The sequence below is a fragment of the Bos mutus genome, chromosome 14 (genome assembly GCF_027580195.1).
Source record: "Bos mutus isolate GX-2022 chromosome 14, NWIPB_WYAK_1.1, whole genome shotgun sequence".
NCBI classification, from domain to species: Eukaryota; Metazoa; Chordata; class Mammalia; order Artiodactyla; family Bovidae; genus Bos; species Bos mutus.
Window position 1 is genome coordinate 7,890,540 of NC_091630.1, and position 72,089 is coordinate 7,962,628.

At 39.0% G+C, this 72,089-nt stretch overlaps 1 pseudogene; it reads right to left on the reverse strand.

Moving 5' to 3' along the window:
* Positions 1–35,488: 35,488 nt before the first annotated feature.
* On the reverse strand, positions 35,489–36,266 carry LOC102269314 (spindlin-1 pseudogene; annotated as a pseudogene).
* Positions 36,267–72,089: the final 35,823 nt, after the last annotated feature.

The window sequence follows — 72,089 nt, forward strand, 5'->3', positions numbered from 1 at the left end:
TGTAAAATATTCACTTATTTTGTAAAATATTTAATATCAGTCAAATCATGTCTATTAGAAATAAACAGTTGAATTTACAGCTATGTGAATCCAAAATTCTGCTTTATCATGGAGTTATCTACATCGCTCACGTTTTGTCTTTGGAAGAAGTTTCTGAATTTTAATATAAATTTTTGTGGAATGCATGATTTTAAGCATAAAATCACCATGATTTACTCTGGGAATGTGGAAAAGAACTAAGCCTACAGGTAAAAATCAAGAGATCCTAATGAGAAAGAGGTAGACTGCAAAAGCTAGGAGAATACTTTGATCCTTTAAATATATGAGAGAACAATGGGGCACCATCGAAGATCATTAAACTGAGGTATGGCATGTAAATGTCACTGTGATGATCACTCTGATGGCAAGGTGGAGACTAGAATGGTAGAGTCAGGATAAGTGGGGTTTAGCATAAATAAATATAGCAATTAATGTACATCAGTAATATAATAAGAGTTTGTGTGTGGCTGTGTACATACATAGGCACTTGAATCTTCCTTGGAGACATTTTGTAAAAGCAAATATTGGGAAAGAGCTTAATTGTCAAAAATCAGGGATTGGTAAAATAAATATATTACTCTCCATGATAATTGAACCATCGAATTTGTTTTCTAAGAAGTATATTTAGTACACACTGTTCATGGTACATGGTTGACATAATGTTTATGACACACTATGTGAAAAATTATATATAATTTTCATATATATATATGAAACATAGTATATGCATATATATGCATTATATATATGCATATATATATAACATTCATACACATCTGGATGTAAATATTAAATATTATCTCTAAATGTTCAAGGTATAGTTGATTTATTTTATCCTTCTATTTAAATTTATTTTCTAAATTTTTATAGCCAATGAACACTGTATGCAAAAATTGCTGCAAATATCCACATGAAAATATATTATGCAGCACTATGGATGTGGTCATTAAATTTGAGAGAACGGCACAATATTAGGCGTTGATGTTAAATTTAACTGGAATTTGATGACACTGAGTTTATCTAGAATTCTATTACATTTCAAGGGTTTGACAAATGTCACCACCAATGAACCTCTACAGGGTAATCATCTCTCAAATAATAACTTTGTATATATCATAACCTTAATTCATGGAAGAAGAAATATGTCAAGAAATAAAATTGCTTAACTGCTTTAAAATCAAAACACTTTTGTATGACAGTGTCTTATAGTGTAGTCTCTAACGACAAGGGATAATTATATTGGACAAGAGTAATCTACCACTTGAAAACCATTGAAATTCTCAGCTACAAAAAATTAACATCTTTTTCCAAATAAAAGTTTAAACTCCTTTATATTCTAAAAGAAAATATTTCCTGTTAAAATGAGTGATGAATTAAGTGAAAATGTATGGCATCAGCCAAACATCATATATTGCTCAGTGTGTGATTCATCCTGCCCAGCATTTCATGTGATGTAGCCTGCATAGACGTTAAATAAGCAGGGTGCATTATACAACCTTGTCATACTCCTTTCCCAACTTTAAACCAGTCTGTTTCTCCATTTCTGGTTCTAACTGTTGCTGCATACAGGTGTCTCAGAAGACAGGTAAAGTAGTCTGCTTCTCTCATCTCTTTAAGAATTTCCCATAGTTTGGTGTGATCCACATAATCAAAAGTTTTAGCATAATCAATGAAGTAGAAGTAGATAGATGCTTTTCTGGAATTCCCTTGCATTCTCCATGATCCAACAAATGTTGCCAATTTGGTCTCTGGTTTCTCCACCTTTTCTAAACCCAGCTTATACATTTGGAAGTTCTTGGTTCATGTACTGCTGAAGCCTGCTAAGTCGCTTCAGTCGTGTCCAACTCTGTGAGACCCCATAGACAGCAGCCCACTAGGCTCCTCTGTCCCTGGGATTCTCCAGGCAAGAATACTGGAGTGGGTTGCCATTTCCTTCTCCAATGCACAAAAGTGAAAAGTGAAAGTGAAGTCGCTCAGTCATGCCCAACTCTTAGCGACCCCATGGACTGCAGCCTACCAGGCTCCTCCGTCCATGGGATTTTCCAGGCAAGAGTCCTACCTTGAAAGATTTTGAGCATTACTTTGCTAGTATGTGAGAGGAGTGCAATTGTATGGTAGTTGGAACATTCTTTGGCATTGCCCGTCTTTTAGATTGGAATGAAAGTGACATTTTCCAGTCCTAAGCCCATTGCTGAGTTTTCCAAATTTGCTAACATATTGAGTGCAACAGAATCATCTTTTAGGATTGCAAACAGCTCACCTGGAACTCAGCCACCTCCACTAGCTTTGTTTGTAGCTATTCTTCCTAGGCCCACTGGACTTCACACTCCAGTATGTCTGGCTCTAGGTGAGTGGCCACACCATCATGGTTATCGGGATCATTAGGACCTCTTTTGTATCATTCTTTGTATTCTTGCCACCTCTTTTTAATCTCTTCTGCTTTTATAGGTCAATATCAATTCTGGCCTTTATTATGTCCATCTTTGCATGAAATATTCCCTTAACATCTCCGATTTTCTTAAAGAGATCTCTAGTCTTTCCTATTATATTGTTTTCTTCTATTTATTTGTATTATTCACTTAAGAAGTCTTTCTTATCTTTCCTTGCTATTCTCTGAAACCCTTCATTCAGATGGGTATATCTTTCCCTTCCTCCCTTGCTATTCACTTCTCTTTTCTCAGCTATTGTAAAGCTTCCTCAGACAAACACCTTGCCTTCTTGCATTTCTTTTCCTTTGGGATCATTTTGATCACTACCTCCTGTACAATATTACGAACCTCTGTCTATATTTCTTTTCTTTTTTTTTAACTTTTATTTTATTTTTAAACTTTACAATATTGTATTAGTTTTGCCAAATTTTTTATTTTATTTTTTTAATTTTTTTTTAACTTTTATTTTATTTTTAAACTTTGTCTATATTTCTTTAGGCACTCAGTCTACCAGATCTAACCCCTTGGATCTATTTATCACCTCTTCTCTATAATAATAAGGGACTTGATTTAGGTCATACCTGAATTGTCTAATGGTTTTCCCTACTTTTTTCCATTTAAGCCTGAATTTTGCAATAACGAGCTCATGATCTGAGCCACAGTCAGCTCCCAGTCTTGTTTTTGTTGACTGTATAGAGTTTCTCCATCTTTGGCTGCAAAGAACATAATCAATCTGACTTCAGAGTTCACCATCTTGTGATGTCCATGTGTAGAGTCCTCTTTTGCGTTGTTGGAAAAAGGTGTTTGCTATAACCAGCATGTTCTCTTGACAAAACTCTGTTGGCCTTTGCCCTGCTTCATTTTGTACTCCAAGGCCAAAGTTGCCTATTATTCTGGTCATCTCTTGATTCCCTACTTGTGCATTCGAATCCTCTATGATAAAAGGGACATCTTTACGTTGTTGTTGTTAGCTCCAGATAGTGATATAGGTCTTCATAGAACCATCAACTTTAGCTTCTTTGGCATCAGTGCTTAGGGCATAGACTTGGATTACTGTGGTGTTGAATGGTTTGCCTTGGGAATGAACCAAGATCATTCTATCATTTCTGAGACTGCATTTAAGTACTGCATTTTGAAATCTGTTGACTATGAAGGCTGATACATTTCTTCTAATGAACTCTTTCCCACAGTAGTTGAAATAATGGTCATTTGAATTAAAATTTCCCATTCCCATCCATGGGCTTCCCTCATAGCTCAGCGGTAAAGAGTCTGCAATGCAGGAGACCTGGGTTCGATCCCTGGATTGGGAAGATCCCCTGGAGAAAGAAATGGCAACCTACTCTGGTATTCTTGCCTGTATAATCAATCCCATGGACAGAGGAGCCTTGTAGGTTCAGTCTGTGGGGTCACAAGAGTCCAGCATGACTGAGTGACTAAGTGCACAGCATGCACACACAGTGTATTCCCATCCATTTTAGTTCACAATATCAGTAACCTCAGATATGCAGATGACACCACCTTATGGCAGAAAGTGAAGAGGAACTCAAAAGCCTCTTGATGAAAGTGAAAGTGGAGAGTGAAAAAGTTGGCTTAAAGCTCAACATTCAGAAAACGAAGATCATGGCATCTGGTCCCACCACTTCATGGCAAATAAATGGGGAAACAGTGGAAATAGTGTCAGACTTTATTTTTCTGGGCTCCAAAATCACTGCAGATGGTGACTGCAGCCATGAAATTAAAAGACGCTTACTCCTTGGGAGGAAAGTTATGACCAACCTAGATAGCATATTCAAAAGCAGAGACATTACTTTGCCAACAAAGGTCCATCTAGTCAAGGCTATGTTTTTCCTGTGGTCACGTATGGATGTGAGAGTTTGACTGTGAAGAAGGCTGAGCGCCGAAAAATGGATGCCTTTGAACTGTGGTGTTGGAGAAGACTCTTGAGAGTCCCTTGGACTGCAAGGAGATTCAACCAGTCCATTCTGAAGATCAGCCCTGGGATTTCTTTGGAAGGAATGATGCTAAAGCTGAAACTCCAGTACTTTGGCCACCTCATGCGAAGAGTTGACTCATTGGAAAAGACTCTGATGCTGGGAGGGATTGAGGGCAAGAGGAGAAGGGGATGACAGAGGATGAGATGGCTGGATGGTATCACTGACTCGATGGATGTGAGTCTCAGTGAACTCCGGGAGTTGGTGACGGACAGGGAGGCCTGGCGTGCTGTGATTCATTGGGTCGCAAAGAGTCGGACACGACTGAGTGACTGATCTGATCTGATCTGATCTGATTTCTATTAGGTCAGTGTTCAATCTTGCTATCTCCTGCTTGACCACATCCAGTTTGCCTTTACTCCTGAGCCTCTCATTCCAGGTTCCTATGCAATATCATCCTTTACAGCTTCAGAGTTTACCTTCACTATCAGACACATCCACAGCAAAGCATCATTTCTGCTTTGGCCGAGCCACTTCATACTTACTGGATCTATTAGTAATTGCCCTCTGCTCTTCCCCAATAGCATATCAGACACCTTCCAACCTGAGGAGGGGCTGATCTGGCATCATTTCTTTTTGCCTTTTCATACCATCCATAGTGTTCTCACAGCAAGAATTCTGGAGTGGGTTACCATTTCTTTCTTCAGTGGACCACGTTTTTTTCAGAACTCTTCACTATGACCTGTCCATCTTGAGTGGTCCTCCATGGCATGGCTCATAGCTTCATTGATTACGCAAGCCCCTTCACCATGATAAAGCTGTGACCCATGAAGGGGCATGTATACTTAGTGTGGATGAAGGCTTAAGTCACTTCAGTCATATCCAGCTCATTGTGACCGTATACACTGTAGCCCACCAGGTTCCTCCCTCCATGGGATTCTCCTGGCAAGAATACTGGAGTGGGTTACCATACCCTCCTCCAGGGGGTCTTCCCAACTCAGGGATTGAACCTACATCTCCTATGGCTCTTGCACTACAGGCAGATTCTTTACCACTGAGCCACAAGAGAAGCCCCATACTTAGTATAGAAATTGTATTTTCTTAGTCCTAGACAAAATGCACCAAGCAGTGTATTATGATTTATTTCATTCAAAAAAAATTTTTTTCATTATCTGTGACATTATCTTAACACATGCAATGCACTGTGTTAAGCCCTGAAGAGCATACGAAACTTATGAAGTGTAGTGTAATTTCAAGGAAGAAGTGAAGTTGCTCAGTCATGTCCAACTCTTTGCAACCCTATGGACTGTAGCCTACCAGGCTCCTCAGTCCATGGAATTTTCCAGGCAAGAGTACTGGAGTGGGTTGCCATTTGTGTCTCCAGGGGATCTTCCCAACTCAGGGATTGATCCCAGGTCTCCCGCATTGCACGCAGACGCTTTACCATCTACGCCAATTTCAAGGAGGTAATAGTCAAATAGATGAAATGACATGTGTACTGATAATCAGAAAGTAGGTAAATATAACAAAGTAGCTATAATAACAGTAAAAAATCATATAGACAACAAGTTTCCCTGAATAAGAAGCAAAATTCCTGAAGTCCTAGATCTTCATGAGAAGCTGGGAATAATACAATAGATGTTGAGTATCCTCCCATTTCAGAGTGACTGTAGATGCAAGACTTAGCCCATCATTAGCCCACCATGTTCTTATGGAAAAAGGGGAACCCACTTAACTGAATGGAAAATTTGCAGCTAAAAGGGAGATTATATAGAGGGGGATTTTGAGAAACTGGAAGAAGTTTCTCACTTTCTCAATTATGAAATATGTAATTGGCAACTGATAACTACCCAGAAACACTGATAGATCACCTTCTCAGCAGTTCTAGGTCTTGGGTGAGTAGGAGTAAGAATCTAGACATACAAATAATTTTATTTGTCCTAGGAAAATGTTAATTTCTAATTTTCACTATGGAGTATATCTTAGTAGTGCCAAAACCAACTGATTGCTGATGACTTCAAAATACAGCTTCATTTAGTAGGTATTAAATTTATACCTACATGGATCGCATAATTAAGTCCTTAAAAGTTTAAGTTGTATGACACAGGATGACATAAATATTGAATACATTAAATTTTAGAATAATGGTTTGGTGACATGTACAGTTAGAGGATTGTTTTCAAAATAAGCTTTATTCTCCCAGGTTATACTTATTTTATTATAACAAGCAATCATAAGAATTTGAGGAGAAATCTATCTATTTTTAGCAGAATGGGGTAAAATGCTATCATCATGCATTTCAAATTAGGGAAAGGAAAGCTGAATTATATACTATATATTATCGAGATAAATAGCTCACTATTTGGATAAAATAAAACAAAACTCTTACCTTATTATTTGTAACATCCAAATTGGTCAAATGTGTTAAATATTTAAATATAAAAATAATTCAAGAAACCATTCAAGTGTTTAGTTTTTGAAAGTATTCTAAGAATTAGGAAGCCCTAAGTATAGTAATAAATTCAGAGCACATATGGATCAGCCTGAAAATATAAACATCTTAAAGTATCTTTATAGGACACACACCAAGTCACATGCACAGAAAAAAATTGTTCTATATCCCTGGTAGATATGCAGTCCCCAAGGTGGCTCCTACTGATTCTTATCCTTGTGCATTATCCTCCTCTCAGGTCTGGGCTGGATCTGGTAACAGTTCCTGACAAATAGAAAAAGCAAAAGTGATGTGTGTCATTACCGTGATTAAGGGCTGTAACTTTCTTTCTTTGGCTTCAGCATCCTTGGACCACCTGCTGCCATGTCAAGAGGACACTCAGGGTGCGGGTGGAGAGATCTGTATGGAAAAGATACAATACCTGCCAGCAACCATGCAAGCAACATTGGAAGGGGACTTGCCCCCAGTTGAGCTTTGAGATGACTGTAGCCCCTGCCAATAATTTGATGGCAGCCTGCCTGAGAGCCTGAGCCTGAGGCTCCCAGCTAAGCTACACCTGTCATCCATATCCCTGTTTCCACAGAAACTGTGAGATAATAAAGGTTTGTTGTGCTAAGCTGCCAAGATTTGGGATGATTTGTTACCCAGCAATAGATAATTAAATAGCCTCATAATTCTTAAAACATAAGACCTTAGAAATAATTATTCACATAACATATTGACAAAGATTGAAGGTTGATAATGCCCATTCTTGACAATGTGTGGGGAAAAAAATACTCATGCTTACTATTTATAATGTATAAATTGGTTCATTTTTAAAGGGAAGAGTCCCCTTGCTCTTGAAACTCGCTCCCATCTCCCTCCCCATCCCCCCTCTAGGCTGTTACAGAGCCCCTGTTTGAGTTCCATGGGTCATACAGCAAATTCCCATTGGCTATCATTTTACATATGGTAATGTAAATTTCTATGTTACTCTTTCCATACATCTCACCCTCTTCTTCCACCCCACCCCCGCCATGACCATAAGCCTGTTCCCTATATCTGTGTCTCCATTGCTTCCCTGTAAATAATTTCATCAGTACCATCTTTCTAGATTCCATATATTTGCATTAGTATACAATAATTCGGAGAAGGCAATGGCAACCCATTCCAGTCCTCTTGCCTGGAAAATCCCATGGGTGGAGGAGCCTGGTAGGCTGCAGTCCATGGGGTCGCACAGAGTCGGACACGACTGAGCGACTTCACTTTCATTTTTTGCTTTCATGCATTGGAGAAGAAAATGGCAACCCACTCCAGTGTTCTTGCCTGGAGAATCCCAGGGATGGGGGAGCCTGGTGGGCTGCCGTCTATGGGGTCGCACAGAGTCGGACACAACTGAAGCGACTTAGCAGCAGTAGCAGCATACAATAATTATAATTCTCTTTCTCTTTCTGACTTACTTCACTCCGTATAATAGGCTCTAGGTTCATCCACCTCATTAGAACTGCCTCTAATGTGTTCCTTTCTATGGCTGAGTGGTATTCCATTGTATATATGCACCACAGTTTCTTTACTCATTCATCTGTGGATGGACATTTAGGTTGCTTCCATGTTCTAGCTATTGTAGATAGTACTGCAATGAACATTGGGGTACATGTATCTTTTACAGTTTTGGGTTTCCTCAGGGTATATGCCTAGGAGTAGGATTTCTGAGTCATATGGTGGTTTTATTCCCAGTTTTTACGGAATCTCCATACTCTCTTCCATAGTAGCTGTATCAATTTACATTCCCACCAACAATGCAAGAGGCTTCCATTTTCTCCACAATATCTCCAGCATTTATTATTTGTAGAATTTTTGATGATGGCCATTCTGACTGGTGTGAGGTAGTATCATATTGTAGCTTTGATTTGCATTTCTCTAAGGAGTGATGCTGAGCATCTTTTCATGTCTAATTAGGTCTTTTGTGTTTCCAAATAATTGTGAAACTTTTTGTTCTAGTCCTGTGAAGAATTACATTGGTAATTTGATAGGGATCACATTGAATCTGTAGGCTGCATTTCGTAGTATAGTCTTTTTCACAATATTGATTCTTTCAAACCAGAAACATAGACTATCTCTCCATCTATATCATCTTTGATTTCTTTCAGCAGTGTCTTATAACTTTCTTATACAGTTCCCTTGTCTCCTTAGGTAGGTTTATTCCTAGATATTTTATTCTTTTTGTTGCAATGATGAATGAAATTGATTCCTTAATTTCTCTTTCTGATTTTTTATGGTTAGCAAGTAGGAATGCAAATGATTTCTATGTGTTGATCTTGTATCCTGTGACTGCTAAATTCATGGATTAGCTCTAGTAATTTTCTGATAGTAACTTTACGGTTTTCTATGTATAGTGTCATGTCATCTGCAACAGTGAGAGTTTTAATTCTTCTTTTCCAATCCATATTCCTGTTGTTTCTTTTTCTGCTTTGATTGCTGTAGCTAGGACTTCCAAAACTATGTTGAATAATAGAAGTGAGTGTAGGCACCCCTGTCTTGTTGCCGATCTTAAAGGGAATGTTTTCAGTTTTTCACCATTGAGAATGTTTGTTTCGGTTTATCATATATCGTCTTTACTATGTTGAGATAGGTTCCTTCTATGACCATTTTTTGAAGTTTTTATCATAAATGTGTGCTTAATTTTATCAAATGCTTTTTCTGCATCTATTGTGATGATCATTCAACTTTTATCTTTCAGTTTGTATCTTTACTATGATTACTCTGAATTCTTTTTCAAGCAGATTGCCTATTTCTGCTCCATATATTTGGTCTTTGGGATTTTTATAGTTTTCCTTTATCTGCTGCATGTTTCTCTGTCTTTTCATTTTGTTTGATTTCCTATAATTGGTATATCCTTCTATGGGTTGTAAGGTCATAGTTATTCTTATTTGTGGAGTTTGCCCCCAGTGGGTTGGGAGGGCCAGTGCCTTGTGAAGGTTATCTGGTTGCTGGGATTCTTGTGTGTTCTTGTGGGCGTAGCCAGATCTTTTCTCTCTGAAAGGCAGTGCTGATTCCAGTGGTGTGTTTTGCACTGTCCCTGGCCTTGGTATGGCTTTGGGCACCCTGTCTGCTAATGGGCAGGACTGTGTTTTTGCTTTATTGACTGTTTGGCGTGATGCATCCACTGCTGGAGCTTGCTGACTTTCTGGTAGGGTCTTGTCTTTATGTTGAGATGAAGACCTTTGGGAGAGCTCTCGCCTATTAATGTTTCAAGGGATCGGGAGTTCTCTGGTGGTCCAATGTCCTGGAATCAGGTCTCCTACCTCAGAGGTTCAGTTCTGATTCTTTACCATAGCCCCAAGACTCCCTAAACCACACAGCATAGAAGAGATAGAGAAAGAAAGAGATAGAGGGTAAAAAAAAAGAGATGAAGTCAACCAAACTTACAAACAAAATAAAGAATGGATAGACAAACCCCCAAGAAAAAATGGTAGAAAAACAAAATAAAACCACTCAACAGACAAGAACACCCAAAGAAACTCACTTTCACAAAAAGAAAAGAAGAGAAAAGTGAAAATAAATAAAAATCAGGAGCCAGAAGAGATTACATGAGCCAATAAACAAAACATCCATATGTGAAAATAAATCTGAAAAACTAGACTAGCAAAACTAAAAATCAAAATATGGGAAAACATAATAATATTTTTAAAAGAGCAATATAAATATAAGAAAAATAGAATAAAATAAATTAATTTAAAAATAAGTTTTTTAAAAAAGCAAAAAGTAAGCTGAAAAATAAAAATTAAAGGAATAATAAAGAATAACAATAGGATGATATAAAAAAGAAAAAAGACACTGTGTGTGTGCACATACACAGGGAGAGAGAGGGCAGTAAGAAGAATGTCTTCCTGAGTCCTCCATTGTCCTCGCCACGCAGGGAGCATCCGACAGTCTGCTTACCATGAAGGTCCTCCGATATTTCTAGGAAGGCCTCTGGACCTGGAAACAGTGAGGTCAGTTCAGACTCAGATATGGCCTTAGTTCAACTTGTACTTACTTCCAAGCTCCGCAGTCTTGGGCTAATTGTGGTAGGGTAATCTGCTGCACCCCCGACTACAAGAGTGAACTCCTTTCTTCTCCCTTGGTCACACAGTCCCTGGTGCTCAGGTTTTTTTACCTCATCTCTGTGTGTTCGCTAAACATTTCAAGTTAATGAGCTACCTAATGCTGAAACGCTTTCCATTATAGATATAGATTGCTGTATCTGTGTCTTTAAATGTTAAGAAAAAGGTGTGTGTTCCTCGCTCAGCCATGTCTACCCTTTGTGATCCCATGGACTGTAGCCCGCCAGGCTCCTCTGTCCATGGGATTCTCTGGGCAAGAATACTGGGGTGGGTTGCCATTCCCTTCTCCAAAAGGAAGGCAATCTTGTAATAATCTCACAAAATTAATAATTGAATATTTCTAAAGGCTCTGTGGCACCTCCCATATTTTAAGACATGAAAATAGAATTTATACCCAAAACCAGTTCAAAGTATCCAAGAAAACTGTGGTGGTGGTTTAGTTGCTAAGTCGTGTCCAACACTTGAGATCCCGTGGACTGTAAACATGTCAGGCTCCTCTGTCCATGGGATTCTCCAGGCAAGAATACTGGAGTGGGTTGCCATTTCAAGTCACCAAAATAGTAAAAAAAAAAAAAAAAACAGATCAATCATGGCAACCTCATAGAAACTCACGTAGCATAGAAAAGAAAAAAAAAACTCAGTTTTTTGAGGTGAGCTGATATATAAGCTTGAAACATTAATCTTACTAGCAGAGTCTGCAAGAAGAGGTAGGAGTGCATTGCGTACATATATAGCCTGGAAGTTTCCCTGAGTTTACTGGATACATTCAGCCGATTTTCCCATACCAGGAAGTGGCGTCTTACCCACCCACATGTGCACCCCTTTATTGAAAATTTTTACTTTAAAATCTTAAATGTTCACATTGCTATTTTAAAATAGATAACCAACAAGGACCTACTGTATAGCACAGGGAATGTTTCTCAGTATTCTGTAATAACCTAAATGGGAAAGGAACTTGAAAAAGAATTGACACAAGTATATGGAAAACTGAATCACTTTGCTGTACACCCAAAACTAACACAGCATTGTTAGTCAGTTATGTGCTAATATAAAATGAATTTTTTTTTAATTTAAAAATAGTCTTAGTGAAGTTGTCTTTTGTAAGCCTTATGTTGTCTTCAAACATTTGACATGAGAAACTAAAATGCAAAATACTCTCATATAACCCATTATTATCTCACAACTATAGAGTCATATTGAATCAGGTCATTCATTCTCTCGAGGATCTAATTACCTGTATTACTTTATATAGAGTCCAAGGAGAAGGAGTGTGGATGCTAGAGAAGAGAGATTGGAACTTGCCATTATGGTGAAGAAAATGCATGATATAGAGACATTTCTGATGGACTTGGGGAGCCCCAAATATAAACCATGGTGCAAAAATGTACAACAGAGTCCCGTAAAGAGAATGCAACATAAAAGGAAGGAGTCAACAGATGTGAGTCCTTGAGATGGAGACAAAAAACCACTTCAGATACAGGGCTGCTACCAAAACTGGAACAGGGAACCCTCTGAACCCAGCACCCTACTGATGATGCACTCCCAAGGTTGAATGAAGTGAAGATTCTTTGGAATGCTTTGGAGCCTGAGTAATTCTTCCAGCTGATCCTACCATAAATGAGAGAAGAAGAAAAAACGGTTTTCACTTCTTAATTGTGAAACAATTTTAGACAGTGCAGATCCCCTACTGGTACCAGGATTTTGGAATTCTGTTCAGAGTAGCTAATACTGCCAGCTAACGTCTCGGATTTGCTGGCAGTCATGAGGATGACCTCCAGTATCAGCAGCAGTAGATTATCTTAACCTAACAGAGGGCAGCAGGAGCAAGAAAACTGGGACTTCTTCTAGTGGAGGCAGAACCCTCAAATCATACTGTAGAACACAAAAAGACAACAGGATCAGAGTCCTGCTACTGCTGCTAAGTCACTTCAGTCGTGTCTGACTCTGTGCGACCCCATAGACGGCAGCCCACCAGGCTCCCCTGTCCCTGGGATTCTCCAGGCAAGAATACTGGAGTGGGTTGCCATTTCCTTCTCCAATGCATGAAAGTGAAAAGTGAAAGTGAAGTCGCTCAGTCGTGTCCGACTCTTAGCGACCCCATGGACTGCAGCCCACCAGATTTCTCCATCCATGGGATTTTCCAGGCAAGAGTACTGGAGTGGGGTGTCATTGCCTTCTCCGATCAGAGTCCTAGATAGTTTAATGACTATAGTTATACATACAGAGACACATACAGTTCTTTCAGAATTTCTAGAAGTTACTACAAAGAAGTGGGATTTCTGTGTAAGCAAGTAGACTTTAAACCGGAGCTATTTGAATGTTGCACCCCTGAACTGATGAGTCCTGTAACCTTCCAGATGTATACATACTGATTTAATGATCATAAAGTACAACCAACATACACTGTATTTCCATAAATGGTGCTCCCCTCCATCCAGTTATTAAAACCAGAAATTGTGGATTCATCCCTGATTTATTTCTGTTTTTCACCACCCATGTCATCCTTCGTTGTTGTTGTTCAGTCACTAAGTCATGTCCGACTATGTGTCACCCTATGGACTTCCATGTGCCAGGCTTCTCTCACCTTCACCATCTCCCAGGGTTTTCTCAAATTCATGTCCATTGAGTCAGTGATACTACTGAACCATCGTATCCTCTGCCACTCCCTTCTCCTGTTGCCTTCAATCTTTCCCAGCATCAGGGAAAAGGACTCTTTTCTAAAGTCGTATCTTCACATCAGGTGGCCAAAGTATTGAAGCTTCAGCTTCAGCATCAGTCCTTCCAAAGAATATTCAGGGTTGATGTCCTTTAGGATTGACTGGTTTGATCTCCTTGCAGTCCAAGGGACTCTCAAGGGTCTTCTCCAGCAACACAATTTGAAATCATCAGTCTTTGGTATTCAGCCTTCTTTATGGTCCAACTCTCACATTCGTACGTATCATCCCAAGTCTTATTATCTCTACTTGAATGTCTCAAGAATCTGTCCCCTTTGCTACATTACTCACTGTCAACACATACATTGAAGCCATCACTCTCTCCATCATAGAATACTAGAACGAAGCCCAGTTCATTCGCCTCCTTCCATCGCCTCATAAATCCATTTTCTGCAGGGCTGTTTTGTAAAATGCGATTCTGATTATGACTTCATTTTTATATCTATTTTATGCTTTCTCACTTTTCTCAAGATAAAAGCCAAAATCTTTAACCTGGAACTGAATGATTTAGACTCTTCATTCCTTATCAGTCTTGGGGAAGCCTCACTAGCTAACTGGCCACAAAGATAAGGATAAATTTCAGTAGTCCACATCCTCAGAGTACTCTGTTTCTCTTCTTTAGGACCATATCAAACCAATAATTAATCATTTATATCATAATGTATGTGATTTTTTATGTCATTATTTATTTGATGTCATCTTCCCTACTAAACTATAAGCTGTTCATAAACCGGATTGCTTACCTATATTTCTGCCCAACAGCATTCCCAGTGCCCAGGAGATGCTTGTATCTATGAGATAGAAGAGAAAGGAGAAAAAAAAAATGAGTATTTGTGAATCTCCTCAAAGTAGCTTTTACAATGAGGGTTTGCTCCCACCTAATGCATTTGCACTTTCCAATAGGAAAAAAAGTTGTACTAAAGAAAATTTTTAAATCTAAGTAGATTTTATATCCTTTCTAGGAAATTCATTTGAATATTCACACCTTCTCTTGCCAATATGTCTCAAAGTCACACATTGAGGAAAAAATCTGAGAAAATTCTGAGAACAGCTGGTTAGCATATTTCTTGATTAAAGAAAAAAACTTACATAGGAAATAAGTAAAGTCATGAAGATCAGACCTAGTTATCTCCTTCTCAAAAAAGAGAACCCAAGTATAACCCTTTCATCTAGCTTTCTCTAAGGAAACAGCCACAAGAGCCATTCTAGAAAATCTTAGATAAAGGTTAGATGCTTTCAGGAGGCCTCGGTTCCTTGGCCCTTGTTCATAAGCAAGCCCAAATTGAGGTTGCTGAAAGTCGTTCAAGCTTAGTGCAATCCAACAACCATTCCAAAGCATGGAGTGTGTATACATGGGAGGAAAAAGGTAAATTGCTACTGTGCTTGTTCAAATTTCAATACAAAGCAGAAAATGAGTGAGGAAGGCAACTTTTAGGTAGATCATTCAAACATACAGTAAAATCCAATCAGTACATTTAATTACAAAGAAAAGGATATCACTAAAGAAATCATTTCAAGTATATTAAGAACTGTACAATAAAGATATTAAAAGTTAAACAGTGACTCTCACTCCACTTGCTCTACCTGAATAGATATAAAAAATAAAACACCTGAAAAACATAAGGCAAATGATTTCTGACACATTTGGCTAGCTAGCATAAAAATATATGTTGCTATATGCAAACAGGTCAAAAAGAAATCAAACTAAAACTATTAAAGTGAGGATAACATGTATGTTTGTTTTCTAGGGCTACCACGACAATGCACCACAGACTAGAATGCTTAAACTACAAGAATTTATTTTCTCATAGTTTTGGAGGCTAGAGGTCTGAGCTCTAGTTGGGATAGGACTGGTTTCTCCTGAGGTCTTCTTATCTTGTAGATAGAATCTTCTTTCATTATCTTCAGATGGTCTCCTCTCTGTATCTGCATCTCAACCTCTTTATAAGGATGCCAGGTATATTGGATTTGAGCCCATTAATATTATCTCATTTTACCTTAACTACCTAGCTCCAAATACAGTCACATTCTGGATGTTAGTATTTCAGCATATGAATTTTGAAGGTACACAATTCAGTCCATAACAACATGTCTATTAAAAAATAACCTCATATTTTTCTTTTACTTCTTATTTGCTTATTTTTTTATTGATATATCATCCACATACTATAAAATTTGCCTTTTAAAGTGTACAATTATATATCACAGGACTCTCTAGGATGGAAGTCTGCATATATTTGCTTCCAGGAAGGAACCTGTTATTTTTTAAGTATGAACTTACAGAAACCAAGCACTCTTCATAAAATAATGTGAATAATTTAGTTGAGACATTTGTGAAAATGAGAGGGTACCATTTTTTTAGCAGTTGAATAGAATTTTTAAATACCTATCAAAATTTAAAATGGTAAATTCTTCAATTTTCTACCTTGAATTTCTTACCTCTGTAACTCAACAGTTTATTTAAACCTTGGAATTCAAATATATCTTAGTTTATTTCCCAACTAAACTACCCATTATTTAAATGACAGTGGCTCATAGCCAAGAAATTGTTCATTCCCCAAATATCCCTCCATAATAAGAAGATGTCGCTTGACTAACGCTCTTCCAGAAAGAAGTACAATGAGCTATAACTTGACTCTAGGCAAAAGTGGAACTGAAAGTAAAGAAGGGCATTTAAATCAGTGCTATTTTTCATGATGGCTAAATTGATTCAAAAGCTCACAGAAGTCAGTTAGTACTAAATACATAAACTAGTACTAAAAATAAATACATAAATATATTAAATAGTATATTTATGTATATTATTTATATTTTATGTAAAATACTAAGACAAATACATAAAATATTCCTAAAATTAGTACTAAATACATAGTATTAAATACATAAAATAGTACTAAAAACAGAATTTTGTCTTCAGTAGAAACATTACAATGTTGCACTTAGATCTAACTGGCCCAAATAGTCTGTTACTCTCCAACACTCATCTTTGTTTATTTTAATATACAGTAAAGGTTTCATTAACCTTTAAGGTGAATGTAGCACATGGTGAGTAATGTTTATCACAATAGTATAAAAAATGACTTTAATTGATATTTAATGTTTCCTCCTTTTCTGAAATATTATTTTTCTTTGGTTTTGTGTCAACCAGCTTCCTTTGAAATTCTCACAAATAGCTTCCCAGCACTTTTGGCTAGGAAATCACAATGAACCAGTCCTGAAGTTTTTCTTCATTGATTGTCAAATTGACTTGATTATCTGAAGACCTTCTTTCAGATTCAGGATAGAAGCAAATGCATCTCTATGCGGGCCACCAGTCAGAGTGGCAGGTATTTCCTTCAATATGACTAATCATCATTGCAGAGTGAGGGTGTCAGGGAAAATAGAAAATATTCAGAGACACTTTCTTTCAAAAGGATAGGGTCTTAGTCTTTAAATGAATCGCCTGAAGCTCTATCATCTCACAAAAAATAAGATCAAGAATGCCACCGATTAAGATATTTCACTTGGTCATCTGGGCTGTAGAATTAACCATCATTTTTTTCCTCCTTTGGGAAAGTCCTTATTTTCTTTCTGTCTCTGTGTCCTAACCTATAAGACACTTTTCAGGATTGCTATGACAATTAAATACAATAAGACTTTGTAAATGTCTCACTCACAGTGACTCTGGAAAAAAATAAAAAGTTTCTGTAATTACTTTGAAATTTGTCCTTGCATAAATTGCTCAGAGATAATTTTGTTCATCCCAAACATATTGTCACAACATTGTTTTCCAGAAGGCCCTTGGAATAGGGCAATTAGATATTTAGTAAATAAGACAGCCATCTCTTAATCTACATGAGTGGTGAATATCTGAATTCAGAACAAGAGACTGGAGAAGAGAGCACTTCAAGTCATAATGAAACATAATGTTGAAGAAAAGACATTGGAGACTTGATGTGAACCAACATTCTCAGTGTAATCAGCTATGTCAAAAGAGAAAGAAAATCTCACTTTCTTAAAGGTGGAACCATGTCAACCCTATTGCTCCTATGCTGATTTATACACTCAATTACTCTCTGCTTTGGAAAAATGTGTATTTTATCACTATATAATTTTTCTTCTTTCTTCTCTTTTTTTAATTACTCACCTAAATTCCCTGGTGGCTCAGATGGTAAAGAATCTGCCTGCAGTGCAGGACACACAGATTCAATCCCCGAGTGGGGAAGCTCCTCTGGAGAAGGAAATGGCAACCCACTCCAGTATTCTTGCCTGGAAAATTCCATGGACAGAGGAGCTTGGTGGCTACATCCATGGGGTCACTGAGAGTAGGACATGACGGAGTGATTTTCACACACAGGTGCTGTATAAGGCACTGGAGGGTCAGAAATGAATTGTGAAGGTTTTTAGAAGTAATCTCAGTCCAGTGAATACAGATATATAAACTCATTTCATTAGTGGAGACACACACATTGCATCCTACCTTTTGCCTTGGTTCTTATTTCTAAATATTTTATTTTGTTTCTAAAGTTCCCATTTAAGAAAAAAAATCATGTGATTCAACTGTGTTTATATCAGAGAATAGGGCTTCCCTGGTAGCTCAGCTGGTAAAGAATCTGCCTGTAATGCAGGAGACCCTGGTTCAGTTCCTGGATAGGTAAGATCCCCTGGAGAAGGGATAAGCTATCCAATCCAGTATTCTTGGGCTTCCCTGGTAGCTCAGATGGTAAAGAATCCACCTGCAATACAGGAAACCTGGGTTTGATCCAGAGAATGGACTCAGGGTGACTTATTCAATCATTCAGAGATTACTATCCTAGTACTTAGTCAAAGATTAAAATTGACTAAGGCTGTCAAGACAAGTATTACTACTCCAATAGGCAAGCTTCCAAAGATTGCTTTTCCAATGGGTTACTGTGCAGGTAGGTGTCAGGACAGCTGTTCCACTGTTACCGTTACTTATTTTATTAGAGCAAGCCCTGTAATAGATGATGATGATGAGACTTCGAAAATAATATACAATTGAGTTTTTTTACAGCTTAGCTACATTGTGGTTTGTATGTTAAACAGTGTTTGGAACAGGCTTTATACCTTTTAAAGTCAATTCTTTTTTCATATGAGAAAGGAGAAGATAACATTCTTGAAATGCTTGTCCAGCATATATATATATATATATATATATATATATATATTCTTCCTTAATATATATCTTATGAAGGAATCTGAAGACCCAAGACAGAAGCCAGCAAACTTCTTCTGTAAATTCAGAGCCAGATAGTAAATATTTTTTCTTTGGCTTTCATCTTGATTGAGAGAGAAGATACTGTCTTTATCACAAATATTCAACTTTGTCATTGTTTCATGAAAGCAACCATAGACAATATGGAAACATGTAACTATACTGAGTTTCAATAAACTTTATTAGTGAATCCTGAAATTTTGAATTCCATATAATTTGTATGTCATGCTTTATTATTCTTCTTTTGATATTTAAAAAAAAAACAGATTAAAATGTATAATCCATTCTTAGCTCAAAAGTGGAATAAAAACTAGAAGCAGACCAGACTTGGCCACAAGCTATAGTCTGCCAATTCTGACCTGAGAGACAAAGTACCCAGTCTGAACCAGAATGAGATTCTTATCTTTTCAGTTACAGATCAATATTCTCTCCACGATACCAAGCACCACTCAATAGCTCCCTAAAATAAGAAAGATGTTAACAGTGACACAAGAACAAAACCATGCAAACATAGAGAGGAAATTTTATAAGATGTTTGGCCAATAGGAACAAAGGGCAGAGGACAAGAAGCCAGAACATCTCTTGAGAGCTGAGATTGCACTTGTAACACCGTCAGGGCACCGGGTAGAAAAGGGCATCAAGGGAGGCACTCTCATTCCTGGCTCTCCTACTCCTTCAAGATCTAACCCTAAAAAATACACAGTTGGCTTTCTGGCCTCTTTTTGTGAGCTTAAACCCAAGTGAGGTTGGTTTTCTCATCATTATAAGGTAATATCTTTGTAAAATTATTCCACTAGTTCTGTGATCACTAGGGTATCATAGCATCTTTAATGGCTTTCATTCTTGGTTGTGAAATTTTACTTCATATACCCATTCAACCCCTACAAACCTGCCCATTTGGGGGGGTTGTGCCTGTGTATCTTTGCTCATCTTGTCTCCAGTTAGAATTACATTTTGTATACGCCACTTCTCAGCATCTTTGAAATTTGATCTAATGTTGCTTCATTCCAGTTGTGTTGTTGTTAGTTCTGTAGTTTGATTGTATTTATCTGAGAGTTCTGTTGTGATGTTTACTGTATTGTAAAGCACCTTGATCATGTGAGGAGTGATCTATGAATCAATAATGATGAATTAGAAGGAAACAAAGCAAAGACTATATTTCCCAGTTTCAATGCCCCTTTAATTGGGTAGGTAGATTGTCACAAGAGCTGAGTGAAGCTGCACAGGTTTTAATCTTATCTCTGAGTTCAATTTAGTTTGAAATCAGGTAGGAAGTAGACAAGAAGCATGCCCTACTCCAACAGTATTAATTTCAGTAGGAACTAACATAGTCAAGTATGATCAAACTGTAGAAATTCAGGAATCAGGGCCATAACCTGTCATCTCATTTTTGTGCCACCAACATTTCACTCACGCTGCTACTCATCCCTGGAATCGTCTTTATAATTCTATGACCTCAAGCTCAGATTCCACCCAGCCTTTTCTGTTTCCTTCTTATTGAAGAAATAGTTCATTCATCTGTCCTCCAAAATCATCCTATATTTTAGTGGAAATACAATTGTGCATGCAATATGCCAAAGCCAAGTAGCCACTCATTCTTTGAGAAAGAAAATTCAGGTAGACACTAGAGAGTCACTTGACCAAGCTGAGAAATGTGGACTGTTGGTGAATAAAACCAAAATATCACAAGGGTTCAGAAATGTTTCAGAGTCTGGAAGTTTAATCTGCAGGTATGACAATGCGGTAATGGATCCAACTCAAGAGTTAGCCAGGTTGAAGCCATATTTCTAGAGATTTTCTTCTTACTGGATAGAGAATAAATGTTATACAGAAACTATAGTGCTAGGAGAACTGAAATCATTGAAAAATGAGGTTCAGAAAAGGGCTCCCAGGCAAATAGAATAGTAGTAATTATAATGACAATAACAACTGTGTAATAGTTTGAGGAACTGTAAAAGCTGAGCGCTGAAGAATTGATGCTTTCGAACTGTGGTGTTGGAGAAGACTCTTGAGAGTCCCTTGGACTGCAAGGAGATCCAACCAGTCCATTCTGAAGGAGATCAGCCCTGGGATTTCTTTGGAGGGAATGATGCTAAAGCTGAAACTCCAGTACTTTGGCCACCTCATGCGAAGAGTTGACTCATTGGAAAAGACCCTGATGCTGGGAGGGATTGGGGGCAGGAGGAGAAGGGGACGACAGAGGATGAGATGGCTGGATGGCATCACTGACTCAATGGACGTGGGTCTGAGTGAACTCCAGGAGTTGTGACGGACAGGGAGGCCTGGCGTGCTGCGATTCATGGGGTCGCAAAGAGTCGGACACGACCGAGCGACTGAACTGACTGACTGACTGACTAACCATGCCTGACACTAAACGAGATGTTTTATGTTCATTAGGTCATGTAATATTGAAAACCATCTTATGAAATAGGGTACCATTATTATCCAAATTTATATAGGGGAAAATTAACCCTTCCAGAGCTTGAATATCTATCCCAAAGTTAAATAGATGCTGTTGATGGCCTAGAGAAAGGACTACAACCCAAATGTTCTTATAAGCCAGGGGACTAACAAGATGAATCAACACAGGAGGAGTCAAAGCAACTTGGATATGTGGTTTATCTCTAATTCATCAGTTTGTAGGTGAAGCCAGAGTAAATAAAGCTTTTCAAAACAATATGGAAATACATCAGTCATGTGATTTGTCCCAAAATCTTGGGTATCAGTCTTAACTCTAAACCTTGTCAGTAAGAAACGCTCGAAGCTTGTGATAGCCAGATGAGATTGGCTTAGAAATTGCTACCAAATAGGATCCACATGTTTGTCCAATAGGAGAGGTAGGAAAATAAAGGTCAGAGGAAAAGACAAGAGTTTATAGATGAGATGAATGAGGGAAACGAAGTTCATGGGACGGTTTCCAGATTTCTGGTTTAGATGATTAGATGGATAGTATCGGCTTTAAAAAAGGAAAGGAATATTGAATGGTTTTCCTGTATGATGCCAAATGATACAATAACTAAACATTGAATTTTTCTGCTAGAAAGTAATTGGCAAGCTTTACTTACACTCTTTTTGTAGTGTGATAGGCAAGAATGCAGAAATTAGGGGATTGAATACAAAATGTGAGTGGAAATAATGAACAAAAAACTGTTAGAAAGGAGTATCAAGAGTCATTCTATTTACCCCATGCCACAGAAAAAGGCAACGTTTGCTCATGGTGGACACTATTTAAAGTTTATTTGAGGAGAAGGGGATGACAGAGGATGAGATGGCTGGATGGCATCACCGACACGATGGACATGAGTTTGAGCAAGTTCCGGGAGTTGGTAATGGACAGGGAGGCCTGGCGTGCTGCGGTCCATGGGGTCACAAAGAGTCGGACATGACTGAGCGACTGAACTGAATTGAACTGAACTGAGGTGCTGAAGTGTTTTTAAAAAATAAAAACTTTGACAGCTTGGAGCACTCCCATGGCTCTAGCTGTCTCTTTGCCTTCTACTGGAGAAAATAATCTAAAGTTTCAGTGGAGGCTGGCTGAAGATCTTCCACTCAGAAGAATTTTAAAAGATGGTGGAGGTCACTGAGGTCTTGGATGGAGAGCAAAGGCAGTGCTGTTCAGGTTTCCTGAGCCTCCCATGGCCAGTTTCTTCGCCGTCCACTCCCGGTTTATCCCTGTGATGGGCAGAGGAGGGGTACGTGCTGAGAGACAATTCAGCAGAGCCTGGACTGGAATCTTGCCAGTGCTGTTCCCTGGGCAACCTTGAGCAAGTTCCCTTTACTTTGCCAAGCTTCAGTCCCCTCGTGTATAAAGTAGGAGAGTCAAATGACAAAAACCACTGGGCTCCTGGCCGCCGTCACCAAACTCTCACCAAGGACTAGACGCTGCATTCACGATGGTCTCCCAACAGATTTGCAAAGCAGGAGTCTTCGTATTTTACAAATGGAGGGTGTGAAAGACTTAGCTGTAGTGTCAGACAAGAGACATGATCAGTAAATATTGATTCCCTGCTTCCTGTAATAGTTGCCAAATTAAAAAGTCCACAGTCGTGGATAAAAATACATACACACATACATAAAGAGCACAGAAGCTAACTTTTCTTCAGCTTTAGTGTCTCAGTGCACACATTGACTCCTCCAGGAAGCCTCTGAGAAGACCCACCCCTGCAAGACGAATTGGAAGCCCTTCAGTGAACTCCTAGCACACCTAGTGACTTACAGCACAAAGCACACTTTGTTTCATTGATGTATCTCATTTTTCATTTCCTTTTTTGTCTGCTTCATGAAGATCATAATATTAAGTGTTTCATAGAGTTGCTAAGAGAACAGTGCTTGACCCTTAGTAAACACCATATAAATATCAGATCTTGTGATGATCATCATTGTTATATCATGATCACGAATGAATCTGCATTAGGGAAGAGGTTTTATTCACATTATCTAGAATACGTATGAGCTTTTAATAAATATTTATTGACATAGGCATATAAACAAATTTGCTAATTATCAACTGATAAATACCATACACATGACTTTTGAAGTTGATTTTTTCAATTTTATTTATTTATTTATTTATGGCAGTGCTGATTCTTCATCGCTCCGTATGGGCTTTCCCTAGTTACAGGGATTGGGACTACCCTCGCGTGGTGCAGGGGCTTCTCACTTTGGTGATTCTCTCGCGGAGCACAGGCTCCTGGCATGGCCCTCAGTCGTGGCTCACCAGCTCAGTAGTTGCAGTTTGCAGCCTCAGTAGTTGTGGCGCACAGACTTAATTGCTCCAAGGCACGTGGAATCTTCTCGGACCAGTGGTCCCCTGCATTGACAGGTAGAGTCTTATCCACTGCACCACCAGGGAAATCCTTGAAGTTGGCTTTTTTTTAGATTATTTTCTATTTTTCCAAAAGAAAGATGAAACTATCTACAAGACTAAAAAGGGGCTATATTCCTTACCACAAGTAAAAATCCCTAACTTCCCCAAATATCTCCATAGAAATAAGGCTAAAGTAAAAGTAGCTATTAAAACATTTAAATTTACGCAACTAGAACTTACCTTAATCTATGAAAGTCCCAGTCACAGAGTACAAATTCCATGACACTTTAAATCAAAGTGTGGGTGGTTTTGTGAATATTTTGGTACATAAACCTTCTGGAGAACAACTTGGCCATATTTATCAGCAACCATAAAAAAAAAGCAGTAATTTTTTTCTAAGAACATCCTAGAATAATAATTAAGAACATAAGCAAATGTTGGCTTTAAAGATATTTAACTACATGGTTTATAATATTTAGACAATAAACAATAGGAGATGAAATAAATCATTTGACATCTGTATAATAAAACACTAAGCAGTTATTGAAATTAATATTTTATACCAGGCTTACTATAAAGAAAGACGTTTATACTATCAAAGGTTATAAAACAATATGTAGAGCATAATACCATTTTTATTTTATTGAGAGCACAGAGAAAACCAGAATAGGGGATGAGAGAATATTATGTAATATTACCCAAAGTTGGTAATCTCTCCTGAGTACTCACTGCCCTTATTTGATCCTATTCATCATCTGGTCCTGTCTTTTTTACTTTTCATATGTCATCTAAACTTACCATTCTCTGTATCATATTGTCATAGTGTTATTTCAGGAACAGCATCATTGTTTATGTTTCCGTAGGAAAGCGCCATAACTGACATCCCTTTCCTACTGTTGCCCTTCTCAAGTCCAAACTCCTCCGGGAAGATAGAGAACGGTCTTTCTTAAATGCCGGTCTAAATAAGCATAGCGTGTCTTCAGGGTAAAGTCTGTACTCCTTGATATCATGTGAGAGATAGTCACTCAGTCATGTCTGACTCTAGGCTCCTCTGTCCATGAAATTCTCCAGGCAAGAATACTGGAGTGGGCTGCCATTTCCTTCTCCAGGAATATCACATATGAACCCATTAAACCTATGACCCCTACCTACTTACCTCTGCATCTCATTTCACTTGGTTGCTAGATCCTTGCACCATTTGAACTCAAATCCAATTTAATTATTGCAGGTTCCCTAAACCTGCCACGTTCAGTTCTCTGCATCTTTACATGTGCTGCTTTTTTCACCAAAAGCAAGCTTATCTCCTCATTTAGTTGTTATTCATCTTTTACAAAGATAAAATCATTGCTGTTGAAAAGCAAACTGAGAATAAACTCTTCTGTTAATGCAGGCATTTGTTTCAGTGATAAAATGTATCTCCACATTCAAAATGGATAAAGGAGAGTGGAGGTTAAAATTCCAAGGTGTCTGTGGACTTTTCCATAAAACTAATCAAGAACCAGAATAACTTGAGTGAGTAGCCCTTTATTTAACTCAGGACAAGCTTTGGGTAGGCAAAGGAAGATCTTTTCAAGGGATATTGAGAATCAATTGTTTTATATGGTATCAAAAGTCAATTTTTATTTCAAGTATCAATGTATGGACACCAAAGGAAAAAAACAGTGTGTTGGTGTGATGAATTGGGAGGTTGGCATTGATATATATACACTGCTGCTGCTGCTAAGTTGCTTCAAGTTGTGTCTGACTCTGTGCGACCCCAGAGACAGCAGCCCACCAGGCTTCCCCATCCCTGGGATTCTCCAGGCAAGAACACTGAGTGGGTTGCCATTTCCTTCTCCAATGCATGAAAGTGAAAAGTGAAAGTGAAGTCGCTCAGTCATGTCCGACTCTCAGCGACCCCATGGACTGCAGCCCACCAGGCTCCTCCGTCCATGGGATTTTCCAGGCAAAAGTACTGGACTGGGATGCCATTGCCTTCTCCGATATATACACTACTAGGTATAAAATATATAACTAACAAGAGCCTACGTATAGCACAGGAAACTCTATTCAATGCTCTGGTAATGAAGAGAGAATTATGCACACATAGAGTTGATTCAGTTTGCTGTACAGCAGAAAGTAACACAACATTGTGAAATGACTAAACTCCAATAAAAAATAAAATTAATAAAGTCATAGAGCTGGCCAGGAGTTGAAGAAGCAAAAGAGTCTTGAGAGAAACAAATGGAGATGAGCCCTGTTGCAGGAGGCCAGGGCCTCTGGAGGAGCCTAGCCAGTGAGAACTCATCATAGCAAAGTGTCCGTAGTAGGGATTTTTGTCATTCCAACAACATCCCCTTTGACAAACAAGTGTGAGTACACCCATCTGCCAGCTTCTCTGAGCACTGGATGCCAACAGCTCACAGCTGCACCTTTCTCATGAAAAATGCCTGTTAACAGGAGCTCTTAGTTCAGAAATGCCTGAGAGGTAGCCTGCAGTCAATGACTGGCTAATGCAAAGGCATAAAGAGCTGTCCTTGGGCTCTAGCAAGGAGAATAGTGTGGTGCTATTTTCATTCCAGAGCTCCTTTCAGGATCCATGGTTTCCCTAGCTTTTCCCCTCTTCCTATCCTGCTTTCTTCATTCCCTTACAGATTTTACTGAAACCACAAGAATCCCTATCCCAGGCTCTATGCCTGAGGAACACAGCCCAGGATAGGGACCTCGGGTTATCTCGACCAAGATTGTGTCATACTAAATTTTAAAATATATATATTTTTTCATAGATAAAAACTCTCCCAATACCCTCATCTTCTAAAGCTTGTGCTGCCCATATGTATCCATCAAAACACACGCTGGAAAAACATCTTCTTTAAGTTTGCAGAGGAAATCGGAGATCAATGGCTGAGATCCACGTGAGGTTGGCACAAAGCAGACAGAAGAAAACAGCTACAATGAGATAATTCACTAGAAGCTCAGAACCAATCAAAACAATGAGAATATAGATGTCTGGGAATTCAGAGAAACAACTGGGAGGAGATAAGTCTTCCCACGAAAAATGGGAATTGTAGCAGATACAAACTGACGCTCCACCCTGTAACCTCTGGGCGTTCTTCAGCTTCCCTCCAGCTGGATCCCAGCACGCTGATAACATAGCCCTGAGGGTTTTCTCCAGGACTACAGCTGAAATACTAATTTAGTCAGTGTATCCTTCATTGCTTTTCTCCCATTCCGGTCTCATTTCCCCCCACTCTCTTCTTCTTCCTGGAATTATCTCCCAAATAAATTACCTATACCCAAAAAGTTTGGTGTCAGAATCAGCTTTTGGAGAAACTGAAACTTAGGAAGAAATCCCTGGCTAATTTTATTTAAAAGTGTGTTTCCCTGAAAAATTATTTCAAGTATCACCTTTCTGGAGATCATTTCTCTGGCCTGCTTCCTCCTCAACTTGTAATTCTTTATCACATTCCCATGAATAACTCTCATACATTGGAATAACCTCTGTGTATGTGTGTTTCTTTAAGAACTGAGCTCCTTAAAGTTAGAAAAAGTGTTTTATATCCCTTTGTAGCCCCAGCAGCAAGAACAGTGCCATTAATTTTCATAAATGTATCAGTTAGAATTATTTCTGCTGTTGAAAACATCAGTTCAGTTCAGTTGCTCAGTCGTATCCAACTCTTTACGACCCCATGGACTGCAGAACGCCAGGCCTCCCTGTCCATCACCAACTCCCAGGGCTTACTCAAACTCATGTCCATCGAGTCAGTGATGCCATCCAACCATCTCATCTTGTTGTCCCCATCTCCTCCCACCTTCAATCTTTCTCAGTATCAGGGTCTTTTCAAATGAGTCAGTTCTTTGCATCAGGTGGCCAAAGTATTGGAGTTTCAGCTTCAGCATCAGTCCTTCCAATGAACATTCAGGACTGATTTCCTTTAGAATGGACTGGTTGGATCTCTTTGGAGTCTAAGGGACTCAAGAGCCTTCTCCAACACCACAGTTCAAAAGCATCAATTCTTCGGTGCTCAGCTTTCTTTATAGTCCAACTCTCACATCCATACATGACTACTGGGAAAACCATAGCTTTGACTAGATGGACCTTTGTTGGTAAAGTAATGTCACTGATAACAACATAAGCCCCCAAAAAAAAAAAAAAAAAAAATGAGAGGTGGATTTATTCTATCAAATACTTAAGGAGTCCAGAGATGGATATCCAGGTTTGTCTTTCATTCAAGGCTACAAATGACTCAAGCAATGATACAAAAATCAATCTCTTTAGCTCTGTTTCTCTGGATATGCTACCTTAAAGTTGATTCCATTTTCTGTATGTTTGCAAAATGACTACAACAACAATAGTCACTAATCCTCTGAGGTTTATATTCAGTGCAAAAAAGAGTCTATCCAAGCAGATTCAGAAAACATAATTGCATTTAACTGTGCGTTACATGACCATCCCTGACCAATCACTGCCACCATAGGAACAGTGAAAGTGAAAGTGACGTCGCTTAGTCGTGTCCGACTCTTTGCAACCCCATGGACTGTAGCCTGAAGGTTTCTCCGTCCATGGGATTTTTCCAGGCAAGAGTACTGGAGTGGGTTGCCATTTATTCATTGGCTGAAGTCTGAGCCATTTGATTTGTTTCTGAAGCTGGAGAAAGAGTCCCAACTTGAAGCAAAGAGCTGAAACAGGAAGGAGGTGATCTCCTGGGGGCAAAAAAAAGTCAGTGTTATTAGTATGAGAAAGAAAAATGTATGCTAGAAAACAAGTAATTGATGTTTCACTACAATGAATAAATAATGATGAATGGCAATGTCAGGCGAGTGTATTCCGCTCGGTTGTGTCTCGTCACAACAAAGACTTGGAGTGACGGACATTAAAATCCTCAGCGTGTCACAGCTCTCGTGTCTTGGACAGACCGTGTTATAGCTCTCAGGTCTCAAACGGACCATGTTATAGCTCTTAGACAAATCAGTGTTACAGCTCCGTGTTACAGCTCTATTTTATTTAGATAATAGCAGGAAAATCCATCCTCGAGGCGTGAGGGCATGTCGACCCAAAGACGCAAAGAGATGAGCACACCAGCACACGGGGAGTGGGGGTGGGGGGAGAGAGACCCCCCAGCCCTTTGGCTCCTCTTTTTATATATTTTTTCTCCCCCTGGGCCTGCCCTATGTAAATTGGGCTAGCCAGGAGTGTTGTTTGCTCTACCTAAGGTCCTCACTCCGGTCCTTGGACCTTCCCTTGTTCTATTTTTGCAGGCTTTTCCATTCCTTGTCTTTTAGCCGCCGCCATTCTGGACTCTTGTTTCCTAGTCTAACAACTTAACAGCAATATACTTAAATACCACAGAATCTCACTGTGATTTTTGCAAGTAAATACTATACTTACATTTATATTTGTATCTTTTTACATCAAAATATGCTTTTAAAAAAGAGACTTAAAGTATCATTTTTGTCAGAAAAGTTTTCCTGTTTTGATTGATTAGGGCTTTTTTCCTCACTCAGACTCAATATTTTTGTCTGCTTCAGTGGATAAGAATATTTGTTTTAATAAAAACTTGCTTAATACTTGGGAACATAACAGAGTATTTAAATTTAGTTTTAGGACAAGACTGTATGCAACCTCCAGGGAATGGATTTGCCCCATTAACTAGAGTTCTCATTGACTTCAAATATTGAGAGAGTTGATATTCTGAGAATGAAAAATGTTACGAGGTCCTGAAACAACTGGGCACGGTTTAATATTTATATAACAAACACAAGAGACACATGATAAATTATCTGAAGAAATCCAAATTATTCTGTGGTGCCTATTTCACCAATTAGAGCATTAAAAAAAATAGCATTGTGTTTAAAGTGGAAAATACAATTTCACTTTATAATATTCAGTTTTCAAAGTTAAGTGAAAAATTCTTATTGAATTAAAGAGTGTTTCAGTTCAGTTTAGTTCAACCGCTCAGTCCTGTCTGACTCTTTGCAACCGCATGAATCACAGCACGCCAGGCCTCCCTGTCCATCACCAACTCCCAGAGTTCACTCAGACTCACGTCCATCAAGTCATTGATGCCATCCAGCTAAACTACACCCTAATTTCATGAAGAAAATGACAATTTAAAAAGCACTGATATATGGCAAAAACCATCACAATATTATAATTATTCTCCAATTAAAATAAATATTTTTTTAAAAAAACATTGATGATAATGTACATTGGATTTTTTAAAGAAAGACTTACAAAAAATTTTGAAAATTAATGAAGTACCTTTAAATATAAAAATACCTCATGTATTTTAAGATATATATTATATTTTTCATATTTTTTCATATCAGAAAGGTATCCTAAAATAACCAGAAATGAGGGTAATGAAAGAGTACTTAGACTTTTTTCGTAAATTTTACTCACCTCTCCTTTCTCTTCACCCTGCAAGTGCTGCAAGCCCTCCTACAAACTCCTAGAGTGCAAAGCTGAGTCTGGCACTTTTTGATTCCATAAGCTTTTTTTTTGCACTAAAAATCAACAAGGGTAGGGGTTTATCATCTCCCGCATAAATCAGTGGTGTGATTTGGCACTGTGACTAGGGAGTAGTCCAGCTCTCTTGAAAAATTAAGAAAAAGGAAGTGTTTTTTTTTTTCCCCCACTATCTCTCAACCTGGAAAGGGAAGACACAAGTTCAAACTAAATGGAAACACTTAGTCTCTTAAACCAACAGTAGCGAAGTATCTGTGGCTTCATTGAAGAAGAAAAAGAGAGTATTCTGGTTTAAGCCATGGCCAATTCAAGAGATCATATGATGATATTTTCCATTCCTTATCATGGATATTGCCAAATTTTAAACCCATATTTCTTGACCATTGAGCAGAGTAGGGTACCTGAACTGAAGGAGGAATCTTCAAGAGAAAGTATCATTCTCTCCTTGGTTTTTTATTCCTTAAGCATCAAGCCCAGGTGGACTCAAATAAAATTTAGGCAACCCCTCACTTGAGAAGTCAAATACACGTGGCACTGTAGAAGAAGCATTTAGATATAGAGTAGGGGAGACGTCTCAGTGAGAAGAAGGCAGAGTTACTGAAACATAAATAAAAATTTCACTAGTAGATTACTGAATATAATTGTAAAAAAAGATACTCCCATTTTAAATATTTTAGTCATGGACCAGAGAATCCTAGCTTTGAAAGTTGTTGTTGTTCAGTGACTCTTTGGTGACCCCACGAACTATAGCCCACCAAGCTCCTCTGTCCGTGGGATTCCCCAGGCAAGAATACTTGAGTGGGTTGCCATTTCCTTCTCTAGGGTGTTTGGATGGGTGTGTGTGCTAGGTTGCTTCAGTCGTGTCTAACTCTTGGTGACCCTATGGACTGTAGCCCACCGGGCTCCTCTGTCCATGGGATTCTCTAGGGAAGAACACTGGCGTGTGTTGCCATCCCCTTCTCCAGAGGATCTTCCCAACTCAGGGATCAAACCCAGGTCTCCTGCACTGCAAGCAGATTCTTTATCATCTGAGCTACCAGGGAATCCCAAAAACAAACATAGAAAACAAGAAACCGAAATATATTTAAATGCAAATTTAGTTAGTTACACTGAACATTCTATTTAGAATAGAGAATGCAAAAAAAGGATGGTCTGCTTTTAAAGTCTTCCTCTGAAGCTTTACATGGCAGCCCAACATCACACACACATACACGACATGATAATACTACAGCAGATCAATGAGAAAGGCCAATGCACTTTATACAGATTCATGTCTTGTGTTGCCAGAGTCCCATGATAATTTTGGAAATTAATGTTGTGTTCCTAGAACAAGGAACCAACATTCCAACGCCAGGAAATTGTGAACAATGCATGCAGATCTGAAACACGAGCCTAAACGAAGCTTGAAATACTCATCAGGGAGCAGACTTAGTCATGGGTCAGGAAGTGTGGTTTAAGCCTCAGAAAGAAAAAGAATGGGGAAAAATAGGAAAAACAACAACAACAAAAAAACCCTTCCCCTTCCTTCAACCCTAAAGGGAATAAATGGAACAATGATTAAAATGATGATAATAAATCACATGTCATGCTCACCTGGAGAGTGGCAGATGATGTGGTATTAAAAGTTACTCAAGGTACCTGCAGAATAACCACAATGCAAGTCATTAAGTAACACGAGAAATGTCTCAACTGGCCCAACCCTCAGGAAAGACTGTCTTTCAGCCTACAGTCACTGTGCCTCGCTCACGCAGTGCACGCTGAACAGCTCACTCTCCGGGCCATTTGTGTCCACTTGGGCTTGGGGAGCTGGGCTCAGCCTTGAGCTGTACATGCAGAAACTTACATGAGCCCCCAGCAGAACAGATGACGGATCTGCAGTGTGCCACTTGTATTTGGGACACACGTGACAGCTGCATTTACACGCTGCACGAGGCTCCCGCCCACCAGCACGAGGCCCAGCCTCCCTGAAGGCCAAAATGGACATCAGGCAAACCGCACAGAGCCAGCCTTGAAACTACATCCTCTCCAACGTCAGGAAGACCCACGAGAGGGGTCGCCGGAGCCGGTGCTTGACGGCCAGCATACACATCTAAGCTGTCTGCCCAAATAATGGTAAGATTTTCAATCTCTACAGGACTGGTTTCACAAACCATTTTTCTCCTAGCTTCAAACTGTCAGGGATCCTCCAAAACAAACTGATAGGCTGATGTTTTGCTGCTAAATGAACCACTTTTGCAGCTCTATTTTAGTTCCAACACACTTGCAGGGAGGGTTACACTGGCTAATGGGTGCTGCCAGTGACACCCACAAGCCAGGGCGGGTGACTGACCCCGATGTGGCAGGACTCACCGAATGGAATGAATCCACATGAAGAGCACACCATGATCAAGAACATACAGCACCAAGAAAGCTGTCGGGAATTTCAGCTGTTAATTGTCTAGACAATTCTCTGAGGCAGAAAGCTGATGGGGCAAAGCCTTCTGACCATAACCATACACCAGTAATAACAGCAATAAAAATAAAGATATCCCACAGAACTTGTTAAAAGGCACAGTGCCATTCTTAAATTCACATTTCTAAGATAAAAGTACTATGTTCTTCCAGGAACTTACCAAATACTCATAAACCATGGATATACTATTGCCTTTTAAATCCATGTACTGAAATCCAGGCTACTAATTATATTGTCACCCTGCTTATTTAATTTATATGCAGAGTATATCATGAGAAACGCTGGACTGGAAGAAGCACAAGCTGGAATCCAGATTGCGGGGAGAAATACCAATAACCACAGATATGCAGATGACACCATTCTTATGACAAAAAGTGAAGAGGAACAAAAAAGCCTCTTGTTGAAAGTGAAAGAGGAGAGTGAAAAAGTTGGCTTAAAGCTCAACATTCAGAAAACGAAGATCATGGCATCCGGTCCCATCACTTCATGGGAACTAGATGGGGAAACAGTGGAAACAGTGTCAGACTTTATTTTTCTGGGCTCCAAAATCACTGCAGATGGTGACTGCAGCCATGAAATTAAAAGACACTTACTCCTTGGAAGGAAAGTTATGACCAACCTAGATAGCATATTGAAAAGCAGAGACATTACTTTGCCAACAAAGGTCTGTCTAGTCAAGGCTATGGTTTTTCCTGTGGTCATGTATGGATGTGAGAGTTGGACTATAAAGAAAGCTGAGCACCGAAGAATTGATGCTTTTGAACTGTGGCGTTGGAGAAGACTCTTGAGAGTCCTTTGGACTACAAGGAGATCCAACCAGTCCCTTCTAAAAGAGATCAGCCCTGGGTGTTCTTTGGAAGGAATGATGCTGAAGCTGAAACTCCAGTACTTTGGCCACCTCATGCGAAGAGTTGACTCATTGGAAAAGACTCTGATACTGGGAGGGATTGGGGGCAGGAGGAGAAGGGGACGACAGAGGATGAGATGGCTGGATGGCATCACTGACTCGATGGACATGAGTTTGAGTAAACTCCGGGAGTTGGTGATGGACAGAGAGGCCTGGCGTGCCGTGATTCATGGGGTTGCAAAGAGTCAGACACGACTGAGTGACTGAAATGAACTGAATTTGTACAAATAATGGACCATATGCACCATCCAAAATACGTCTGCATTACCCAGTGTGGACCGAGAACCTGGGTTTTGCTTTAGAAAAGTATTTATAATAAAAAATGGACAAAGCTTAGAATGAAAGGCAGACTTTTACCCAGATTTCCAATTGTTTTGTAAATTCTAATGTGGGTCATTAACTCTTGACAAGTGATTCACGCTTGAATTTAGCTTTAAGCCTCTAGATTTAAATGAGGCTCTGGACTTCTGAATTTTAAAACAAGCTGAATGTCCCCATGTGCTTCCTGTGCCCAAATTTAATTTTAAATAAACAGCAGTAACACATTACATATAAATAACTTGGATCAAACACTTCTGTTAAACTGGAGAAAATTATTTAACTCCCACCCCAACCACAAAGTAAGGACTGCCAATGAAGTGTGTGTGCGTGTATGTGTGTGTGTGTACATAAATATAACATATATGTATATGTACACACTAATATAGATAGGTAGGTAGATATGCATACATACATATATATTCCTCTAATAAAAGGCAGTAATGAAAGGGTTTATGGCTAGGCCGATCTCCCCGGAGAAGCCAGAGGTCCCCAAGCCGGGGAGGAGACAAATGGCAAACAGCAGACATTTTTTTTTTTCTACATTCCTTTGCTCCTGCTTTAGCCACTGTGGGAGGCTCCTTTAATTCTGTGTTGCTATGACAACAGTCCGTTCTGCCTGAAAGTAACTTTTTTCCAACCTTGAGCTGCTAATTGCCCAACCAAGCAATACATCTTACTCAGGGAAATGTTATTTCTTAAGGTATGTTAATGAGACTATGTATCTTGTTTGGAGGTCTGTTTTCCTTCAAGACTTACACATCTGTCCCAGAGACCTCTAGTCTAGACCTCTAGTCAAGGGGAGAGGACTCCCCTTGTGCAGATATGTATGTTGTAGGGTGCAACTCTCTCAGCCTTGAGGTGTTTCTTTCACCTATGATCAATGAGTAATAGGACGCCTTGCTAAATACTGGCAAGCGGGTACTCTGCTGCCCCCTTCTGATGTCTGTGTCAGAAGCTTTCTCTATCTCTTCTATACTTTAATAAAACTTTGATACACAAAAGCTCCAAGTGATCAAGCCAGGTTGCTGGCCCCAGATGGAAATCCTCTCCTCTGGAGGCCAAGAATTCCCGACCCCCGGGCATCGATTGTAGCTCATAGCCACAACCTTTCAGTAACAAAAATACAAAATTATGCTTGCATTATGGCAGCAGAATAAGAGTGTTAAGAAGGAAGGGGAATGTGGGTAAAATCTATTACAGTGTTAAATGACTATGATACTAGCTTAACTTTTACCAGTGTGTTAGTTGCTCAGTTGTGTCTAACTTTTTGCAATGCATGGACTCTGACCCACCAGGCTCCTCTGTCCATGGAATTCTCCAGCAAGAATACTGGAGTCAATAGCCATTCCTTTCTGCAGGGGATCTTGCCAACACAGGGATCGAACCCATGTCTCCTGCACTGCAGGCAGATTCTTACTGTCTGAGCCACCAGGGAAGCCTCAGCTTTTACCAGACTTGCCTGTAACTCCCTTCCAAACAGACAGATTTCTTTTAAGAGGAAGGGGTTCCTTACACAAAATGCATTGTGGTCACATAAATCTGTACTATTCAGAACAAAACCAGTTCTGCTGGCAGATATCTGTGTTCTTAGGGACATTTAAGTTTTCATTAAACTGGAAAGCAATCAAGTCTTTATGTCTACAAATTATACGTTTAATAGTTCCACAAATTTGGCAAAGTTCATGATATCAGGCTGTTTTCACCAGATCACAGGCAAAAATATGGAAGTCATCATCAGACAATGAACTAGACAGATGGTATGGCTCCTACTTGATGAATGACCATGGCGGTCCTTTCAGAGCCATCTTCTTTGGCCTATTCCATTTGTTTGCCCGTCGGGCTGTCTGCAACTTCTCCCAGTTCCCTTTCTGCTGGAGGTGAATCATTAGAATCAGACATAATGTGAAGGTTGGCTTCTTTATAATCATCTAAGAGCTGGTACATGTACAAGACAGGATCCTTTTCTAGATGATGGAAAGCCATGTGTTCATTACAGGGGTGTGTGCTAAGACCATTCCCCTCCACTCATCTTTAGAACCATCCTCAGTCTCAAACATCTGCTCCCTTGCTTTGCCAATTGTGTCGGCTAGGTATGCATCACCGATTTGAAATGTTACAAATGTCCTCCCTATCAGGCAGGACTTCAAGTGTAGAAACTCATCTTTATTAAGTTCTAGTACCTAAACACAGTCAAATCCATTGCATTTTATAAGATACAAAGAAAGACTTACAGGCACCTGGTCCAGAATGGCTCCTTTCCACTGGGTGACGAGGCCATTCCCTCTGTCCGCCTGTGCTGAATCCCGCAGCCTACACTGTTCCACTGGGGCTGGGAAACGGTGGGCTCACACCATGCAGTTGTTTTTCGTGGAATGTCCGTTTCTTCACGATACTTGCTGATAAACCCGCATGGCCTGCATCAGCTCTGGACTGTTGACCAGGGGTCTTCCCAAATGGGGTCTTCATTCAGCTGCATTTAAGTGAGCAGCAGAGCTGCTGGATTAGGGTGAAAATTCAATGTGCTGCAGTTTGAAACTTTCCACAGAATTTCAATATTCTTAATCCATCATCCCAAGCACTCGATTTCTGTTGTTGTGTTTTTGCAAGTTAAGCAAAAATATGGGATTACGATAAACAAAATTTCCACACAGCACGCTGTATGCACCTGTGCTCCAAGTCCTCCTCTCCCCATAATGCCTCCAAACTATGTGGGTATTTAACTCATTTGAGTTCATTTTTGTGTGTGGTGTAAGAAAATGTTCTAATTATTTACCTGTATCTGTCCTGTTTTCTTGCACCACTTATTGAAGAGATTTTTTTCCCCCATTTTATATTCTTGCCTCTTTTGTAATAAACAGATTGACCATAACTACATGGGTTTATGGAGAAGGAAATGGCAACCCACTCCAGTGTTCTTGCCTGGAGAATCCCAGGGATGGGGGAGCCTGGTGGGCTGCCGTCTATGGGGTCACACAGAGTCGGACACGACTGAAGCGACTTCGCAGCAGCAGCACATGGGTTTATTTCTGTTCACTTGATCCATGCTTCTATTTTTGTGCCAGTACCATATTGTTTTAATTAATGTAGCTGTATAATACAGTTTGAAGTCAGGGAGTATAATATCTCCAGCTTTGTTCTTTTTTCTCAAGATTGCTTTTACTATTCAGAGAGTTTTGTGGTTCTCTATAAACTGTAGGATTCCAGCTAGGTGAAAAATTTGATGGATATTTTGATAGGGATTTCATTAAATCTGTACATTATTTTGTGTAGTATGAACTAGATCAACAATATCAAGTTCAACAATATTGGTTCTTCCAATTTGTGAACATGAGATATCTACATTTCTTTGTATCATCTTTGATTTCCTTCATCACTCTTTGATATTTAGAGTTTAAGAGTGTAAGGTTTTGAACTCCCTGAATGAATATATTCTTAAGTATTTCCTTGTTTTTAATGCAATTTAAATGGGATGGTTTTCTTAATTTCCATTTCTGATAATTCATTATCAGTGTATAGAAAAGCAACAGATTTCTATATTAATCTTGTATCATGCAAATGTACTGAATTCATTTCTTAGTTTAATAGTTTTTTTCATGGTGATTTATGGTTTCCTATATAGAATATCAAGTCATCTGGGAAGAGTGAGAGTTTTACTTCTTCCCCTCCTACTTGGATATCATTTATTTCTGTTTTCATGTCTGATTGTTGTGGCTAGGATTTCTGATACTATATTAAGTAGAAACAGAGAGAGTAGGCATCATTGCACTGTTTCTGATTTTAGAGAAAGTTTTTGAATTTTCACCTTTGAGCATGCATTTAGCTGTGGCTTTGTCATGAATATTTGGTTGCTGATGGTTGAGATATAGTCCCTCTAAACCAATTTTGATGGAGTTTTTAACATGAATAAATGATCAGGTGCTTTTCTTGTATCTCAGTCGTGTCCGACTCTGTGCGACCCCATAGACGGCAGCCCACCAGGCCCCGCCGTACCTGGGATTTTCTAGGCAAGAACACTGGAGTGGGTTGCCATTTCCTCCTCCAATGCATGAAAGTAAAAAGTGAAAATGAAGTCGCTCAGTCGTGTCCAACTCTCAGCGACCCCATGGACTGCAGCCTACCAGGCTCCTCCATCCATGGGATTTCCTAGGCAAGAGTACTGGAGTGGGGTGCCATTGCCTTCTCCTTTAAAAAATGTAGTGTATCGCAATGATTGATTTCTCGATATTGCAACATCCTTGCATTCCTGAAATAAAACCAACCTGACCATGGTGCATGATTCTTTTTAAATATTGTTTTTAAATATTGTTGAATTATGTTTGCTAATATTTTGTTGAGGATTTTTGACTCTATCTGTCAGACATTTGTTACTGTTGTTCAGTTGCTAAGTCATGTCCAATTCTTTGTGATCCCATGGACTGCAGCACACCAGGCTTCCGTTTTACATTATCTCCCAGGATTTGCTTAAACTCATGTCCATTGAGTCGGTGATGCCATCAAAAGGTTGCATCGTCTGTGGCTCCTTTCTTCTCCTGCCCTCGATCTTTCCCAGCATCAGGGTCTTTTCAAATGAGTCTGTTTTTCGCATCAGGTGGCCAAAGTATTGGAGCTTCAGCTTCAGCATCAGCCCTTCCAATGAATATTCAAGGTTGATTTCCTTTAGGATTGATTGGTTTGATCTCCTTGTTGTCCAAGGGACTCTCAAAAGTCTTCACCAGCACCAGAGTTCAAAAGAATCAATTGATCGGTGCTCAGCCTTCTTTATGGTCCAACTCTCATATTCATACATGACCACTGGAAAACCATAGCTTTGACTAGGCAGACCTTCACTTGTAAAGCAATGTCTCTGCTTTTTAATATGCTGTCTAGGTTGGTCAAAGCTTTTCTTTCAAGGAGCAAGCATCCTTTAATTTCATGGTTGCAGTCACCATCTGCAGTGATTTTGGAGTCCAAAAAAATAAACCTCTCGCTGTTTCCACTGTTTCCCCATCTATTTGCCATGAAATTATGGGACTGGTTCCCATGATCTTGGTTTTTTTAAATGTTGAGTTTTAAGCCAGCTTTTTCACTCTCCTTTTTCACCTTCAAGAGGCTCCTTAGTTCCTTTTCATTTTCTGCCATTAGAGTGGTGTCATCTGAATATCTAAGATTATAGATATTTCTCCTGGCAATCTTGATTCTAGGCTGAGCTTCAACAAGCCCAGCATTTCTCATGATGTACTCTGCATAAAAGTTAAATAAGCAGGATGACAATATACAGCCTTGTCATACTCTTGCCCAATTTTGAACCACTCCAATGTTCTATGTCCGGTTCTAACTGTTGCTTCTTAACCTGCATACAGATTTCTCAGGAGGCAGGTAAGGAGGTCTGGCATTCCCATCACTTTCAGAATTTTCTGCAATTTGTTTTGATCCACACAGTCAAAGGCTTTAGCTTAGTCATTGAAGCAGAATTAGATGTTTTCCTGGAATTCCTTTGCTTTTTCTATGATCCAACAGATGTTGGCAATTTGATCTCTAGTTCCTCTCCCTTTTCTAAATCCATCTAGTGTGTCTGAAAGTTCTCTGTTCACGTCCTGATGAAGCCTATCTTGAAGTCTAGCTTTGCATTGGAGTGAAAAATGAAGCAGGACACAGGCTCACAGAGTTTTGCCAAGAGAACACACTGGTCATAACAAACATGCTCTTTCAACAACACAAGAGTTGACTCTACACATGGACATCACCAGATGGTCAGTAGCAAAATTAGATTGATTATATTCTTTGAAGCCAAAGGTGGAGAAGCTCTATACAGTCAGCAAAAACAAGACCGGGAGCTGACTGGTCCTTATTGCAACTCCTTATGGACTTATTGCAAAATTCAGACTTATATTGAAGAAAGTAGAGAAAACCACCAGACAATTCAGATATGACCTAAATCAAATCCTTTATGATTATACGGTGGAAGAGACAAATATGTTTAAGGGATAAGAGGTGATAGAGTGTCTGAAGAACTATGGACGGAGGTTCATAACACTGTACATGAGGAGGTGACCAAAACCATCCTCAAGATAAAGGCATGCAAGAAGGCAAAATGGCTGTCTGAGGAGGCCTTACAAATAGCTGAGAAAAGCAGAGAAGCTAAAGGCAAAGGAGGAAAGGAAAGATATAAGCATCTGAATTCAGAGTTCCAAAGAATAGCAAGGAGAGGAAAGAAAGCCTTCCTCTATGATCAATGCAAAGACATAGAGGAAAACAGTATAATGGGAAAGACTAGAGATCTCTTCAAGAAAATTAGAGATACCAAGGGAACATTTCATGCAAAGATGGGCACAATAAAAGACAGAAATGGTATGGACCAAACAGAAGCAGAAGATATTAAGAAGAGGTGGCAAGACTACACAGAAGAACTGCACAAAAAAATGATTCATGACCCAGATAACCAAGATGGTGTGATCACTCACCTATAGCCAGACATCCAGGAGTGTGAAGTCAAGTGGGCCTTCGAAAGCATTATGAGATATACTGGCCTGTAATTTTAATAACTTTTGTAATGTCTTTTGTTTTTGCCTCACTGTAACGGTAGCCATGTAAAATGAATTTGAGGGTGCTCCTTCTTCTTCAGAATATTTTGAAAAGGATAAGTATTAGCTCTTCATTATATGTTTGGCTGAATTGTCCCATTAAGCTATACTGTCTTGGACTTTTATTTGCTGCAAAAAATTTTTTTTATTATTATTACAGATTCAATTTCACTGCTAGTGATGTCTTTCCAATTATCTCTTTCTTCTTGATTCAGCCTTAGAAAGTTTAATGCTTATAGAAATTTATCCATTTCTTCTAGCTTGTCTAATATGTTGGCATATAACTGTTTGCAGTGTTATCTTGTGATTATTTATCTCTGTTTTATCAGTTATAATTTCTCCTATTTCATTATTTATTTTGGTCATTTTCTTAATAAGGCTGATTTAACTGTTAACAATTTATCTTTAATTAAAAAAAAAAAACAGCTCTTGAAGATTTTCATATTTTCTATTTTTGTCTGATCTCTGATTGGTTTCCTCCCTGATTTTCATTAGTCCCTTCTTTCTGCTGATGTTGAGTTTTGTTTATTCCTCTTTTTCTAATTCCTTTAGAAGGTAGGTTAACTTTCTGTTTTCATTTTTTGCTGTTCCTTGAGGTAGGCCACCGCAAACTTACAGTTTATAACTGCTTTTGCTGCCATTCACCTTGGAGGAGGAAATGGCAACTCGTTCCAGTATTCTTGCCTGGAGAATTCCATGGACAGCGGAGCCGGCAGGCCACAGTCCTTGGGGTCGCAAAGAATCAGCCTCATCTGAGCAACTGAGCGCACAGATTCCTGAAAGTTGTAAATTTTTTTCAATTTTTCTCAAGGTATATTTTGACTTAATCTGATTTCTTTATTAATCCACTGATTTTGAGTAGCATGTTATATTGTCTCCATTTGCTTATCTTTTACCATATTTCATCCTATGATTGATTTCTAGTTTCATGATGATATATAGATGACACCATTTCCCTGGCAGAAAGTGAAGATGAAACAAAGAGCCTCTAGATGAAGCTGAAAGAGTAGAGTAAAATGTTGGCTTAAAACTCAACATTTGGAAAACAAAGATCATGGCATCCAGTCCTATCACTTCATGGCAAATAGATGGGGAAAAAGTGGAACACTACCAGATTTCAAAGAGGTCTCCAAAATCAATGTGTATCCTGACTGCAGACACGAAATTAAAAGACAGTCGCTCTGGAAGAAAAGCTATGACAAACCTAGACAGCATATAAAAAATCAGAGACATTACTTCTGACAAAGGTCTGTATAGTCAAAGCTATGGTTTTTCCAGTAGTCAGGTACAGATGTGAGAGTTGGACCATAAAGAAGGCTGAGTGCAGAACAACTGATGATTTCAAATTGTGGTGCTGAAAAGATACAATCCTAAAGGAGATCAGTCCTGGGTGTTCATTGGAAGGACGGAAGTTGAAGCTGAAACTCCAATACTTTGGCCACCCCATGCAAAGAGCTGACGCATTTGAAAAGACCTTGATGATGGGAAAGATTGAAGGTTGGAGAAGGGGACGACAGAGGATGAGATGGTTGGATGGCATCACTGACTAGATGGACATGGGTTTGGGTAAACTCCAGGAGTTGGTGATGGACAGGGAGGCCTGGAGTGCTGGGTTTCATGGGGTCGCAAAGAGTTAGACACAACTGAGTGACTGAACTGAGCTGAACTGAAGATACTTGAGAATCTCTTGGACTGTAAGGAGATCAAACCTGTCAATCCAAAAGGCAACCGACTCTGAATATTCATTGGAAGGACTGGTGCTGGAGCAGAAGCTCCAATACTTTGGCCACCTGATGTGAAGAGCTGACTCACTGGAAAAGACCCTGATGCTGGGAAAGACTGAGGGCAGGAGGAGAAGGGGGTGACAGAGGCTGAGATGGCTGGATGACATCACTGACTCAATGGACAAGAGTTTGAGCAAACTCGGAGACATAGTGAAGAACAGGTAAACCTGGTGTGCTGCAGTTCATGGAGTCAAAAAAAGTCAGACAAAGCTTAGTGACTGAACAAAAATATTGTTGTCAAAAAAAAAAAAAGCTTGGTATAATTTTTGTCTTCTTATTCATTGAGATTTGTTTTGGAACATAGCTTGTGATTTAGCCTGAAGAATATTTCATGTACCCTTAAAAAGAATATGTATTCTCTTATTTTTGGATGAATTTCCCATAGATATCTATTAAGTACATCTGGTGTAATGTTTCACCCCTATTTTCTTATTGATTTTCTCTCTGGATAATCCGTCCATTGATATAAGTGGGATTATAAAGCTTCTTATTTTTATTACATTATTGTCAATTTCTCTCTCTATGCCTGACAAAATTTGTTTTATATATTTAGGTGCTCCTATATAAGATCCTGAGAAAAGAAGAAAAGTGAAAGGCAAAGGAGAAAGAAAAAGATAGACCCATTTGAATGCAGAGTTCCAAAGAAAAGCAAGAAGATATAAGGAAACCTCCTTAAGTGAACAGTGCAAAGAAATAGAGGAAAACAATAGAATAGGAAAGGCTAGAGATCTCCTCAAGAATATTAAAGATACCAAGGAAATATTTCATGCAGAGATAAAATCAATAAAGGATAAAAACAGCAAGGATATAACAGAAGCAGAAGAGATTAAGGAGCAGCGTCAAGAATATATAGAAGAACTATACAAAAAAGGTCTTAACGACCCAAGTAACCATGAAGGCATGGTCATTCATCTAGAACTAGACATCCTGGAGTATGAAGTCAAGAGGGCCTTAGTGAGCATTACTACAAACAATGTTAGTGAAGGTGATGGAATTTCAGCTGAACTGTTTCAAATCCTAAAAGATGTTGTTAAAGTACTGTACTCAATATGCCAGCAAATTTGGAAAACTCAGTAATGGCCCATGACTGAAAAAAGGTCACTTTTCACTCCAATCTCAAAGAAAGGTAATACCAAAGAATGTCCAAACTACCACAATCGCACTCATTTCTCATGCTGGCAAAGTAATGCTCAGAATCCTTCAAACTAGATTTCAGCAGTAGATGAATTAAGAACTTCCAGATGTACAAGCTGGATTTAGAAAGGCCTGAGGAAACAGTCTCCAAATTGCCAATAATTGTTGGATCATCGAAAAGAAAGACAATTCCTGGAAAACATCTACTTCTGCTTCATGGACTACACTAAAGCCTTTGACTGTGTGGATCACAGCAAACTGTGGAAAAATCTTAAAGAGATGGAAATACCAAACCACCTTACCTGCCTTCTGAGAAACTTGTATACAGGTCAAGAAGCAACCGTTATAACCAGACATGGAACAATAGACTGGCTCAAAACTGGGAAAGGCATACATCAAGGCTATATACTGTCACCCTGCTTATTTAACTTGTATGCAGAGTACATCATGAAAACGATGGGCTAGATGAAGCACAAGCTGGAATCAAGATTGCCAGGAGAAATATCAACAACCTCGGATATGCAGATGACACCACCCTTATGGCAGAAAGCAAAGAGGAACTAAAAAGCCTCTTGATGAAAGTGAAAGAGGAGAGTGAAAAAGTTGGCTTAAAGCTCAACATTCAGAAAACGAAGATCATGGCATCTGGTCCCATCACTTCATGGGAAATAGATGGGGAAATAGTGGAAACAGTGTCAGACTTTATTTTTGGGGGCTCCAAAATCACTGCAGATGGTGATTGCAGCCATGAAATTAAAAGATGCTTACTCCTTGGAAGGAAAGTTACGACCAACCTAGATAGCATATTCAAAAGCAGAGACATTACTTTGCCAACAAAGGTCCATCTAGTCAAGGCTATGGTTTTTCCTGTGGTCATGTATGGATGTGAGAGTCAGACTGTGAAGAAAGCTGAGCACCAAAGAAATGATGCTTTTGAAATGTGGTGTTGGAGAAGACTCTTGAGAGTCCCTTGGACTGCAAGGAGATCCAACCAGTCCATTCTAAAGGAGATCAGTCCTGGGTGTTCTTTGGAAGAAGAAATGATCCTAAAGCTGAAACTCCAGTACTTTGGCCACCTCATGCGAATAATTGACTCATGGGGAAAGACTCTGATGCTGGAAGGGATTGGGGGCAGGAGGAGAAGGGGATGACAGGATGAGATGGCTGGATGGCATCACTGACTCAATGGACGTGAGTTTGAGTGAACTCCAGGAGTTGGTGATAGACAGGGAGGCCTGGCGTGCTGCAATTCATGGGGTCTCAAAGAGTCGGACACAACTGAGCGACTGAACTGAACTGAACTGAAGGATAAACAGTCTAGTAACACTAGGAAACTGGGCTGGGTAATTACGGACAGTACTAATGCAACATTTCCTTAAAGGTAAGAACTGATGCAGAATAGACTAAGTCAGATGACGAGGGACATATTGGACCGTATCTAATGGAAGTTCTTGGCTTAACGCTTACTTATTACTTTTCTAATACTGCTAGCTATGTTGTTTGTATTTCACCTGTTTTACAAAATTGGTTTTTCTTACATTGCCAAATGTGTGATTAATCCTCTGATAAAATGATGATATATAGTTCCATGTAAGCTCAATGATGATAATAATGTAACTCTAGATATAGGAAGGAGAAGGCAACGGCAACCCACTCCTGTACTCTTGCCTGGAAAATCCCATGGATGGAGGAGCCTGGTGGGCTGCCGTCCATGGGGTCACACAGAGTCGGACATGACTGAAGTGACTTAGTAGCAGTAGCAGCAGCAGATATAGGAAGAAGCAGCAAGAGGGAATATTCTTCTTGACCATAAGAGACTAGTAAGACAGGTGGTCCAGAGACTTTCTGGCAACTGTTAATGGGGCCTAGTCCAATGATAGCATACTGACTAATGTATGGAAAATTTCACCTGGCTTGGGAATGAGCATTCCTGCACCATGGGACAAAATGGTCATGAAATACCCCCCAAGTAATAGTCAAATTAACTACCATGAACGGGGCTCTAGTGATGGAAGTGGGCACTTTCCATCTGCCTCTATAAAGATTAAATCATGAGCTGTGGAGCTGCTTACCTTCAATACCCCCCTGAAGGGAGTTCAGGGTGGAGGTCAGGAAAGAGTCACTACTCTGTGTTCTGGGAAAAACTAGCAGGACAGGCCTTCAGATAGTTACATATTTTCAGGAGAAGATATTGTGAGCCCAAATTTTGCATCTTCTCATACCTAGAGATACACTGAGATCATTAACAGTGATGTCTGATTTGGCTATTAATTAGAATATTACAATTAAAAGTCAAAATGGAGTAGCTGTGGTTCAGACATTCAAGGAAATAACAGGTGATATTATGGGTATGATTTCAGACAAGTCCTTGTATGGCTAGGAACTTGAGTTTTCTGAGCTGTGTCAGATTTATACTGAGAGCTTACACCTTGTCTTGGGATCCCGGATGAGCCCCCAAGATGACAGATGAAAGCGTATGGTGTTCCACCGGATTTGTGGTCTCTGAAGGAGAAGATTTAACTCCAGGACCAAAGACAGTCTCAGTCATTTAGAGCTTTGTATAGTAGAAATTCTATTAAAGTGCCAGTGACAGAAAAAAGCTTCTGACATAGACATCAGAAGTGGGTAGAAGGATTGCCCACCTTGCTTGTTTTAAGCAGGGCATCATATACTTTTCTGCTAGCTGTTGAGAATAGAAAAAAAAATACCTCAAGGCTGTGAAAATTTTGCCCAAACCCTTTCCCATAACATACATCCTGGAATGACATCAGCACGAGATTAGCGAAAAGGTACAGGTTAACCCAGAGCTTAAAGCTGTGGAAGTTTTACCCAGACCTTCTCCCATAACATACATTCTGAGGTCAAAAAAGGCATGTCCTGGAGCAAGAGATACTGCTGCCTATGGGGCCTACATGTCTGAGGCAAAAGAATGTGAAAAAGAGAGAAGGGTCACCTCCTCCTTAAAGGGGCCTTAGGCTTGGACTCTTTATCAACCTGCCTAAGTTAACTCTCAATATGACACCAGCCATTCTCAAAACAGTGTCTGCTGGCAGCTGGTAACTGCAGCCTTACTTTTTAAAAGTTTCTTTTTGTAACTATGTCATTTTTAGATGATGGAATTTTTTAGATCATACATTAACAAAATGAAGCAAGTATGATGAACAATAGCACCCGTTATCTATGTGTTAATATCACATTAAAAGTTAAAACCTAGCTAGATAAAACTAGACAGTTGGCTACCTGGCTACAGGCCTTCCCAGTGTGCCCAGTCTGGACTGAGCTTTAGGCTTATTCTCCTAAAAAGAAATGAAAGGCTTTTTTAGCCTATTAAAATTCCAATTGTCATTCCTCGAACTACCTCTATTTGGGTCTCTTTCACCAAAATGACAAACCAATAAGTTGAGGTTTTAATTATATAAGATTCAGATCCAGGGCTTGGGACTCAGAAATATTTCCAGTTCAGTGTCAAGTTTCCCAACTGAGGCTAGACTGTGGCCTATTTTAGCAGGAAATGGCCAGAGACATCATCACTCTATTCCTTGAATTGGAACTGTGCAGTACAGTTGGGAGCTCCAAAATACAGATCCCTTCTGGGTCACTTGTTTCTTGCTTATAGAATATAGGCTTCATTCAGCCTCGTTGACCTTCCCTGAGTTCCACAGGTTGAATTCAAAGAGTTATTAATCAAGGAAGGGATGGGATACAGAAATAGAAGAGGAGAAATCAAATGGTGGTACAGCCTTGGGGCAGGGTCCCGGCTCCTCCTCAAGGAGTGTGCATAACCATTTATTTCAGTTCTTCTGCAAAATCAGGGTCCCCACCTCTCAAGTATGGTAACTTCTGGCTGAATTCAAGATTCCTGGAACACCACTCTATTCCTAGAGCTGCCCACCAACCAATCAGAAGATAGTCTAACACCCTGAAACCCTCACCCTAAATTTTGCCTTCCTTTTCTGGGCCCAGTGATGATCATTCTGCTAGGCCTCATTTCCGACTCCTGTCTGTTTCAACTACTTACAAGTTCATCTCTGACAGGCTCCAACAATCGCAGGCTAAATTTTCCTACGAGGGTGAATGCCAGTTTCAGGCACAGAACATCTCAATTTAGATCGAAAAGAGAGAGACTACTACTCCACTAGACAGGACTCCGCCCACTCTCAGCAGGGAGTATTAACAGTTGCAGAAGAAAGAAACAAGTATCTTCAGTATGAAGTCTCTCAGGGTGGCGTTGTTAGGCAAACCACCTGAAACCACCCACCCTTGCCAGGCCCAATAATAACCGCTTGCATAAGTTATCTTAAACAGGAGGCCCTGGTAAGGAATGAGGAACCAATAAGCTACCACCAACCTGAAGAATCTGAGAAAGATCACAAAGAGAAAGAAGACTACACTTTATATGCCCTATCAAATTCACAGACTTCTTCTTGCTGGAAGCCATCTTGGCTGAGGGATTGACGTGCCACCAAGAAGGACCCTGCATTCAGAGAAAACCCGGAAACTAACCCAATTACCATAAAACCCAGGCCCGGGAACCATGCGACGGTGCCATCCTCCTGGGTCCCCTACCTTCCTGCTCTCTTCCCTGGCGCCCTTCCCAACAGCTTCTCGCTTTGTCATCACGTGTGTCTCCTCGGACAATTCATTTCCAAGTGTCAGATAAGAGCGTGGTCTCAGGCCCTAGAAGTGTTCCCCCTTCCTGCAACAAAGGGATAAACTGGATCACAGATCTTGGGGATAAAGAAGGCTAATTCAGCTCAAAATTGGAATCAAACGTCAAATTTTGAATCTGGTGATTGATTGAATGAGGAAGAAGAGACCACATAGATTAAAATAGTGTCTTGGATTTCTTCTTTGGTTAATCAGTTAGATGATGATGAGATGTTCTTTAGATTTGGTAACATAAAAGCTTAGAATGAAGAAGAAAATTGTAAAGATGGATACTAAAATCTGTTATATATGAAGGAGATATATATATAGCCTTCCTTTTCTGGGCCCAGTGATGATAATTCTGAGTATACTTATATATATATATATGTGTGTGTGTGTGTGTGTGTGTGTGTGTGTGTGTGTGTGTGTGTGTATTGGACAAGGAAATGGCGACCCACTCCAGTATCCTTGCCTGGAGAATTCCATGGACAGAGGAGCCTGGCAGGTTACAGACCGTGGGATCGCAAAGAGTTGGACACGACTGAGCAACTAACCACAGACACACACACACACACACACACACACACGCCTTGTATGTGTCAACGTGAAAAGAAACATGCCATGTAAGAGCTGTGAGATGGGTCTTCCTGGAAACTATAGCCTGAGAGACAGCCTCTCAGGTAGCTCTGAAAAACTGAAGAGATTACAAGGGGAACCACCAGATGTAATATAGTCAAGATCTCACTGAAATGTTACCGCCAGTCACAGGATCAGGTATCTCATTTAATAACTGCAGTGCTTTGCTACGTATGTGAAGATGCAAAACTTTGGGGTACATAAAAATCCCCCCAGCAGCGTCTAATTATCTGAGGACCAGTTCTGTCGGTTTTCCTTTGGCCTGAATTCTTGTCTAAGGTATGTGGTATGTCAGTGACGACAACGACTAATTTCTCAATTCTTGTAGAACAGGGTGGTGGAAAACATTCTCTGTTTTACATACGAAGACATGACTCTTTAAAGATATGTAGTCATAACAACAATGAACAGACAACCCTTTTCAAACACAAGTCACTGATCTAAACTAAGTGAACCACCAGTGCAATTTGGAAGCAATTTGTTAGCAATGCAAATGTCAAGCTACTTCTGAATTTCCCAAAAGCAGGATAAACAAAATAAATGTACCATCAAGCAGCACAGGTGAGACACTCAAGCTTCAAGAGCTCTCCTTTGATTACTTTAAAAACCAGAGAAAGGCAGCATAACAAGTTTCCACTTGATCGGACTATGTTTATTCATCCAGATGCAAGTCAGAGGAAGCAGGCCTAATAGTTCTGAATTACTATAAAAGGTTGTATACACTTGCCAGATTTATGCATTTAGGCCATAAAAGCAAAAGAATCTTACAGAGGCATTTTCTTAATTAAGCAATTTAGGTATAAAACCAGGGAGAAAGAAAAATATATATATTACAGAACCTGCCCCAAATGACCTCACTATCCTTTTTTTATCCAAAGATTTCCTTTTTGGCTCTCCACACTAGTTCAGAGATTTCCGCCTCAAGTAAAACATCTACTGAACATCTCCACCCATCACTTCCACCAACTAAAGACTTCCACCAACTTGTACATACTTCTGCTGGAATACTAACTCATTTCATAATCACTTATCTATGTCCCCTTGTTCTGTGGTGTTTTCAAAGGCAAAGCTCAAGACCTTTCACAGACAGATTTTAACCATGTATGATCACAACCAAAATCAGGAAGAGAAAACAGGGAATCCTAATTCTTTAAAGTTTAGGGAATTTCTATTGAGCTCATTTGTATTAGCTTATAAATCTGATAATATAATGTTATATTACTATGTTAAAGAATAATTATCTGAAAGGGGTACAACCAAGATTCTCATGAAGATACAAAATGATCATGTTAAATATTTTATTTAGCTAATTATTAATGAGGAAATTAGGTATATGTTACAACTGGTTCAAAGGAAAAGTCAAACAAGTACATATTTATATGGAGTAAATGTTCCTTTAGTGAAGAAATGTAGAAAAGAATTTACAAATTGGTATAAAAAATTGACTCCCCCCCACCACCCCAGGAGGAAAGGGGAAGAGTCAACTGATCCTCCACCAAACAGAATTTATTTGCATGTCTAAGAACAAGAATTATTTTGCATTGCTATCAGTTACCTGCAATTTTCAGAGTTGTAAAGTAGCTCAAAGGCAATGAAACCCTAGACTGCTAGACCCAAAAACTCAGGAGCTGTCCTCGAAACAATGAAAAAAGTTCCATTGGAGATAGTGGTCTTTTTAGTTTATCGCAAACTGGCTTACAATTATCAGCATCGTCTTAAAGATGGAGTGAGGGCTCCATGTTCTCTGATTAAAGATTAATCTGTCATCAAAACTTGGTTTCCTCAGCTTGTAAGAAAATATTTCTGACCTCCCTCACAACACTTTCAGTTATATTATTAGCTTGGCAATGGCACCCCACTCCAGTACTCTTGCCTGGAAAATCCATGGACAGAGGAGGCTGGTGGGCTGCAGTCCATGGGGTCGCTAAGAGTCGGACACGACTGAACAACTTCACTTTCACTTTTCTCTTTCATGCATTAGAGAAGGAAATGGCAACCCACTCCAGTATTCTTGCCTGGAGAATCCCAGGGACGAGGAGCCTGGTGGGCTGTCATCTATGGGGTCACACAGAGTCAGACACAACTGAAGCGACTTAATATAACATAACAGTCTTTATTAATACAAAAATGACTACAAAATCTAGCATCTGTTGAGGTACACACAACTCTGGATAATACAAACAAGGTACGAAGATACAGTGCACAGCACAGAGCACATAGCCAACATTTTATAGAACTATAAATAGAGTGTAATCTATAAAAATTTGAATCAGTATGTTGTACACCTGAAACATACTATGAATCAACTATATATTTAACGCTGAGTACTCCTATGATCTTATACTGGATTGGAAAAACAAAGTACAGCTATAGAATTTTTTTAATCTATTTATTTAGAAATTAATGACAGTTGTGTTTTTTTTTTTTTTTTTTTGGCCAGATGGTGTGATGAGTGCTTTACCTACAGAATTTATTTAATCTTCATGTCAAGTTGATGAAGAATTCTATTACTCTTCTTTTATAGAAGAGGAAACTGAACATTAGTAAAGGTTTTAAATCACAGATGTAACATGTGATACCACGGAATTTTAAGCAGATAGCTCTAGATCTGTGCTGTCCAATACGGTAGCCACTCGCTATGTGTGATTATTGAGACTTAAAATGTGGCTAGTTCAAACTGCTATGTGCTATAGGTCTGTTGATTAAAATACTGCACAGCCTAAAAGTTGAAAATTATGTTTTACTCAGCAGACATCCTGAGGACTTCAAGACCAGGACACAGCATCTCAGATCACTCTGAGAGATTGTTCTGAAGAGGCAAAGGAAGGCGTCAGGATATATAGGAATTTTGCAACAAAGACTAGGTAGTTAGACCATCAAAGGATTACTGTTAATTAAAGAAAATCAATACCTCAAGATGTGGAGAAAATGGAAACAATAACAGACTTTATTTTCTTGGGCTCCAAAATCACTATGGACAGTGCCTGGGGCCATGAAATTAAAAGACACTTGTTTATTGAAATGGAGACCAAAAGAAAGCAGGAGAAACAACACTCATATCAGATAAAACAGACTTTAAAATGCAGACCATTACAAGAGATAAAGATGGACACTACATAATGATCAGGGGGTCAATCCAAGAAGATATAACAATTATAAATATACATACACCCAACATAGGAGTATCTCAATAGATAAGGCAAATCCTAACTACTATTCAAGGGGAAATTGACAGTATCACAGTAGTGGGACACTTGATACCCACTCACACCGATGAACAGATCATCCAGATAGAAGATTAACAAGAAGACACAGCTTTAAAGGACACATTGGACCACTTAGACCTAACTGATATCTACAGGCCATTCCCCCCAAAAACAATGGATTTCACCTGTTTCTCAAGTGCACATGGAACATTCTCCAGGATAGATCACATCCTGGGCCAGAAATCTACTCTTGGTAAATTTTAAAAATTGAAATCACTTCAATCACCTTTTCTGATCATAGTGCTGTAAGATTAGATATCAACGACTGGGAAAAAGCTATTAAAAAAATACAAACATATGGAGGCTAAACAACATGCTTCTGAATAGCCAACAGATCACTGAAGAAATAAAAAAGGAAATCAAAATATGCATAGAAACAAGTGATATTGAAAACATGACAACCCAAAACCTATGGGATTCAGTAAAAACAGTGCCAAGAGGGAAGTTCATAGCAATACAAGCCTACCTCAAGAGGCAAGAGAATAGCAAATAAACAACCTAACCTATACCTAAGCAACTACAAAAAGAACAAAAATCCCCCAAAGCAGTAGAAGGAAATAAATTGGAAAAATCAGAGCAGAAATAAATGACAATTGAAGTAGACTATATAGCAAAGATTAATACAGCTAAAAGCTGGTTCGTTGAGAAGATAAAATAGACAAACCATTAGCCAGACTCATCAAGAAAAAAAGGGAGAAGACTCAAATCAATAAAATTAGAAATGAAAATGAAGAAGAAGACACATGTATCCCATTGTTCTTTGCAGCACTATTACAGTACCTAGAACATGGAAGCAACCTAGATGTCCATCAACAGATGAATGGATAAAGAAGTTGTGGTACATATACACAATGGAATATTACTCAGCCATAAAAAGGAACGATCTGAGTCAGTATAATGAAATGGATGAACCTAGAACCTGTTATACAGAGTGAAGTAAGTCAGAAAGAGAAAGATAAATATTATATTCTAATGCATATATACAGAATCTGGGAAAATGGTACTGAAGAATTTATTTACAGGGCACTAGTGGAGAAACAGACAGAGAATAGACTTATAGACATGGGGAGAGGGGAGGAAAGAGTGAGATGTATGGAAAGAGTAACATGGAAACTTACATTACCATATGTAAAATAGATAGCCAATGGGAATTTGCTGTGTGGCTCAGGAAACTCAAACAGGGGCTGTGTATCAGCCTAGAGGGGTGGGAAGGGGAGGGAGATGGGAGGGACATTCAAAAGGGAGGGTATATACGTATGCCTATGGTTGATTCATGTTGAGATTTGACAGAAAACAATAAAATTCTGTAAAGCAATTATTCTTCAATTAAAAACTAAGTCAATTTTTAAAAAAGAAATGAAAATGGAGAAATTACAACAAAGCATAGAAATACAAATGATCATATGAGACTGCTGCTAAGTCGCTTCAGTCATGTCCGACTCTGTGCGACCCCATAAACGGCAGCCCACCAGGCTCCCCCATCCCTGGGATTCTCCAAGCAAGAACACTGGAGTGGGTTGCCATTTCCTTCTCCAATGCACGAAAGTGAAAATTGAAAGTGAAGTCATTCAGTCATGTTGGACTCTTAGCTACCCCATGGACTGAAGCCTGCCAGGCTCCTCCGTCCATGGGATTTTCCAGGCAAAAGAGTACTGGAGTGGGGTGCCATTGCCTTCTCCGATGAGACTACTATGAACAACTATATGCCAATACAATGGACAACTTGGAAGAAATGGACAAATTCTTATAAAAGTATAACATTCCAATACTGAACCAGGAAGAAATAGAAAATTTGAACAAACCAATCACAAGCGTGGAAATCAACTATAATCAAAAGTCTTCCAACAAATCAAAGTCCAAGACCAGGTAGCTTCAGAGGCGAATTCTACCAAAAATTTAGAAAAGAGACAGCACCTATCCTACTCAAACTCTTCCAGAAAATTGCAGAGGAAGGAAAGCTCCCAAGCTCATTCTATGAGGCCATCATCACCCTGATACCAAAATCAGACAAAGATGCCACCAAAAAAATAAAACTACAGGCCAACATTACTGATAAACATAGATGCAAAAATCCTCAACAAAATTCTAGCAAACAGAATCCAACATTATAATAAAAAGATTATAAAGATCATGTGGGCTTTATTCCAGGGATGCAAGCATTCTTCAGTATTCTCAAATCAATCAGTGTGGTATACCATATTAACAAATGGAAAGATAAAAATCATATGATCATTTCAACAGATCCAGAAAAAGCCTTTGAGAAAATTCAACACCCATTTATGATAAAACCTCTCCAGAAAGTAGGCATAGAAGGAACATACATCAACATAATAAAAGCCATATATAACAAACCCACAGCAAACATTATCCTCAATGGTGAAAAATTGAAAGCGTTTCTTCTAAAATCTGCCGGAGAAGACTGAGAGTCCCTTGGACAGCGAGGACATCAAACCAAAGATTTCCAAAGTCAATCTTAAGGGAAATCAACCCTGAATACTCATTGGAAGGACTGATATCAAAGCTGAAACTTCAGTATTTGGGTCATCTGATGTGAACAGCTGACTCATTGGAAAAGTCTCTGATGCTGGGAAAGATTGAGGGCAGAAGGAGAAGAGGGTGTCAGAGAATGAGAATGATGGACAGCATCACTGATGCAATGGACATGAACTTGAGCAAATTCAGGAGATGGTGAGGGACAGAGAGGCCTGGCGTGCTGCAGTCCATGGGGTTGCAAAGAGTCAGACGTGACTGGGCAACTGAACGACAACCTTTAAAATCAGAAACAAGACAAGGAGGCCCACTCTCACCGCTACTACTCAACATAGTTTTGGAAGTCTAGCCACAGCAATCAGAGAAGAAAAATAAATTGAATCCAGGTTGGAAAAGAAGAAGTAAAACTCTCCCTGTTTGCAGATGACATGATCCTCTACATAGAAAACCCTAAAGATATCCACCAGAAAATTACTAGAGTTAATCAATGAATATAACAAAGTCACAGGATATAAAATTAGTATACAGCAATCCCTTACATTCTGATACACTAACAATGAAAAATCAGAAAGAGACACTAAGGCATCAATCCCATTCACCTTTGCAATGAAAAGAATAAAATATTTAGAAATAAATTTGCCTAAAGAAACAAAAGACCTGTATACAGAAAACGATGTATTCTCTTAATAGGGGAAGAAAAAGAGGATGTTGGCAACCTAGGGGAGCATAAATGAGTTTTAGAAAGGATGAATGGGTCATTAGAAGAATAGATGGGAAACAAGATAGCTTGTGACAAAGTCTGTCTGAGTGCGATGTTCATTTCTGGTGTCCTCTTCTGTGGTAAGAGTCAATCTTCCCTGATTGACGAAAATTCCTTCTAGGAAATTTATGACAAATGAGTTCTTTTTGGAGGATCTGTCTTTAGGTAACAAGGGAAGTTTAGAAAAACATTTCCCTGAGTATGTTGTTTTTCTACTCAGGTTGGTATTCGAGAGGTGAACTGAACATTTGGAAGTTTTTAAACTGTTTTTTCTTTTCTTTCTTTCCTCCTTTCTTTTAATTGAGGACGTCTCAGATTTGCATTTTCTCATCCATAAAGGAGAAAACTTAGCCATTAATGACTTCCTTACCTGCTTATATTTAGCCTTTCTTACATGGAATTTATGCACTTTAAAGAGAAATGTAAGATCAGATTCTGAACTTTTTCAGTGACTTGAATTTTCAGTAATTATTCTTTTATTCTAGGAGAAATAGTAAAAGAACTATTGTTCTTTTAATTGGGTGGTGAGCAAAGTCTCTATCTATAACATTACATAACAGAGACTCCTAAATCCTTATTTCTATGAATGACCTGACATAGAATATTTTATTTTCAAAGAGAATTCAATAATAAGAGGAATGAATTTCCTCCTTAATTTGCTATTTTAAAATTTTATTTATTTTTGAGTCTGCTTTATGCTTTTTGGGGTAAAATCAACTTGTTCTAATTAAAAACCTCTCCTCTGCCCTTGATGTTTGAACATTTTTATTTCTTAACATCTGCATATTTTTAGGGCCTAATGTTTCAACTTCGTGCTCTGTAAGAATACCAACTGATTGTAGAAATATGCATTAAAATAGAGTGAATTGGCATTTCCATGTCCTGACAATGCTGATAGAAGCACTGTGCATATGGGATGGCCAATATGACTTTTAAAATAATAATAATGACATATACTATTACCTAGCTAGGAAAATAATATGGATGATTTTTCTTATTGCCCTTTGTTCTATTTTGTTTTAATAAGTTCACCACTAAATATTAGTAAAAGTGCTATGGCTAAGAAATCATGGATCCTCTATTTTAATTTCTTTTTTTTTTAAGATTTAACCTAAAATCATCCATGAAAAGCCTTGCAGTTTTCTGTTAATTCTTCTGAAGGATTCTAAGCCTCAAATATGTAAGAAATAAAATTGATTAGATCTTCTTTTTTTATTGGCAGATAAGTTATAAAGTGATGGCGGGTGTTCTTAAACTCACTCATTTAGAATTATCAGGAAAATTACAAAGTGAATCAATTACCAAGATGGGATGATGTGGTTAAAACAATCAATAATGTATTTCGTCTTGTTTCTATTCTTCATCTGAAGTATGTTTTATGTGGATATAATCTTTATCTCTAATTAATATTATAGCCATTGTGAAATTTCCTTTAAGTTTTAGTACTTACATTTTATTGTCCCCTGTCCTCATCATTAATAATGGCCAACTGTACTTGTTTTCCTTTAGTCAGCTGAATGCTTTTACTTTACTATCATTGTTTTTTGAAAACAGCACTTTTAATGCTATACTCAGACCAGAAAAAAACTGCCTCAGATAATTATGGAAGCCTTATGAAATTTACAATCTTTTAAAAATGCCCAAGTATTGTAATATTTATTTCAGGCACATATCACAACCATTTTTAAATAACAAATATAAAGTAAAACACATTTACTGAAACAATTTTTTTTTAATCTAAAAGGAACAAAATCATTGAAAAAGTTAACCCTTAGGGGTTCCCTGCTGGCTCAGATGGTAAAGAATCCACCTGTTAATGCAGGAGACCTGGGTTTGATATCTGGGTTTGGAAGATCCTCTGGAGAAGGGAATTGCTACCCATTCCAGGATTCTTACCTGGAGAATTCCGTGGACAGAGGAGCCTGGCAGGCTACAGTCCAAGGGGTCGCAGAGAGCTGGACACGGCTGAGCACCTACCATTTTCACTTGGTGTGCTAACTGTTATTCTGACCAGACCCCCAGTTAGAGCTAGCGTTCCTTATTTTTTCAGATGTCCTCTACTTTTGCTCTTTCTTAAAATTTAAAGTAAACCTGAAATTAAGGAGGAAAATGAACCATATTTTGCTACTTAATAATATCTAGTATCAGGACTAATGTCTACACATTTTGGCTATGTTTACAGAGTCTCCTAATAGGCAACTTTTTCTTAACATTTTGAATTCTCTAAAGATCAAATTTGTGTTCTATGGCACCAAATAATGCCTTTCAGCTCTGTATTTTCCATTGTCTCAAGTCTTTTTACTCACGTCTTCAGATTTGTTCCTACTCACAGCACTTCTGACACCAAAATGTAGAGGTTTTCTTCCAAATCAACCAATTCAACAACTCTCCAGACACCACTGAGTATCTTACAATTTGATTCAGATCTGACCCCAACTACTTGGATTTAGAACAGACTCCCACAGGTTAAATGATCAATCCCACAAGATTTCCCTCCACTTCAGATGCCAGTTGCAAATCCTGGACCATGTGTAGTTCTGACCAAATGACTGTAAACCAGGAGTTCCCATGACTGTGTCCTCAGTAATATGCTAGAGTGGCTTACAGAATGCAGGAAAACAGTTTACATACTATTATCAGTTTATTACAAATGATATAACTCATCAACAGCCAAATGGAACAAATGTACATATAGGGCAAGACCTGTGGGAAGGAGCACCCAGCTTCCCTACACTTTCTGGCTGAGCCGCTCTCCCTGCACTTCAACACATTCTTCAACCCAGAAGCTCCCCAGTCCTGCTGTGTAGGTCTTTTTTTATGGAGGTACCAATTCATGATCATGTAAATCATTGGTCACTGGAGATTAACACAAACTTTAGCCTACCGCCCCTCCTTGGAGGTCAAATAGGTAGAACTGAAAGTTCTAACCCTCTGCTCACATGACTGGTTCCTCTGGCACCTAGCCTCCATCTGGAGGCTATCTAGAGGCCCACCAAGAGGCACCTTATCAACTTAAACCTGGGTATGATTGAAAGAGGTTTATTATAAATAATGAATAACTTTCCTCTAACTCTACCACTAAGGAAATTTCAAAGGTTTTAGATGCTCTGTGCCAGGAACAAGGAATGAAGGCCAGATACATGTTTCTTATTATACACCCATATCATATGCATTAAACATTTTAAGGAATAGGTAGACTAAAATTTCCAAATTAAAAGTAAAAGCCATAGAAGTCTCAGAATTACACTCTGAGCACCATTGGGCCCAGGGGCTTCCCTGATAGCTCAGTTGGTAAAGAATCCGCCTGCAATGCAGGAGACCCCGGTTTGATTTCTGGGTAGGGACAATCTGCTGGAGAAGGGACAGGCTACTCATTCCAATATTCTTGGGTTTCCCTTGTGGCTCAGCTGGTATAGAATCCACCTGCAATGCAGGAGACCTGGGTTCGATCCCTGCATTGGGAAGATCTCCTGGAGAAGGGATAGGCTACCCACTTCGGTATTCTTGGGCTTCCCTCGTGGCTCAGGTGGGAAAGAATCCGCCTGCAATGCGGGAGACCTGGGTTCGATCCCTGGGTTGGGAAGATCCCTGGAGAAGAGAAAGGCTACCCTCTCCAGTACTATGGCCTGGAGAATCCCATGGACTGTATAGTCCACGGGGTCGCAAAGAGTCGGACACGACTGAGCGACTTTCACTCTTGGGCTTCCCTTGTAGCTCAGTTGGTAAAATCTGCCTGCAGTGCAGGAGACCTGGGTTCAGTTCCTTCTTGGGAAGATCCTCTGGAGAAGGACATGCCAACCCACTCCAGTATCTTTGCCTGGAGAATCTCATGGACAGAGGAGCCTGGTAGGTTCCCAGGGTCACAAGAGTTGGACACGCCTTAGTGGCTAAACCACCACCACCACCATTGGGTTTTGTAAAGTCAAATCTGGTAAGCTGATGTACTCTGCCTTATCAATCAATGGGGCTAATACAACTAATTTGATGTTATGTCATACCCTGTTATCCCCAAACAACCACAATGAACTGATCAAATATGTCTTCTATTTTCCTTTTTATTATTACTGCTATGAATATTGTTAGGCTTCCCACTTGGCACAGTGGTAAAGAATCTGCCTGGCAGTGTAGGAGATGCAAGAGACAGGGTTTGATCCCTGGGTTGCGAAGATGCCCTAGAGTAGGAAATGGCAACCCACTCCAGTATTCTTGCCTGGAAAACTCGATGGACAGAGGAGCCTGGAGGGCTACAGTCCATGGGTCACGAAAGATCGGACATGACTGAGCGCGTGCACACACACATACACACACACACACGCATGCACATATTAATACCATTATTACTCTCCTTAACAAAGATATTTATGTCGAGTATATGATGTGTACTAGGCCATAGCCTAGTTTCCATTTGAACTTAAGCCCAATAGCCTTACGTGAGAATCAGAGAGAAAAATGGAGCAGCGCATCTAGAAAATCTAGAGAGCTTTTAAAAATTGACACTATAATTCTAGAGTTTTATGGACAAAATCTATGTCTATAATTATAAAATTGCAGGCTTTCATTACTCATTTTAAATATTCCGACCTTCCACAATTATTTTCTATGACTCTGATTTGAAAGGTCTGGGATTGGGTCCAGGAATTTATAGTTTTGAAAGCTCATCTGGTGATTCTTCTGTGCAACTAATTTGCAAACCCTTTAATCATACAGGTGAAGAGATTAAAGCCAAGAGGGTAAAGTAACTTATTCTTTTAAGGTGAAATTTCACCATTACAGCTTACATGTTTAGAACTTCAAGACTTCTCAGTCATTAATATTTTAATGGAAATATTTTCAAGAATGGCTGTGTCAACTAAAGAACAGTAAGATCAAGGAGTAAAACTCAAGATATGCAATTAGGGAGAGAGGATGTTCCCAGAGGAACAAAAATAATGAGATTAAATTTATTTTCACTTACATTATTGTATTTCAGAGAGACAATGACCTAGAAAAGAAGGAAAAGCGGTAGTCTTTGCACTGTTATCGGTTATAAAGATAAATATAAAGATAATGTAACTGAAGATCTTAACGTTTCAGTGACTACCCACAATCACAAAGTTTTGTGCCAGAACTCTGTCATAAACCCAAAGTCAGTACATCAAATACCACACTCTTCTGACATTTGATGCTAAATGATTGTCTAACTTCTGATTTTACCTCAGACCGAACACTGTAATTGGGAATATATACATAAGGGAGCCCATACTGAAAAAAAATTTTGAACAGCTTTATCTGTACCTTGTACAAATCTTAAAATATAATGTGTTTTAAAATATTTAATATTTCATAGCTGTTAAAAGGGCCTTCCCCAGTGGCTCAGTTGTAAAGAATCCTCTTGCAATGCAGGAGAGGAGGGCTCAATGCCTGGACTGGGAAGATCCCCTGGAGGAGGGCATGTCAATCCACTGTAGTATTCTGGCCTGGAGAAATCCTAGTGGACAGAGGAGCCTGGCTGGCTACAGTCCATAGGGTGGCAAAGAATCGGACATGCTGAAGTGAATGAACACAGCACAGCACTTAGCTGTCAAAAATGTCCCATAAATGTCTTCAACTGTCTCATCCTTTGATTTATTTTTTGCTGTATTTACTTCGAGCAAGTTTACTTTAAAACTGTAACCATATTATTTGTCAACTTTTATCCATGTCGTGGATATTGTGTTTATTTTTTAATACAGTCTCATAGGTATTTCGGAGAAGGCAATGGCACCCCACTCCAGTACTCTTGCTGGAAAATCCCATGGATGGAGGAGCCTGGTAGGCGGCAGTCCACGGGGTCGAGAAGAGTCGGACACGACTGAGCGACTTCACTTTCACTTTTCACTTTCCTGCATTGGAGAAGGACATGGCAACCCACTCCAGTGTTCTTGCCTGGAGAATCCCAGGGATGGGGGAGCCTGGTGGTTGCCGTCTATGGGGTCACACAGAGTTGGACACGACTGAAGTGACTTAGCAGCAGCAGCAGCAGCATAGGTATTTTATTTATCCAATCCCACTCTCCCAGTTCATCCTACCTTCTCTCCCCACCTCGGTACCCATATGATTGTTCTCTACATCTGTCTACTTATGCTTTGCAAATAAATTTACCTGTATCATCTTTTCTGGAAACTATGTTTAAAACCAATCTCTGTCTCAACGGTATGCCATAATTTAGAGACCAAAACAAATGCTAAACATAAAATAAAAGAATAAAATATTTTTTATTGTATTCTATTTTCTTTTCTAGCAGAATATGTTAGGTAATAGCAATAACAGGGTAGAATTCCCAAAAGTGTTCACAAAATTTCTTAGGCAGAATCCTTAATCTGACACTCAAGCCCTCTATGATCTGTCTCCACTGTTTCCCCATCCATTTGCCATGAAGTTATGGGACCAGACCATGATCTTCGTTTTCTGAATGTTGAGCATTAAGCCAACTTTTTCACTCTCCTCTTTCACTTTCAAGAGGTTCTTTAGTTTTTCTTCACTTTCTGCCATAAGAGTGGTGTCATCTGCATATCTGAGGTTATTGATATTTCTCCCACAATCTTGATTCCAGCTTGTGCTTCTCCCAGCCCAGCGTTTCTCATGATGTACTCTGCATATAAGTTAAATAAGCAGGGTGACAATATACAGCCTTGAGGTACTCCTTTTCCTATTTGGAACCAGTCTGTTGTTCCATGTCCACTTCTAACTGTTGCTTCCTGACCTGCATATAGGTTTCTCAAGAGGCAGATGAGGTGGTCTGGTATTCCCATCTCTCTCAGAATTTTCCATAGTTTGTTGTGATCCACACAATCAAAGGCTTTGCATAGTCAATTAAGCAGAAATAGATATTTTTATGGAACTCTCTTGCTTTTTCCATGATCCAGCAGATGTTGGCAATTTGATCTCTGGTTCCTCTGCCTTTTCTAAAACCAATTTGAACATCTGGAAGTTCACAGTTCACGTATTGCTGAAGCCTGGCTTGGAGAATTTGGAGAATTACTTTACTAGCGTGTGAGATGAGTGCAATTGTGCAGTAGTTTGAGCATTCTTTGGCATTGCCTTTCTTTGGGATTGGAATGAAAACTGACCTTTTCCAGTCCTGTGGCCACTGCTGAGTTTTCCAAATTAGTTGGCATATTGAGTGCAGCACTTTCACAGCATCATCTTTCAGGATTTGAAATAGCTCAACTGGAATTCCATCACCTCCACTAATTTTGTTGGTAGTGATGCTTTCTTGACATCACATTCCAGGATGTTTGGCTCTAGGTGAGTGATCACACCATCATGATTATCTTGTTCCTGAAGATCTGTTTTATACAGTTCTTCTGTGTATTCTTGCCACCTCTTCTTAATATCTTCTGCTTCTGTTAGGTCCATACCATTTCTGTCCTTTATCGAGCCCATCTTTGCATGAAATGTTCCCTTGGTATCTCTAATTTTCTTGAAGAGATCTCTAGTCTTTCCCATTCTGTTGTTTTCCTCTATTTCTTTGCATTGATCACTGAAGAAGGCTTTCTTCTCTCTCCTTACTATTCTTTGTAACTCAGCATTCAGATGCTTATATCTTTCCTTTTCTCCTTTGCTTTTTGCTTCTCTTCTTTTCACAGCTATTTGTAAGGCCTCCCCAGACAGCCATTTTGCTTTTTTGCATTTCTTTTCCATGGGGATGGTCTTGATCCCTGTCTCCTGAACAATGTCATGAACCTCCCTCCATAGTTCATCAGGAATTCTATCTATCTGATCTAGTCCCTTAAATCTATTTCTCAGTTCCACTGTATAATCATAAGGGATTTGATTTAGGTCACACCTGAATGGTCTAGTGGTTTTCCCTACTTTCTTCAATTTAAGTCTGAATTTGGCAATAAGGAGTTCATGATCTGAGCCACACTCAGCTCCTGGTCTTGTTTTTGCTGACTGTATAGAGCCTCTCCATCTCTGGCTGCAAAGAATATAATCAATCTGATTTCGGTGTTGACCATCTGGTGATGTCCATGTGTAGAGTCTTCTCTTGTGTTGTTGGAAGAGGGTGTTTGCTATGACCAGTGCATTCTCTTGGCAAAACTCTATTAGCATTCGCCCTGCTTCATTCCGTATTCCAAGGCCAAATTTACCTGTTACCCCAGGTGTTCCTTGACTTCCTACTTTTGCATTCCAGTCCCCTATAATGAAAAGGACATATTTTGGGGGGTGTTAATTCTAAAATGTCTTGTAAGTCTTCATAGAACCATTCAACTTCAGCTTCTTCAGCATTACTGGTTGGGGCATAGGCTTAGATTACTGTGATATTGAATGTTTTGCCTTGGAATTGAACAGATAATTCTGTCATTTTTGAGACTGCATCCAAGTTCTGCATTTTGGACTCTTGTTGACCATGATGGCTACTCCATTTCTTCTAAGGGATTCCTGCCCACAGTAGTAGATATAATGCTAATCTGAGTTAAATTCACCCATTCCAGTCCATCACTTCATGGGAAATAGATGGGGAAGCAGTGGAAACAGTGTCAGACTTTATTTTGGGGGGCTCCAAAATCACTGCAGATGGTGATTGTAGCCACGAAATTAAAAGATGCTTACTCCTTGGAAGGAAAGTTATTACCAACCTAGATAGCATATTGAAAAGCAGAGACATTACTTTGCCAGCAAAAGTCCATCTAGTCAAGGCTATGGTTTTTCCAGTGGTCATGTATGGATGTGAGAGTTCGACTGTGAAGAAGGCTGAGTGCCAAAGAATTGATGCTTTTGAACTGTGGTGTTGGAGAAGACTCTTGAGAGTCCCTTGGACTGCAAGGAGATCCAACCAGTCCATCCTAAAGGAGATCATTCCTGGGTGTTCATTGGAAGGACTGATGCTAAAACTGAAACTCCAGTACTTTGGCCATCTCATGCAAAGAGTTGACTCATTGGAAAAGACCCTGATGCTGGGAGGGATTGCGAGCAGGAGGAGAAGGGGACAACAGAGGATGAGATGGCTGGATAGCATCACCGACTCAATGGACATGAGTTTGAGTGAACTCCAGGAGTTGGTGATGGACAGGGAGGCCTGGCGTGCTGCAATTCATGGGGTCGAAAAGAGTCAGACATGACTGAGAGACTGAACTCTACTGAACTGAACTGATGATCTGTCTCAATACCTTTATTTCCAAACTTCTTCCTCCTGCTTTTCTCATATCTATCACTTTCGCCTCATAAACCTAATATTCGTGCTCCCCACCACCCCCATCATATACTGAAACCAAATGCCCAATGTGATGGTATTAGGAAGATAAGACTTTGGTAGGTAAGTAGCATTAGGTGAGGTCATAAAGGTGAAACCCACATGATTGGGGTTAGTGCCCTTATAAGGGTCACAAGAGAGTTTGTTTCCTCTTTCCACTCTCTTTTATATTAGAATACAAGTGTGCTGCTGCTGCTGGTGCTAAATTGCTTCAGTCGTGTCCGACTCTGTGCGACCCCATAGAAGGCAGCCCACCAGGCTTCCCGCCCCTGGGATTCTCCAGGCAAGAACACTGGAGTGGGCTGCCATTTCCTTCTCCAATGCATGAAAGTGAAAAGTGAAAGTGAAGTCACTCAGTCGTGTCCGACTCTAGCGACCCCACGGACTGCAGCCCACCAGGCTCCTCCGTCCATGGGATTTTCCAGGCAAGAGTACTGGAGTGAGGTGCCATTGCCTCCTCCAGTACAACAAGTCAGCAGTTTCCAAATCAAAAGAGGGCTCTCATCAGAATTCAATTATGATGGCACCCTGATCCTGGATTTCCAGCCTCAGAAATACAAGAAATAAATTTCTGTTGTTTTTAAACCTCATCTGTGGTGAATTAAGACTTTTTACCTGAGTGATTCGGGCTATCCAGGTACAGTGGTAAAGAATCTGCCTGCCAGTGCAAGAGCAGCAAAAGACATCCAGAGAAAAAAAAAAAAAAAAAAAAGGATTTCATTCCTGGGCAGGGAAGGTCCCCTGGAGAAGGAAATGGCAATCCACTGCAGCATTTTCACCTGGAAAATTCCGTGAATAGAGGAGCCTGGTGGGCTACAGTCCACAGGCTTGCAAAGGTTGCAACTGAGCACGCACCCATACACCTGAGCAATTCAGTTTTCCCACGTAGTTCCTGCTCTTTTTACAAGAACATTTTTGTACATTCTGTTCATCTTCTCAATTTCTGGGGTATTTAAATGTTCCCTGTCCTTCAAAGTGTGCCACAAACATCACTTCTTTATTTCCCTCAGTGAAGGCCATTCTCTTCCTCTTATATATGACATTCATAATTTCTACCCTAAACTATAGTTCCTTCTGGTCATTGTTTCTCTTACAGAACACTGCTTCATACAGTTGTCAATTATTCCTTGAATAAATTACTGAATTGCTAAAATAAATAGTGACCACATTTTTAAATTTAGGATTCAAATTTAATTTTGTCCATTATTATTAAACATCTTAGTATAAGCCCCAGTTTCCAAAACCTGCCAAAAAAAAAAGTGCAAGAAAATAAACTTTGATTTCTGTCATTTTTAATTTCTTTTTTTCTTAATTTGATTACTATGAAGATCACTAGTACCTATTTTTTAAGACCATTAAGAAGAGAGTGAGCAATTCAGTTTGACAATTGTGGTCCTTGAGCCAATATTTTCCAATTCGCTTTTCCCATGTCCATATTCTAAATTAACTAAGCACAAGGAGATGCCTCAGATATAGCAGTTTATTTAAGATAAGAAACTGCTGTCTTAATAATTAGTAAAATGCAATAATCATCCCTTGTTATGGTTCCATTTTATCTAAATATGATAAAACATACAGAATTATCTCACTCAAAATAAAAATTTTTTAAATACTTATTTTAAAAAGCTTAGAAATTCCCAGTTATTTTTCAACATTTTCTCTTAATGATTTTTGCAATTGAGGGAGATATATTTTATAAACTAAGCACGTTTAAACAGTTATTCATCTAATGTTAACAGTTAATTACAAAAGAGACTAAAATTATAAGGGTGTGTATATTTTTTTCTAAACATTCTGCATTTGCCAAGAAATACCTTAAATTGTATTTCTAAGAATTTTTGTGATAAATGAGAATCTTAACTTTATATATAAAACACTAAAATAAGATAAGGAAAGTAGAGGAGGACAAGGAAGCCTGGTGTGCTACAGTCCATGGGATCTGAAAGAGCTGGACATAACTTAGTGGCTGAAAAACAAGGGCATTAGGTAATATAATGTTTTATATTATGTTGGGAAATTACTGTGCTGTGTACTTAGGATTCTTTTGTCACTTTTAAGTTTAGTTTAGTCACTCAGTTGTGTCCAACTCTTTGCAACCCCAAGGACTGCAGCACACCAGGCTTCCCTGTCCATCACCAACTCCTGGAGCTTGCTCAAACTCATGTCCATTGAGTCAGTGATGCCATCCAACCATCTCATCCTCTGTTGCCCTCTTCTCTTCCCGCCTTCAATCTTTCCCAGCATCAGGGTCTTTTCCAATGAGTCAGTTCTCCCCATCAGGTAGCCAAAGTATTTGAACTTCAGCTTCAGTATCAGTCCTTCCAATGAATATTCAGGACTGATTTCCTTTAGGATGGAGTGGTTGGATCTCCTTGCAGTCCAAGGGACTCTCAAGAGTCTTCTCCAACACCACAGTTCAAAAGCATTAATTCTCGAGTGCTCAGCCTTCTTTACGGTCCAACTCTCACATCCATACATGACTACCGGAAAAACCATAGCCTTGACTAGATGGACCTTTGTCAGTAAAGTAATATCTCTGCTTTTTGATATGCTCTCTAGGTTTGCCATAACTTTTTTCCAAGGATCAAGCATCTTTTAATTTCATGGCTTCAGTCACCATCTACAGTGATTTTGGAGCCAAAGAAAATAAAATCTATCACTCTTTCCATTGTTTCCCATCTATTTGCCATGAAGTGATGGGACTGGATGCCATGATCTTAGTTTTTTGAATGCTGAGTTTTAAGCCAGCTTTTTCACTCTCCTCCTTCACTTTCATCAAGAGGCTGTCTTTGCATTCTGCCATAAGGGTGATGCATCTGCATATCTGAAGTTATTGATATTTCTCCCAGAAATCTTGATTCTGAAAATATTTCTCCTGGCAATCTTGATGATAAGTTTTAAGTTACATTTAAATAAACTGATGGTGTGGGATAAGTGTGTGTAAATCAGAGTATATCTTATTGATGCTATGGGATAAAACTAGTTATGTGACAAATTCTGCAGTAATATTAACATGAAAGTGAAAGTGTTAGTCAAAAAATGAAGTAAATAACAGCAGGCCTTAAATCAAAATGTCAATTTGTTTCTACATACTTGTTCTAAAGAAAAAAATCACAAATGTGAACAATGATTTAGCAACTCAGCAACATTTAAAAACTCAGCAATATTTACCACAAGAAAAATTGGAAGCAGCCAGTCACTAACAAAAGTAAAACCTTTAAATTATGATTTCTCTATAATGGAATAGAATGCAACAGAATGGGTCTTCCCAGGTGACTCAGCAGTGAAGAATCTGCCTGACAATGCAGGAGACCTAAGAGACCCTGGGTCAGGAAGACACCCTGGTGGAGGAAATGGCAACCCACTCCACTGTTCTTGCCTGGCAAATGCCATGGACAGAGAAGCCTGGTGGGCTGCAGGCCTTGAGTCACAAAGAGTCAGACACGACTGACTATGCACGCACACATGCATGCGACGTAAGAGCACAGAGAACTGTTCATGTTATATTAATTTTAAAATCAGATTCTGCCTGTGTTTTCCTCTAAAAGTTTTATAGTTTCTGACCTTACATTTAGGTCTTTAACCCACTTTGAGTTTACTTTTGTATATGGTGTTAGGGAGTATTCTAATTTAATTCTTTCACATGTAGCTGTGAAGTTTTCCAAGCACAATTTATTGAAGAGGCTGGCTTTTCTCCTTTGTATGTTCTTGCTTCCTTTGTCAAAGATAAGGTGTCTATAGGTACCTGGGTTTGTCTGGGCTTTCTATCTTTTTCCATTCTATATTGTATATAGGTACCTGGGTTTGTCTGGGCTTTCTATCTTTTCCATTCTATATCATAGGTACCTGGGTTTGTCTCTGGGCTTTCTATCTTTTTCCATTCTGTATTGCTGGTTTGTGTCGGTACCATCCTGTCTTGGTCACTGTAGCGTTGTAGTATAGTTTGAAGTCAAGAAGGTTGATTCCTCCAGTTCTGTTTTTCTTTCTCAAGATTACATTGGCTATTCAGGGTCTTTTATGTTTCCATACAAAATGACAAATTTTTTGTTCTAGTTCTGTGTAAAATGCCCTTGGTAATTTGATAGGGAATGCATTTAATCTGTAGACTGCTTTAAGTAATATGGTCATTTTCATAACAATGATTCCTCCAATCCAAGAATGTGATATATCTCTCCATCTTTTGTGTTATCTTTGATCTCTTTTATGAGTGTCTTATAGTTTTATGTATACAGGTCTTTTGTCTCCTTAGGTAGGTTTATTCCTAGATATTTTATTCTTCTTGTAGCAATAGTGAATAGGATTGATTCCTTAACTATTCTTTCTGATTTTTTCATTGATAATGTATAGGAATGCAAGGATTTCTGTGTATTGATTTTGTATCCTGCAAATTTACTATATTTATTAATTAGCTCTAGTAATTTTCTGATGATTTCTTTAGGGTTTTCTATGTATAGTGTTATGTCTGCAAGCAGTGAGAATTTACTTCTTTTCAAATCTGGATTCCTTTTATTTCTTTTTCATCTCTGATTGCCATGGATAGGACTTCACATCCTCCACCTTCTAGAGTAATGAAAATAAAAGCAAAAAAAAAAGCAACCTAATTAAACTTAAAAGCTTTTGCACTACAAAGAAAACTATACAGAAAATGAAAAGACAACCCTCAGAATGGGAGAAAATAATTGCAAAAGAAAAACTGACAAAGAATTCATCTCCAAAATATACAAGCAGCTCATTCATCTCACTATCAAAAAAATAAATAAATAAATAACCCAATAAAAAAATCACCAGAGAAGATAAAAAGACATTTCTTCAAGAAAGACATATGTGTGTGTGTGCTAAGTCACTTCAGTCGTTACTTTGGGGAGCCCAAAGAAAGCATATAGATAAACAGTAAACACACAAAAAAAGGCTCAACTTTGCTCATTATTAGATGAATGCTAATCAAAACCACATATGGTACCACCTCACACCAGTCAGAATTCAGTTCAGACCAGTCAGAATGGCCATCATCAAAAAGTCTACAAAAAATAAATGCTGGAGAGAATATGGAGTAAATGTAACCCTCTTGAACAGTTGGTAGGAATGTAATTTGATACAGTCATTATGGAGAACAGTATTTTCATCCCAATCCCAAAGAAAGGCAATGCCAAAGAATGTTCAAACTACTGCACAAGTGCACTCATCTCACACACTAGCAAAGTAATGCTCAAAATTCTCCAAGCCAGGCTTCAAAAGCATGTGCACTGTGAACTTCCAGATGTTCAAGCTGGATTTAGAAAAGGCAGAGGAACCAGAGATCAAACTGCCAACATTAGTTGGATCATCGAAAAAGCAAGAGAGTTCCAGAAAAATATCTACTTCTGCTTCATCGACTATGCCAAAGCTTTTGACTATATGGATCACAACAAAATGTGGAAAAATCTTAATGAGATGGAATACCAGACCACCTGACCTGCCTCCTGAGAAATCTGTATGCAGGTCAGGAAGCAATAGTTAGAACTGGACATGGAACAACAAACTGGTTCCAAATTGGGAAAGGAGTACGTCAAGGCTGTATATTGTCCCCCCGCTTATTTAACTTATATGCAGGTTGCATCATACAAAACGCTGGGCTGAATGAAGCTGGAATCAAGATTTCCAGGAGAAATATCAATAGCCTCAGATACACACATGACACCACCCTTATGGCAGAAATAGAAGAAGAATTGAAGAGCCCCTTGATGAAAGTGAAAGAGGAGAGTGAAAAAGTTGGTGTAAAGCTCAACATTCAAAACACTAAGATCATGGCATCTGGTCCCATCACTTCATGGCAAATATATGGGGAACAATGGAAACAGTGACAGACTTTATTTTCTTGGGCTTCAAACTCACTACAGGTGGTGACTGCAGCCATGAAATTAAAAGACACTTGCTCCTTGGAAGAAAAGCTATGACAAACCTAGACAGTGCATTAAAAAGCAGAAACATTACTTTGCCAGCAAAGGGTTTTTCCAGTAGTCATGTATGGGTGTGAGAGTTGGACCATAAAGAAAGCTGAGCACTGGAGAATTGATGGTTTTGAACTGTGATGCTGGAGAAGACTCTTGAGAGTCTCTGGAATTGCAAGGAGATCAAACCAGTCAATCTTAAAGGAAATGAGTCCGGAATATTCATTGCTGAAGCTGAAACTCCAATACTTTGGCCACCTGATGTGAAGAACTGACTCATTTGAAAAGACCCTGATGCTGGGAAAGATTGAAGGCAGGAGGAGAAGGATATGACAGAGGATGAGATGGTTGGATGGCATCACCAACTTGATGGACATGAGTTTGAGCAAACTCTGGGAGTTGGTGATGGATAAGGAGGCCTGGCGTGCTGCAGTCCATGAGGTCACAAAGAAGCAGACACAACTGAGCGACTGAACTGAACTGAAAGCTATAAGGGGAACTGAAAATATAATGAACTTTACTTGGGTAGTTATGTGTCCACTTAAAACTTGGGAGAGAACCACTGGCCTGTTACTAAAATGAACATGAGAAAGAGAAGAATGGGTTCTGCAAACATTTATCATTCTGCCAAGAGTTGCATAAAAATACTATTTTTACGTATCAGATAGACATAATACTTATGTCTAGATGATGAGATAATGACTTATTTTTAGATTTTTTTTCAACCTCTTTATTTTTCCAATTTTACTTTATGATATTGAATATTTCTCTAAAAATCCTTCTGAAATTCCTTAAGATATCCTTTTTGGTCTCAGTCAGTTCAGTTCAGTTACTGAGTCGTGTCTGACTCTTTGCAACCCCATGGACTGCAGCATGCCAGGCCTCCCTGTCCATCACCAACTCCCAGAGTTTTGTGTAAAATAATTGTAAATGGTTCATATGTGCTGTTAAAGAATATGTTTTCTACTAATTGGGTTCATATATATCTTTTTTCATGTATATCTGTAGCATCAAATTTGATAATATGCTTTTCAAATCTTCAGCTCCTGTACTAATTTTTGCTTGAGAATATACAAAATCTTCTACAAAAATTATGAACTTAAATGTTTTTTGTTACAATAACATAAATATTTTTTTTCTATATTTTGAGACAGTGTTGTCATTTCAAATAAGTGTATCATTGCTTTATACTTTTAGTGAACTTTTCTTTTGTCATTATGTACTAAGACCATTACTATTAATGGTTGCATTAAATTCTATTTTGTCTGAAATTAATATTGCTACACAAACTCTTTTGCCTAGTATTTGCTTAGCAAATATTTTTCTATTTCTGTATTTTTAATGTTTCTAAGTCATATCACTTTGTATGTGTGTGTGTATTAGTTGCTCGGTCATGTCTGACTCTATGACACCATGGACAGTAACCCTCCAGGCCCTTCTGTTCATGGAATTCTCCAGGCAAGAGTACTGAAGTGGGTTTCCATTTTCTCCTCCAGGGGCTCTTCCAGACCCAGGGATCAAAACCGGATGTTCTGCACCACAGGCAGATTCTTTACCATCTGAGCCACCAGGGAATGTAACTTTATATATGTAAATGTATATACATATATATGCACATATATCTTGTTTGCTCTATAATTTCTTTTCTTATAAATCTAATTTTTGATAAGTATACTTATATCAATTTTTTGTCTTTTATTTTTTATTTTTGCTTGTATTGCTTCTTTTTCTGCAATCTATTAGATTGAGTTACTGTTTTTCTTTTTAATTCTTCCCAAGGACCCACTTATTCAGAAATTATGTACTTTCTATTCTTTATCTTTTTTCACTTCTTTAATAGAGAAGGCAATGGCACCCCACTCCAGTACTCT